The 72,089-nt window shown below is 41.4% G+C and overlaps 1 protein-coding gene across 1 annotated transcript; it reads left to right on the top strand.

The window, feature by feature from the left end:
• The first annotated feature begins 18,976 nt into the window (after window positions 1–18,976).
• Window positions 18,977–59,086, top strand: LOC310866193 (receptor-type tyrosine-protein phosphatase epsilon-like). Its single transcript, XM_083775643.1, has 21 exons — window positions 18,977–19,104; window positions 31,562–31,811; window positions 43,077–43,148; window positions 43,309–43,405; window positions 44,283–44,356; window positions 44,766–44,902; window positions 45,505–45,595; window positions 45,706–45,782; window positions 46,415–46,451; window positions 46,540–46,637; window positions 47,662–47,781; window positions 48,309–48,472; window positions 49,719–49,854; window positions 51,694–51,843; window positions 52,714–52,807; window positions 53,286–53,362; window positions 53,461–53,595; window positions 53,699–53,827; window positions 54,430–54,581; window positions 56,547–56,682; window positions 56,794–59,086. Exons 3-21 carry the CDS (start codon window positions 43,082–43,084, stop codon window positions 56,866–56,868), a joined length of 2,046 nt encoding a protein of 681 aa, XP_083631769.1. The 5' UTR covers window positions 18,977–19,104; window positions 31,562–31,811; window positions 43,077–43,081; the 3' UTR covers window positions 56,869–59,086.
• Window positions 59,087–72,089: the final 13,003 nt, after the last annotated feature.

Genomic DNA, 72,089 nt, shown 5'->3' with positions numbered 1-72,089 from the left:
CTCCTCGGGTTCAGTTGGGTCTGACAGTAAGTCTGTCCTACAGGGCTCTCAAGTGAAGGTGCGCATAGCGCGCATTAAAAAGAAAGAGAGAGAACGAGAGAGGGAACAGGAAAGAGAGTTCCAGTTGGAGATCACCAGAATGCAACTGCAGGTAAATGCGGATAAGGAGATCCGCATACGGCAGATGGAGTTGGACTGGGAGGAGAGAAAGGCCAGGTTAACGGCGGCATCTACAGGGCAACAGGCACCCCAGCCACGGTCTGGTCTCGGTGAAACACCAGGTACGTCAAGATTTGATATAGCACGGCATATTGGACTGGTCCCCATTTTCCGTGAATCTGAGGTGGATTCGTATTTTAATGCCTTTGAGCGTGTGGCTACTGCCCTCGCTTGGCCCAAGGACGTTTGGTCCATTTTGCTCCAGTGTAAACTGCTGGGTAAAGCACAGGAGGCGATGGCCGCGCTCTCTGTTCAGGATAGCATGGATTATGACGTTGTAAAAGCAACCATTCTGCGTGCATATGAGAAGGTGCCTGAGGCGTATCGTCAGAAGTTTAGGCAGCTTTCTAAAAATGCTGGCCAAACTTTTGTCGAGTTCGCTCGGGAAAAAGAGGCTCTGTTCGATCGGTGGTGCGTGGCAAGCAAAGCAACTGATTTGCAGTCAATTCGCGCACTACTGTTGATGGAGGAATTTAAAAGGGGCTTGCCCGACAGCATATGCATGCACTTGAATGAACAGAGAGTGGCGTCAGTGGGGGAAGCAGCTATCTTCGCGGACGAGTTTGTTTTGACGCATAAAAATGTGTTTTATGCTTCAGAGTCAAGTAGTAAGAAAAGTCACAAATCTGGGGATGCGCGTAATTACGCACAGGCTCAGCGTTCGCCTGAGCGGGGTGGTGATAAGCAGAAAGAGGAGCGCACTTGTCACTTCTGCAAAAAGGTGGGCCATTTCATTGGTCAGTGCAGAACAAGACAACGGCAAGAACAAAGTGGTAGTAAAAGTATGGGATTGATCAGAACGGAGAAAAGTGTGGGAATTGCTTTTGTGGGTGCCCGTCCTGGTCCAGATTCCAGTTTTGATCCCTTTGTCTTTGATGGTGAGATTTCTGTGTCACAGCATTCTGTTGAACGTACTGCGGTACGCATGCTGAGGGACACTGGGGCACAACAAAGTGTTATACTAGCGGGGGTACTGCCTTTGAATGGCGACACGGCCTGCGGGTCTAGTGCAGTGATACGAGGGGTGGAAATGGGCTATATTTCTGCACCTTTGCACACGCTGTATGTACAGTCGGCCCTGGTCTCTGGGTACTTTAACGTGGCGGTGCGTGATGAGTTACCCATTGAGGGGATTTCATTTGTCATGGGGAATGACATCGCAGGTGGGAAAGTGTATCCTGTGTTGGAAGTGATAGATCGTCCTGTGGTGGAATGTGCTATTGAAAATGACACCCTGGGTAGGAAATATCCTGAGGCTTTTCCAGCCTGTGTGATCACCCGTGCACAGTCATGTAAAACGGGTAATGATTCTGATTTGTCCGACTCCATTGTCATGCGCGCTCTCGCGAGTGACAAAATGTTGTCTGCCGCTCCTAAAGTGTTGACACAACTGCAGAGTGTGAATGCCAGGGGGAGGGAGGTAACTGGGGGTGGGAAAAATCATTTGATTTTGCCTGTAACCAGGGACAGCCTTATTCAAGCACAAGGCGAGGATCCCACGCTGAAGAAATGTCTAGCGGCTGTGTTGAGCCAGGAGGAAATTAAAACAAAGAGCATGGGCTACTTTAGTGACCAAGGGCTGTTAATGCGCAAATGGTGTCCAAACGGAACACAGGAATCGGAATGGAGCGCAGTGGTCCAGATTGTGGTCCCATCTGTATATAGGCAGCAGGTTCTCTCGTTAGCACACGATCATGATTGGGCGGGGCATTTGGGTATTACAAAAACGTATTCCCGAATCCTAAAACACTTCTTTTGGCCGGGGCTGAAACAAGCTGTGTCCCAATATTGTCGCACTTGTGCTATTTGTCAGCTAACGGGAAAACCTAATCAAACGATTCCTGCTGCGCCGCTCTGCCCGATTCCTGCTGTTGGGGAACCATTTGAAAGAGTTATTGTGGATTGTGTAGGGCCTTTGCCTCGTACCAAGGCTGGAAATCAGTACCTGTTGACCATCATGTGTGCTGCGACTAGATTTCCCGAGGCTATTCCTCTGCGCAACATAACTGCCACATCAGTATTGAAAGCATTGACCAGGTTCTTTACTACATGGGGATTTTGTAAGATTATCCAAACGGATCAGGGTACTAATTTCCTATCAAAAGTGTTTAAGCAAGTAATGGAAACTCTGTCTGTACATCACGTCATCTCGAGCGCATATCACCCGGAGTCTCAGGGCGCGCTCGAACGGTGGCATCAGACACTGAAATCCATGTTGCGTAAATACTGCTTTGAGGCTAAACGGAGTTGGGATGACGGGATTCCATTCGTGTTGTTTGCTGCTCGTGATGCAGTGCAGGAATCCCTAGGGTTTGCTCCTAACGAATTGGTGTTCGGACATACGGTCCGCGGCCCTCTTAAGGTCCTGAAGGACAAGATGCTGGCCGCTGACGTGAGTCCCGATACCAACGTGTTAGATTTTGTTACCAAACTTAGAAGTCGGCTCGAGAAAGCGTGTTCTCTGGCTAGAGAGTGGCTGAGGGCTTCTCAGACAGAGATGAAGAGGCGTCATGACAAAGTTGCGGTTAAGCGCATCTTTAAGGCAGGTGATCAAGTATTAGCCTTACTGCCTGTTCAGGGCTCTGCTCTATCAGCCCGGTTCTCAGGTCCTTTCATGGTTCTGGAGAAAATCAGCGACACTAACTATGTGATTGGAACTCCCGACAGGAGGCGTAAGAGCCGGGTCTGTCACGTTAACATGTTGAAGGAATTCCATGTGAGGGGAGTAGGGTTAACGGTGGTAGCGCCACGTTTTCCCCCTGTAGAGAGTGAGGATAGCCAGATTAATTCTGTGGATTTACAGGCTGCAGAGGATGATGGGTTGGTGTTGCGAGCATCACCTGCACCTGAGGGTCGCCTCTGTAATTCAGACATGCTGATCAAGTTGCCTGAGACTCTCACTCACCTACGAAGTGAGCAACAACGTGACGTCATGAGGTTAGTGAGGGAATTCCCTATGTTATTCGGGGATATCCCCACACGCACCACCGTGTGTGAGCATGATATTGATGTGCAGGATGCACGGCCCATTAAACAACACGCTTATCGTGTAAACCCAACTAAGCGTGCGTTGTTGAGAAAGGAGGCGGAGTATCTCCTTGCGAATAACCTGGCACGGACAAGTTCAAGTCCATGGAGCAGTCCTTGCTTAGTGCAGCTTAAGAGTGATGGCAGTCCTAGATTCTGTACGGATTACAGGAGGGTAAATGCGGTAACGGTCCAGGACGCGTTCCCTTTGCCGAGGATGGAGGATTGTGTGGATAATATAGGGTCTGCTGCTTTTGTAACTAAGTTGGACTTATTAAAAGGCTACTGGCAGGTCCCCTTAACACGCCGTGCCTCTCAGGTTTCTGCTTTTGTCACCCCGGATCATTTCCTCCAGTACAATGTGATGGCCTTCGGCATGTGCAATGCCCCCGCTACCTTTCAGCGAATGGTTAATATTGTGTTGGAGGGGGTGCCAAATTGCAATGCATACTTGGACGATTTGATCGTTTATTCGGGGAATTGGCATGATCATATTGAACGCCTGCATACGGTGTTCACCCGGTTAGCTAAGGCTGCGTTGACGTTGAATCTGGCCAAGTGCGAGTTCGGCAAAGCTACCGTAACGTACTTGGGACGGCAGGTAGGCCAAGGGCAGGTGCGGCCTATTGAGGCTAAAGTCGCTGCCATCACTGCCTACCCCGCTCCAACTACAGTGCGAGAGTTGCGCCGGTTTCTTGGTATGGCTGGATACTACAGAGGGTTTTGTAAAAACTTCTCAACGGTTGCCTATCCCCTCACCAGTTTATTGAGCCCTTCGAACCCCTTTATATGGTCTCTTGAGTGTCGATATGCATTTGAAACTGTCAAATCTCTCCTGTGTAGTGCGCCGGTCCTAGCTGCTCCCGAATTCAGTCGCCCGTTCTCCCTGGAGGTGGACGCGAGTGCTGTGGGCGCTGGGGCTGTCCTACAACAAGAGGATGTGAGTGGACTTGTCCATCCCGTTTGCTACTTCTCCCGGAAATTCAACAAATACCAGGTGAAGTATGCAACTGTGGAGAAAGAGGCCTTGGCTGTGTTGTTTGCGCTGCAGTTCTTTGAGGTGTACGTGGGGTCGAGTCCGTTACCGGTGGTCTGTTACACGGACCACAACCCCTTGGTATTCCTGCAGCGCATGCGCAATCACAACCAGCGTCTCATGAGATGGGCAATTCTCATTCAGGACTATAATCTGGAGATTCGACACAAAAAGGGGTCAGATAATGTAATGGCAGATGCTCTGTCTAGGGTCTGGTAGAGATGGGGTCAAACTGTGTTTGATTTGGGGGTGGGGGTGTTACATAATCGGGGATTATGTTTATATATATGTATATGGTATATGATAACGTGGTTATGTATATATATATGTGTATATATATTATAGTGTTCAAGTATATATATATATGTGTATGGTATATGATAACGTGGTTATATGTATATATATATATATATATATATTATTTAGGATACAACGAGTAAGAGTAGGGTACATTATGAATAGAGTACTGATTAGTCCTTTCAAGTCACAGGTCTGCTGTGGGGCGTGGAGGCGGAGACGAACCATCAACCTCCCTTCTGTCTACCCACCCCCTCGTCACCAGGAACCAATCCGCTCTCAGAGGACCAACCTGGGAGCCCTACTTAACAGCACCTGTGACATGCACTCGTTGGCATTGTCTCTCAGTCACTCATACTGTGCAGTACTCTGTCCATGTAGGAGCTTAAAGCTCGAGGGTAAAACCACCGTTGAAAGCATATAGGCCAGGGGCTAAACCTGTGTGGAGTCTCCTGAGCCTTATACTGTGTTCTGTGTGATCTGTGTGAGTTAAAGATACCACTAATATTATAATTATATATATATATATAGAGAGATATATAATATATAATATAATATATAGTGTTCCGTAATTTCTGAGTTAAAGATACAACTGATATTATAGTCATATATATATATAGAGATATATAGTATATAATATAATATATATAAATAACGGCGTATGGGTGCTTACTTTTTGTAAACCTTTGTTAGGGCAGTTGTTAGTGTAGACAGTTTAGGTAGATTGAATTTGTGTAACCCTTTTCATTTCATTTATTGGTTAGAGTTAGGTCAGAGTATTGTGTGATCATTTAGAGTAGGGCTAGATAGTTCTGATGGTTTATTTGAGTTGCCCCATATAGCCTGTCTTTTGTTTTGCAAGTTGTATTCTTTATTGTTTATGTATATACCTTTTATCACAGAAACGTTGAATAAATCACAATTCTCGTGCCAGCCGTGTTGCATCCCTTATTAATACCCCTAGACCTACTAAGGGAATGTAACAAATGCAGAGAGAGACCAAGGAATACGCACCAGAACTTTTACTGAAGTAATAATACTCCACGCAGGGCAGAACGAAAACGAAAATGGCGCAACTGGGCGCACGGGTGGCAATGTTCAGTAATCAGTCTCACACAGCACGGAGGGGGAAGGGAAAACAACACCAGGGACATAAGGGAGGCAACCCAGCCATGGCACACTCAGAGCACAGTGTGACAAGTTCCTTACCCTAAACCCAACAGCTGACCATTCAACCAATTATTCATCTAATTCAATAGAATACAGCAGGTTTCTTCCTAATTACATGTCATAGTTTTAGTCGACAAAATGAACACTATATTCAAGAAGCCAAATAAACTGTATAATATGTTAGCCGATCTACAAGCTCACACATCGGCTGTTTCTTTGTAAAGGATGCATATTATAGGCTTTAAGCGGCAATGTCACCATTACTTGGTCGATTAGTTGTCACATAATTGTGATTAACACATTGTGTTTTTTGGCATTGAACATTGTAACATTTCAATGTAAAATACAAATATACATATTCAAAAATAAATAATGTACAATGGCTAAAATTGGCCATATTTAATCTTTATATTTAAAGAGCTTGCACACTGCAGCGTCTTCACACCCGAATATCAGAGCACATTTCGGGTGCGCCGCACCAGTGTGCAAAAAACACCTATACTGTATACTCAGAATTTTGTTTTAACCAGCATAAATAGCTGGTGTGCAAGCTCACAGCGTGTCACAGAGGAGCTTGTAGATCAGCTATCTTTAGAAAGTCCAGTATGAATTCTCCGGTTCTGGCTGAACCGTTTCCCACACTGGTCACAGTAGTAGGGCTTCTCTTCTATATGAATTATCTGGTGTCTTTTGAGATGACTGATCTGTCTGAACCTAGTCCCACACTGGTCACAGTAGTACGGCTTCTCTCCTGTATGAATTATCTGGTGACTTTTGAGATGACCGTTTCCGCTGAACCTGGCACCACACTGGTCACAGTGTTAGGGCATCTCTCCTGTATGAGTTATCTGGTGTTATTTGAGAGCACTGCTCTGGCTGAACTGTATCCCACAATGGACACACTGGTAGGGTTTCTCTCCTGAATGAATTCTCTGGTGACATTTGAGATTACTTTTCATGCTGAACCTGGTCCCACACTGGTCACATTGGTAAGGCTTCCAGCCTGTATGAATTCTCTGGTGAGCTTTGAGATGTCTATTTCTGCTGTAGATATGTTTGAGTTGGGCAGGAAAGACATCTGGGACGGGGAATGAGGAGAGAAACATGAATGCAATGTTTTAAAATAACATGCAAGCTTGGTTGTAAAACCAACTGTGTTTAACAGTTTAGTGCTAAGAGGAAGCATTACTCTGTTACTCCACAGAGTACCGATAACATTTCTGTACATCTGCTTTCTGTTGAAAATTAAATAAAAGTGTACAGTGACATGAAAACATGCACATACTGTACATATGTGCTGTACTTGAGTAAAATGTTGAGGTACTTGAATATTTCAGTTTTTGTTTTTTAATTCCATAAACTTCTACTCGACCACATCTCAGAGCCACAAATTGTACGTTAGAGTTTAGTTTCAATGTATGGATATTCTATTGTTAGACGGATGATAGGTTATTGGTTTACTTATGATCCTACATGTAGATGACTGTCTATGCATTTTATGTACTGTATTACCTTGTGTTGTTCTTACTGTAACGTTGCACTGGATTAAGAGCTTCTGCTAAATTCCAAAAATTGTACTACAATTATTTGGCATCTTTAGCTACTAGTCACTTTGCATATTTAGATTTAGTGTGAGAACTTTCTCAAGCTAAATGAGGATAAGACATAAGTTCTCATATATTGGTTCTGTGAGCAGAATTAATCAATAATAAGTAGACTTGGCAACCTGACTGTAGAAAGTAACAGTACAGTAAAGAACTGTACTGGGGGTCATTACACACAATCATGTTACCAAGATTTTTTCACCTTCGAAATATTGTGGAAATTAGAGCCTATCTGTTGTTGGACGATGCAAAAACGCTTGTCCAAAATGCGGAAGCCAGAGTTTTAACTAAAACTAGGATGATTGAAGATATTACACTACATTGGCTCCCGGTTGTCTTTAGGATCGATTTAAAATAATTTTACTTGTTTATTTAAGCTCTCAGTGGTCTCGCACCTTCCTCCCTTCCTACATGACGACTGCCTGCCTAGATTATCCCAAATCACCCATCAGGTCCTCCACTGCTGGCCTGCTCGATATGCCTAACAAAATCCCACTATACCTTCGACAGGCAGCCTCTAGACATTTTTAAAGCACAGCTCAAGACCTACTTCTACAGTCTTGCTTTTAGTTGAGCTTTTGACATCCTTGTTATTCATGTCGTCACTGTATTGCATTACTGCCATAAATGCCAGGTGACGGGCCGAGGTAAATAATAGAAAAGAAAATAAGATACGCACACCGGAATAAGCTCCAAAGCTTAAAATGTAATAAGGTTCCTTACACAATAGTGGACATGACATTTCGAGCCTCACGGCTCTTCATCAGACTATGAAATTCACAAACAAGCACCTACATACATGTCACTAATATACAGTATATGCACCGATATGATTATGCAAAAGATACAATCACTGTGACAGTAGTACAGAGTACAGACAGCTGCTTTCCTAAACCAATTACTTTTCTTCCAAGAATAAATAAATACTGTAGCAACTAAATAGCATACTGTATACTATGGTAGCTTACTTGCAGTAAATGTAACGTATCCCCATTTGAGAAGATATGCAGACCATTATAGAATTATAAGTAGCCCCAGTTTCATTAGGCCACAGACCCTCATTTATATGGTCATATTGGTGCCGATATATCGGTCGGACACTAATACTGATGCTATACAAGCTTACAACATGTCAAGATGTGACACCTTCTGAGCTTGTAGATCTGCTATTTTCCAAAAAAAAAGTAACAAACTCAAATCGTCTTTCACAACTCTTCTCTCCAAAAAAATAAAAACGAATTAAGCAATATTACTCGAGAGGGTGTTCTTTATCGTCATTAAAGTGATTGTGACATAAAAAAACAAGTTTTTGTAATTTTTCTCAATTTTTTAGGTTTTCTGAGCTCAATTGCACCCAAAAAACCTAAACTTTTTCCTGCTGTTTTTGATGTCACAGCCTGCAAATCCCATATGTCAATGGGATTTGCCGGCAGATGTCACTGTTTTAACTGTTTTGCCTGTTTTAATTGCCGCTCAAAAGGCTTCAAACCCCCAGAGAAAACTCCAGACCACAGAAAATCCACTGAATGCTCGAAGTTCAGGTTTTTTTTAGGTGAAATTGAGGTCATAAAACCTAAAAGAAAAAATAAATTTTTAAATAAATTAAAATTAATGTCATGAACCTGCAGAAGTGCATTAATGACAATAAAGAACACCCTCAAGTGTAATATTGCAATTAAACAGTTACCCTTAAAACTAAGATAATCGCCGATAATAAAATAAAACAAATTCAACGACAGATGTAGGCACTACGACCACAAATGTCCCAAGAAACTAGCTAGCCTAGCCACCAAGTCTGCTGCACTCTGAGAGAAAAGCATGCCTGAATTCATTGTTTTGATTAGCAGTGCCATTATCGTGGTACAAACATGGCTAGAAAGCTGTTTCAACCAATCGGATTGATTCCTCGAAACGACCTGTTGTTTAATAATCCTTTCAGACGGGGTCTGTGTGGCCATGTGATGTTGACATGAACTACTCATTGGTTCAACAACACAAAAATGGGCCTAAGTGCCTCCCCACGGAATTGGCCACCTCATTTATGGGGCGGTCTTTAAAGCACCTCGTGCAACACCTCGCAACAAATTTCTCACTCAGCGAGCGACATTTATTATCTCAATGACAGAAGTTACAACATTGTTTGTTGTCCCTCTGGGACCCTTTGACACTTTGGCATGTACTGTATCTGCTACCAATCTCAAGGTCATGTGTGGCATGTTGTCAGTCGGATTAGTGGATATACTGTAATAAATAATTGTATAATGGTCCACTCTAATGAATGGCTCTGATCATGAGCCAGCCTGACAGATCACTCAATGGGTTCACACTGGGAACCCATTTTCCCAGATCACATCACCAGGGGAATTTCACGCCTGATTTGCTGATCCATGTGGACTAAATCAGGGAATTTTGTATTTATGTGTGTGTGTGTGTGTGTGTGTGTGTGTGTGTGTGTGTGTGTGTGTGTGTGTGTGTGTGTGTGTGTGTGTGTGTGTGTGTGTGTGTGTGTGTGTGTGTGTGTGTGTGTTCACATGTTCATGTGTATTTGTGTGTGAATCACCCTCAATTCAGTTTGATTTATTGTAGATAAAGAATGCCGCTAAACCATTGGGTCTTATACTGTATTTATCATTTCAGTCTCTTATCAGTATTCATTCTGTCAGTGCTAACATTTATTATTATTCAGATCCATTTTATTTGTCATATTCCGTGTGTACTTGCATACATAAAGAATACAGAGCCACTTGCAGTAGAACATCAAAAACATATCAACAAACATTTAAAAAAAAAAGTTTTAAAAACCGATATCTAAAAACATTTAGAATGAAGACAAAACAGGAGCAGAGTCATGTGTTAACCACTTGCACCTTAGTATGCCTAGTCTGAGGGTAATGCAACGTGTTGTGAGCTTGTAGATCAGCTATTTCTGCCAAAGAGATTTGATGTAGAGGGGGAGGGAAGTCCAAGTACAAAGCCAACTCCCGGTCCATTTCACTAAGTGTGGAGGGTACTTGATATACTGCATTTAAACATTAGTAGCAGTATGTATAGTGCAAAACTGCACTATATTAAATTATTATGGGGTATTTTGAGGGAAAATCTACCTCAGGCCACAAAGTCATACATAATGGTCCAATATGTAAGCATTATTGATAGAGCTTTCTATATGTATTCTGCAGAAGTACCAGCTGTAGGTGGTTTAGAGTTGTGCACAGATCTGCTGTACTTAATCATGTCCTTATCAGTGGTGCAACCCAGCTGAGGAATGACCCTACGAGAAAGGGGGAAGGGGGGGGGGGGTGAAGGACAGAGGATTCCATCACCTGCCATCACTGAAACACCCCTAACCATCTACACTGGTGCTTTATTCCACCTGAAATCCCCTCTTCATAGACCCTGTGAAGGTTAATGGGGAATAAAGTGTTTTGTCATCAAGCACTAGCAACACCTTGTCTCCTGGTCTGGCATTAGAGCCAACAGGCGGGAGAAGAAAATGAAATACATCAATGCCATTGGTCACTCGTGGACACTGTGGCCTATTTCACACAGTAGCACTAGCCGCCAGCACTGAATTGTGGAAGCTTCAACTACAAGGACACGACTGAAAGATGTGTGGGTTTTCGTTATTTGTCACAAACAGGATATTTCAGGGGGACATCTGTTTGCAGCCCTCGTAGGTATTGTGTATAAATCTCCCCAGCCCTCAGTGCAAGGCACCAGAAAGAAAACAATATGGATATTTGAGCACGTCATCTCCAGAGGAAATGTCGTTCCCTCAGATGAGATGGAATGAAGTAATTAAAGTCAAATGGGAGGCTTTATTCTGGATAGGGATATATTTGACATGCAGGTATAAAATATTTTCCACCCAGTCTCCAGGGCCTTAGGAACTTTGCAGACCACAAAGCACTCCATTGCCTTTGACATGTCCTTCACCAATGGTATTCCCACAAACCCTGGGAACTGATCCCTTGTGAAGACAAATGCATTGATGACATCTGACACGATGATGGGTGTTTTAAAGTGGCTTTACCACAGTTTTATCCCTCCTCTCCCACATAATCCAAATCGTTCAGGAATCAACACCAATTTGGAAATACTGTGTGTGTGTGTGTGTGTGTGTGTGTGTGTGTGTGTGTGTGTGTGTGTGTGTGTGTGTGTGTGTGTGTGTGTGTGTGTGTGTGTGTGTGTGTGTGTGTGATAATAATTCATAAATTGCAGTGGACTACTCATCAAGCGCATCAATCAAGGAGGTGATTAACTACAATTGGATTAACATTGAATACACATGTGCAAGCACAGCCCAGGTGTCCCAATTAAAAAGTAATTTAAATAATCAAATTGTGTAATAAAATCCTACACCATGGAATTAACCTACTGTATGTGTACCGTTTCATTATATCATTGGATGCATCATGAAGCTGCATAAACAATAGAGAGCATCCATTGAGTGTTTGTATAGCATTTATGGGGTAATACTGCCCCCAATTGACAAAAAATGTGTTGTACAGGTGATACAACTTCTGAGCACTATAAAATGTGGTGCAACAGCACATCACACATTGTTTTTTGCTTTTTATCTGCTCTTGTTTGGATCTTATTTCTGTGTGGAGATGGCTACAGTAGTCTAAGGGCTATATCTTGTGTCACCCCTTAAACCTTATCCCTAAACAAATTTGCCATTTTTTAATATTAAAAAAAACCTTTTAAAATAGTTCAAATAGCCGATCTACAAGCTCACAATGTCTCGATGTAGATCGGCTAGTTGAACCATTTTAAAATGTTTTTCAAAATAGTAAAAAAATAGCAAATACGTTTAGGGATAAGGGATAATGCCCTAAGCCTACTAGTGATCATAGTACCTAAGGCATGGTACGCAGATTAATGTATTTTCTGTTCCTGTACATGAGAACTTTGAATGAAAACTTGCCGTCTCTCCTCTGCTCATTCCCACCAAGTTTCTTAAAAATGTACTACTCCTTTTTCAATTAATCTTGTTACCACCGCAGTTAAAGTTGAATACCAATAGGCTTGGAATCATGAATCAATCATTCAGTCCTCGTCTACATACAGCACGACACGCGTCATACAGTGCGCTGGGAGCTTGTAGATATTTTTGACATTTTTTATAAACTGTTCACCTATAATGACATGCCTAAAATGCCAGTTTTAAATCTATTATTCTGTACATGTACTCAGATTTACATCCACCTACAAGCACATGAAGGTTACAATTTGAAAAGTATGTAACTCTATGTGCTGTTTGACATTCATGCATGATAAGTGCACATGCACCCACACATAATAACATAATAACAATAATGTAGGTGGTGGGCGGGACACACTTTATGATTTCTTAACTTAAATAATTAATATTTTGATCAGACAGTGAATGCAAAATCAGGCATGCAGGCTGATAAACATCCCACTATTATCTGAAATTATATTGCAGATCTGATCCATTAGACCATTCACCATGGAAGAGGACCAGAGGGCCATGGTCAAAGCCACCAAGTTTGGCAAGAGCTGCGGGGAGGATGGAGTGAGACCATTTCATCAACCAACCTCACACGTCTAACCTGCATGGAATGAGGAGTGTGGGGAAATCAGGCATGGGAGAAGACCTTGAGAGGCAGCTATTTGTAGCTATACAGTGGAGTCAGTACTGCTGTATGGTGCTGAGACAATGTGGACCTTCACAGCACAACAGGAAAGGGCCCTGGATGGAGTCTACAAAAGAATGCTACGGATGGCACTAGGTGTCACATGAACGGACCACAGGTCACAGACAAAGTCAGAGAGAGAGCTGGTGGCAAGCAAAATGACACTGTGGGAGCCAACCATCTGGCCATAATGCTAATGTAATCCTGAAGGTTACTTGCTTAAGTTAGGTTCACATACTGTACATTAAAAATGAGACACGGAGACATTAAACTCTTTACAGGTCACAATGTATTCCCTCCATTTTTGACTATCCCCCCAGACTGACAAATAAATCAATCATGCCCTTTTTCTTCACAGTGTACCCAATGAATATAAAACCTCTTACATTAATGCTAGATATAGGAGAGTGTGGAGGGCAGCCGCAGCGATTCAAGAGTCCTGAGTTGGTGTTGGCTAAACCACACTCTTGCATCGATAAACACCCACTTTTATCTGAAATTATATTGCAGATTAAAGAACAAATTTCATTGTTGCTTCTAGGCCTGCATGAATGAAGGGAGTTGGGGAAAGAAGTTGGGAAATGTTTGACCTATAGTAAATATACAGAGGAGACAGAACAGTAGAGTAATTAAAGACAACGCTCCGAGTGTAATCACCATGTTTTACAGGCACTGTGAAAGAAGCTGATGTACCTGTTTTTGTGTCACTCTCCATGGTGATGAATAGCTGCCTGTTCCCAGACAAACTTGAAGCCTATAGTGCATTGGCCTGTAGCCAGAATGACTGACACATCCAAGATTGTAGCTTATCATAAGCATTACTCGACAACTATTCGCCACAATACAAGTGAAAATAAAGCAAAAAGAGAAAGGGGCACACCGCAGAGGGACTATCTCCGTCAGGTTGATTGGCCTACCCAGCAAAGCTGAGTGGTAGAATGAGATGGCAAGAATGATGTGCGCAGGTATAAGGTCCCTGTGACCTCATGTCTTTACCATACTTGTGAACACACCTTGAGGAAAGTAGGTGGTCAAAGGTCAATGTTAAAACACAACACATTCATGAAATACTATATGCATTGCATTCAAGCATAATGCAGTATTTCTTATGTTATTGTAAATTGACATAAATGATATTATTGCATGCAACAATATTACATAACGTTCTTCTTCACACACAGCATGATCAAGTACCAGGAAGCAGGACCCAATAATAATACGGTCTGTAACGTCAAATGCATACACACCTCATGTACCTGATTTGGTGAACATTAGATAGATGCACCTTTATTAAAAATAAACCTGTTTAAGATACGTGTTGGACTTTTGTTGCCTGCCTTACCCACTATAGGTCAGTAGTTTAAGATTTAAACTCTCATATATGTAAACTCCGAACACGGAATGCAAAATATAAGGTGCTTACCCTCTTGCCCCAAATGTTAGAGGTGGCAGGAATTCATGCTTAATGGATTAGTCCGTAGTTTTCAATTGAGCACCAAAGTCCTGACGTCACTCTCTCATCCCCTCGATTCCCCTGGTTCAGGGAAGTCATTTCTCTATGGAGAATAACATGGGCTCATCTTAAAATCGTCTCATATAAGCATTGTGGTCCAAAAATAAACAAGCTGTCTCTGCGTTATTGTCAGGGAGGTGTCTCTGTATGGTTTATGACCGTCAGTGACCCATATATGATACAGTCTGCTTCTAGCGAAAATGTAACTAATTCAGTAGCAGTAACAATAGCTGAGCTGAGAGTCAGTTGATTCTACATATCCATATGAGTGGAACGGCCGGGATGACATGTTTATTTTTCAAATACCGTTCGAGGCGGTCTAAAATCCCCCTATTGGGATTACAATGCAAATAAAAAGTACATGAACCCATGGATTTGCGCCCTCTACCGATATTGACGTCAGACTTCAGTGCTCTATAAAGAAGCCTTTTAGTCCCATAAGTAGCCGAACGCCATTTCCCCCTCCTCGTTTACTTCCTGTTTACGTTGAGCGTGATTCCGGATGCGCCTGCTCACTACCGCCATTGGGAACTTCCGACCACTTACAGCAGGGGTTGACACTAAGGTCTCAGAGGCACTTGCCCGTCGGGCAAGTACAGGTCATGTTCTATTTGCCCAAAGGTCATGCCCACTTGCCCCGAAAAGTAAATAAACCACGTTATCAGTCTGGCTAAAGCCAGGCTACATAAGAAGTGGTCTGCTCACTCCTTGTGCATTGAAAGAAGCATGAGCTCAGTTTGGGGCTCTCCCCACAATGGCAGAGGGAGAGTAGCGCCCAGGATTACAGTTTATAGGCAATTGGCACTGGGTGAAAAATGGGTTACAAAATCATGGGATAAAAATAAAAGTAAAAAAAATATATATATACAATTGTTTATTTTAAAGGGAATGTCTATGGGTGCATGTTTTGTAGTACCAATTAGGCTATGCAAACCTGGAATATTAGAGCCTGAAATATTACCAACAAGTTGAATAATTATGATCAACAAAAACACACGCCCCTGGCATATATGATTCTGATCAGGATATTCTAAATCCATCTATGGACATGCAGCAGGAGATTTCTCAGCCCCAAACCAAAACTTAATTAATTATTATTATTATTATTTATTTTTTTATCCCACGATTTTGTAAGCCATTTTCCCCCCTGTGCCAAGTTCCAACCTGGGGAGAGCAACGGACTTGAACTCATGCTTCCTTCATGCATGAGTGTCCAAGTTGCTCCTTTACGCCTGACAGAGGGGAGTTTCCCTGGTTGGACCTAGCTCGTGGAGGGAACACGTTATTCCAACCAGTTCCTTTCCCCTCCATCAGGCGCCCCAGCTGGCCAGGGGGAGGCAGTTTAGAGACCAGGATTACTGTATGTTTTTTGTGAGGGTACCCACTACCTACCCTGGGGGACACGGGGGGAACATGCAAACTCCACACAGAAAGGCCCTTTCGCCCTTTCAGGTATGGGCACTGATGACGCGGAGGAGAGAACACGCCCCCAGCACACACAGCGGGAATCGAACCCAGGATCTATAAGGCGACAGCACTACGGACTGTGCCACCATGCCCCCAAAACTTAATTTCTTACATGCTAAAGGACAAAGGCTATAGCTACATTAATTGATTGATTGATTGAAGTATTTATTAACATATTGGAGAATTACAGTACATTTCAAGCACAACTCAATACAAAACTGTTAACTGTGGACGACACCATAAAGCATTACACTTGTTTACAATAGGGTCCACCATGTTAAATTCATCATAACATTTAGAGACGTACAAATATACACTTCTATATAGCCAAGAACAGGAAATAATCATAGAGGAGGTAATTAAGGGAAATAAACATATGCAGTGAGGGGTAAAAGGGGTGGGTGGGGGATTCAGGTTTTACGGGGCCAGTTTCGAATTGCAGCCGTCCATAGGTGCCCTTTGAGAGGGTTTTGAAGGAGTCAAAGGATTTGCATGTCTTAATGACTGTTGGTAAGGCGTTCCACATTTTGGTGGCATAGGAGAGAAATTAATTTAATCCCTTGTTTGTGTTGAATCTGGGTTGCACATGGTTTGTCCCTAATATTTTTCACCCACAGTAAAGTCACCCACAGTAGGCTACCATTCAGTATTTAAGTCCGACGTCTTTTTGTAGTGCTACGTTACGTCCGGGTTCAAGTGGCACCAGCTCCCGTCCGCTTCTCATTGTAAATTGAATATCTAAACGCGTGAATCTTTTTACAGTGACGTTATTTTTCAGAAAGGAAGCCAATGCCATTGAGGGTTAAAATGGGTCTTACTGTAATGCTTCCAACTCGAGTGGAATTATTAATGTTTTGTACAAGTGTCCAAACTGTCCATGACAACAAAAATATATGATGTGGACAGTGGAGACAATAAAGACTATTATTATCATTATTATTGAAGGTGGCAACAGTCCATTTGATCGGTAAAATATTTCTGGGGTAGGCCTATATTTAGAATGTGTGCAGGCTTGAGTATGTTGAATCTAGTTTGCATTATGAGGATTTATTTGACACAATAAAATAAAATGGCGATAGTATTCCATGTGGGACAGACGGCCTGTCACTGTCAGATTTGTGAGAGCAGCGCAGCTTTGTTGTTGCGAGGAAAGCGGTAAAATTAGACTTTCGTGGTTGTTTTCGTCTCAGATTTAGTCCGACGGAGCGTCACAGTATAACTCCATGGGGACACAAAAGCGACACAAAAGTAGGACCCGGAAGTATCTCAGGAGGGGGCGCTCACGTCACAGCTAAAATACTGAATACTACTATACTACTGTGTAGGCCAAAATGTGCATTTTAAACGCCAGACTTTAGTCTGAGACTTAATTGACTTGGGCAAGTTGTTGGGCTGTCTTGTTTTACTCACTGCGTTTGTTGATGACTTGATGAATTGAAACCGTTGATTGTGGCAGGATAGTTGTAAGTATAGGTAGGCTAATTAGCGTGTCAAAGTTTAAAAAAACAAAACAAGAACAGCTGGCTCCAGACCAGACCAGACAGACAGTTCAAATTAACAAATAATTCCATGGCACCTTTTATTTCTTTCTGTCTTTCATCTGCGATAGGCTGTCTGAGTAGCTGTGTCAGTGTGCACGTGACGTCATTAATAAAATACAGCCCTAGCCTACTAGTTAAAAAATCCACAGCACAGTGCACACTGCACACCACTGTGCGTGTACGAACGAGAGAGCGGTTAAAATCTGTTTCTTTGGCATTTTCGTACAGTCACTCACCACAGCTGCACATACTGTAGCGCACAACTGTGGCCTAATTAAAGGAAACTATGGTGCCATTTCCCAAGGCGACCAGTGGGGGCGACATTCAGTAAAATAAAATCTGAAATCAACTGATAGCCTATAATACAGATAATATAGGCCCTGATGATTAGATTGCACACACATGGAAACTGATAAATGCGTTCTCTCCTGATTGGATGACATTATGACCCACCTGAAAGTGTATCGTTTAAACTTTAAAGGATAGCCTGGCCATAGGCTGTTACACTAGATTAGGCTATAAAAATAAAAAATAATTAAGTATCACTTGGAGCACCTTTACATGTTGGTCTTTCGGATCCATGCATTTTTACTTATGGCTTCATAATAATTCAATCAGCTATAGGTCTACTTACTTTAATCCTCAGATATGCATCTCCCTGCCACTGCCACCCATGAGGAGCTGGTTTTGTCTTGACTGACAAAGTGACAGTGTTTGCCAGCAGATGGCTCTATACTGGCAAATTGGCTGTATGACAATTTTCTGTTATCTGCCAAAGCAAAAATACCCCTCCCAAAACAAAACTCCAGCTTCTCATAGTCCAGAAAAAGCCAGCACAGATGGTTGTCATCTTACAAAACAATACATGTCTTAACTCTTCATATAAAGGGCAGTAAAACAAAAAATGAATTTCATTTTCAATTTCTTTGTATCAGGCAGCGTTGAGGCGCACACTATTGGCTTTCCCTTTTAAAGGTTAATATTTCTATCTTTTCTGGGTGCCTTTCAAAACTGACATTTGGTTTGGCAAATACCATTCGGTAATACCAAGAAAAGCATTCACACAGCATTGATTTATTTTCCTCCAGAAAACAACATTAGGCTATTTGAAATGTTTATTGCAGGCCTATCAAGGGAATGTCATACACTAAATGTCATTCTTAAACAGTGTCACTGATGGGAAGTGAAATACACGAGAAAAATAAAATAAAAACATGACAAGCAGAATCTCACAGTAGCATTTGGCCCTTGACCAATCCGGTCTGATGTCGGAATGTGAGAGATACTGTAGCGCCCACCTGATACATGGTGATTTAAACCCCGGGGGAGGGTCTCTCTGTAACGCAGAAGGGAGGCTGTCTAAAGGTCCACCGGCCAAGAAAGGGAAATCGCATCCTTTGGAGCTTTGCGGCAGCAGCGCAGGGAACATGATCTATTCATCACCATACGTCAACAGATTTAGAATATGATTATTTCTCCCCTCCTATTAATAAAATAGCCTAACTCACGAGCAAGAAGCTGGCATCGGAATTTGTGCTGACGGTGATCAACCTCAGCCGCAACAACGGTAGGTCTTCGCTTACCGCGGCAACAACATGCTTATAAACGTTTTAAAACAGCGTTCATGTGTGAACTACCATGCCATTTTCTATTTTGTGACAATTTTAACCATGTTTCTAAACCTTACGATGCGCTGCGTTGGCTCTGGATTGCAGTAGGCTACAGTGCGCTCCGCTTGTGGGCTACATGAAGCAACATCGTTTTCAAAACACCTTGCATTCCACTGTACGCAGGCGAATAGAAACCATTTCGTTATAGTAGCCTACTTTTAGCATCCTTGGATTCGGACTTCGGAATGATAAAATGTAGGTTGCGGGGATGGGACGTATAGCCTACACAGCTGCCGTGCCGGCTACAGGGGGCTACACTACAGTAATACTATGTGGGTTAGTGTTAGTGGAGCAAATCCACACCCCTTGCGACTCTATATACAGTAGATGCTTCAGCTTCACCGAGCATGAATTATGTTGTTGTTTATTTTATTTGTGAATATAGACAGTTATTGTATTAGATCTATAGGATACCAGCTGTTTTAGCTGCAAAAATGTCGATCATAGAGAGAAACCTAATTGGTTGCGGATGTCTTTCATCAGTCTAGACATAAAACGTGGAAGAGGAGCCACGTCCAGGCTACTATTGAGGCCCAGTAGCCTCCTCCTCTTCTAGGCAGCACGTGTCCTGTAAAGGTGTGCTTAAGGCTATGGGTCAGAACCTCTATGGTCAGAACAGAGGGCGAGCATTCAGCATGGTATGTAGGCTACATGGCAGCTGTCAGCTGGCATAAAGGTAATGTGGCAGTGTGCTTCTAGATGATCATGTGGGAATAGTGATTAATACAGAATAGGAGCAAGTCAATTCAATAGTGTGTGTGTGTGTGTGTGTGTGTGTGTGTGTGTGTGTGTGTGTGTGTGTAATATAATATATCCTATGAGGCCAGACTGAGCCCAGTTTGGCTATATAGCTAGCCTATCCATCCATGACTTTAGACAGTTTTGTCCTCCACCTCCAGCCTGCAGTGCAGATGTGCAGGTGTCTATACTTCTGTGAGCAGAGAAACACAGGTTGGAAGGAATTCAATCATGTTTCGGTGGACTGTTGCTGTTGGATGATGCAGAGATAGCCTATACTCTATACAGTCAGTGAAGACTCTGCAGAGATGTGCAGTCAGGGTAGGTAGGCAGGCAGCCTGACTTTGCCGTTTAGACTGATACGTTTTGCAACTTTTAAAACGAACTACTATATTCACCATAACCTCATTCATAGCAACCCATCATTCAGTTCAACTCCTGATTAAATGACCCAGAAGGCATGATGTTCATTTTACAATTGCAAAACACCCCAGTCATGACATGAATACTATAATATAGCAAGCAATGACCTGGTTTTTGCCTCAACATGAACATGCATGCACTTAAACAGATATACGGTTCATATGGCAGATCATATTCTGCTGCTGGTTTAAAGCAATCATACAGTACAGTAAGCATTGCACTGCACATAATCAAATCCCAGCAGATACAGTACTTTATGTGAACAGCACATACTGTACTGTAGATGTAAGCTTATTGCACTACATATATGCAGGGCATTTTCCCCGTGACCGTTTCGCCTGTCTTAATATTTCAAAAGGCCATGTAGATCAGTGGTTCCCAAACTTTAAGTTCGCTTGGGATCCAAATGAGTGAAAATAGCAGATCTACAAGCGCACAGCACGTCGCTTTGCGCCAAGTTGCGAGCTTTGTTTGTTTGTTTGTTATAAAATGTTTACAATTACTTTCCATTTTTTAATAATAAAAAACTTGTGAAAAACAATGAAAAGGGAGTGAGGCACCGCACCAATACGTTGTTTTAGTTTGGGTCCCAAACATGACACACAGATGAGATTGGCGACGATGAGAGTATGGGGAATAGAAACGAGACGAGGGAATGCAAATGTATAGAGTAGTCCATTTCCAGGATAAGTGCCATATGCTGGGGTCAGCTGGTCAGCTGTACTGTAGGTCAGTACATACGAACTTCTCTCTGTGTGGTTTGCTTGTGTGATGGCATGGCTGTGAACACATACCAACTATCTCCTCTATACCCTCATCCCCTTGTTTCCCATCCCCTCGTCTTCTTTCCTCTCCTGTCCCCTCCTCACCTTGCTTTACCTCTCACCACTCCCCCCCCCCCCCCCCCTTGCTTACCGAGAAGACCTGTTTATCATTTCTACTGATTGTGTTATCTATAGTATTATCTAATTTCCTCACAGCCAGAGACAGTGCAGCCGGCGTTAACCACATTAACCCATGGCATCCTTATTTTGAGCACATCATTATAGGGGGGACATGTTAAAAAATAGCGAAAATAGTAGATCCACTGGCTCACAATGCGTCACATGATCGCGACAGGTTGTGCGCTTGCCTTGTAGATTGACTATTCCCTATTCCCTATTTGTCGCATAACAAAGTACGGTATATAGGGCTTAAGAGGTTTACGTCATAGTGTTTTGCTAATCTTGATGTCTTCTCCATCATAATTATTCTGGCTTTCGACAAGAGAGCTTTCATTTAAATCTTTGCAGTGGTCTTGAAAAGGAGTTAACCTTTGAATGACGTAGTTCGTAGAACAAAATGGCTTAATAGAGTAAAATACCAACAAGTAACAACAAGCGTCTTGTGTTCCTAGTTCTTGATCATTGCGCATTTGATTATCTTAACTGTCGTCATGGTTATCATTTGCACATTTATAGCCCTCACAGTGCAAAATGTTGTTATTTTTTGTCAATGTGGATGATCTGGGCTCATAAATTTGAGAGAAATTTTACGAGTTTCCGGATAATCACATTCACAGTTAAAAATTATAACTATTGTAAATTGCTTTCATGTTACTACCTGCCAGCTGCTGCCTGTCATTAATGTGAGGTCTTCCATGTTTTACCCTCGTAGATTGTATTGATTGATTGAAAAGGTTATTAACAGATTGCAGAATGGGTACAAGTTAGGTTAGGTTACATCAGGGTCCTCCATTTTCAATTCATCAAAAACATTTAAAGACATACAAATATACAATCTATGCAAAACAATAATCCTCAAATACACAGTTAGAAAAAAGGGAATACGTGTACAGTATTTGTATAGAAAGAAATCACACCCATGTGAAGTGAGGGCGCTCTTATCATCATACATCATCTCATTCCGGCCAATCACAATTTGTGTCCTTGCTATTGTCTTCAATGTTTGTGTTCACACAAACACTCAAAGCTGGGCATTCAATGTTTGTGTTAACACAATGTTTGTGTTTACACAAACGCTCAAAGTTGGACATAGGAGGGGCTAGAGCCCCTCAAAAATAGAGGGGGGACTTTAAATGTGCACATGCATTCATGTAGGAAATATATGATGTCCAATGCCCCTAACCTTTGCTCATTTTCACCTGGAGATGAAAATGGAGTGAGGCGAGCGGCAGCACGTTGTGTTTTGTTTTGGTATAGCAATCATGGCAAACAGAAGTGTTGAACACTGTGTCAAGTTATACAAGCCATTTGTCACCACAGGATAAACTGATAAGCCTTCTCCAGTGCTGTGTCTCTGCAGTGAGAGTGGTGTGAGGGGACTGGCCTGCCAACTACAAAGATTCCTTTTAATCTTGATGATGAAATGCGTGGGAAAGACATTTGAGGAGCCTGCTGCTCCTTTAATGGTTGGCTGAATGGGGCTCACATTTCACGCAACAGCGCAGTTATTATATATATATGATAAAAGGCTGCATGATTATGGCTAAAATGATAATCCCGAAAATATCTTAATCATGATTATGCATTATTATTCATATTGTCAATGGTGTTCTCATCGACATGGTCGAATGATGTGGACATGAGGACAATGAGCAACAGCTGTTAAAATAATTATAGTTTGAATATCTCGCAAAGTTTTGCAACAATTGTCACCCGCTTCGAATGTTATCAACCGATCATCAGCAGTATGTTCTTATCTGGACCATGCAATGCAGGCAATATGGCCATTTCCACATACTAGGAAATGATTGTGCAACCATATTATCTCTGATATGTCTACTGAGAGCTCCTCAGCTTACTGTATTGGCTAACTGTTTCAACAGATACCAAAGCTTATCTTGTTGGCATTATTTGCTATGAGGAGAGGAAGTACACAGAATATGTTGTCAGTTGTCATTGTCACTGAGTCTATGATGGTAAGAGAAGGAAGTGACTGGACATTTTAATGAGCGCGACTGCACTCTGTGGCACAAAGGGCCGTTTGAGCTCATGATGGTGAGGGAACCCAGCTACAACAAGCAACTCACTGTGGGGTTGGTAATAGGGCTGCAACTATCAATTATCTCCTTAGCGATTATTCTATCGATTACTCTTTCAATTTATTGAATAATCGAGAAGCATAATACAAAATATATCAACAAATCAATCAATTATTTTATACTTCTGGCTGGCTATCTTCACAATTAAATAGTTAGGTAGTAACCTTTTGCCTATAATGATGATGACAATAGGGATTTATTTTAATAAAGTGTTGATTAACTGCTGCAGCCCTAGTTGGTAGTTCAGACCAAAGATTTGCGACAAAAATAGTCGATCAACATGCTTTCACATCTAGAGTTCAGGCCGCTACGGGGCCCTCACACCTACATCGCACCTCCAATCGGACCGATATAGCCATATATGGAGATCTCTGTATCTGGCATTCCTTGTCTTTTTTATGCCCAGAGACCATGATGTCCAGTGGGGTAAATATTGACGGTACAACCGGTGCAGCTGCACCGGGGCCCATCACCATGATGTTACGCCACTGATGATGTCATCAGTATATGCCCATACCAGTGTACTGTATGGGTACAGTATGTGACATGGTTATGTCTGAGTCATAGTGACTGGCCACTGCATGCCCTCTCTATATATGGTTATGTCTGAATCATTACCCTATTTTAATATAGATTATTAGCCTAGGGACACTACGCACACCTGTGGCGTGTGCAAAACGGCCTTGAATTAGTCGTTTGTGTGTTTAGGGCGTCTCCGCCATCCACCCATTCAACATGGCCGTACCATTCACTTTCACAGTCAGATGATCCCACATACGTTATGCGCAAATTCGGCTTTGCTTTAATAGCATGCGAGTGGTATTACATTTTTGCAGGCAGGCACCATAGACATGACATGACTTTGTCACATTTGGGTTAATTATTCCTATTGCACTGCATGCTGTCACCTTTGTGCCTCAAAAGAACAGATCCACAAGCTGTCACAGCCATGATGTGCATAGCTTGTAGGCCTATGTCTCTATTTTGTTAAGTAACTTGTTAAGTAACTGTATAGCCTACAGTGGCAGCTGTAGGCTATACAAGGGAGGGAGACATCACTTCATTTGTTTCTGTTCTAAGCATTGGAAAACAGCTGTAAATTCTAGTTCATTTGATTCATAAATGAATAACTAAGCATTTGAAATGGCACCAACTGTATACCTTTCAGATCGGAATGGAACTGCGAGTATATACGCAGCATATAGGCTGTCAATCCGCATGCATAATGTTCCCAGAATCGTCTAACCCGAACATACAATTTCGCGTGATATATGGATTACAATAGCATAATGTATCATACAGAGAATGAAAGCAAGATTCCTAAGGATTATGGAGATGTTTTCATTTTTTTTTTAAAGGTTGAGAAATGAGAGAATTATGGACAATTCTTATGAAAGACAAGACGGCAGGGGACCCGACAAGGACAAAGATATTGCATGATGTATATGCACTGTTGCACACACGCTCTTATTTGTTTCTATGGAAAAACAGCTGAAGTTTATTTTTATTTTATTTTACTTAATTCGATTCATGTAAGAATAAGCTTCACCTGCAGTCACTGCAGTGTGTAATGGCATGGTCTTCGCTTTATAGCATTTTACTGGAGTAGAATTTAATCGGGTGTGATACGAATGAGCGAATGAAAGCAAACCTCCCAAGGATTATGGAGATGTATTCATTTTAAAAAAGGTTGAGAAATGAAAGAATTACAGCCGTTTCTGATTTAAAAAAATGAAAAAAGCTGTGCTGGCAGCAGGCGCATGCTGTTGCCATGTCTCATAGAAATGAAGTGCCATGTTTTTATTTTCTAGATAGTGAGTCTGCCATATCAAGATTAATTTTAATGACACCACATTCAAATTTCCAACATATTTTGATTGTCCACAAATATAAAGTTGTTCCTTCTTTTTAAATATTTTCTTGCACATTGTTATAATGATCATTATAAATATAAATCCCCATGCACTGCATGCAGTCAGAGTTCATAGTTTTAATGAATGTATAGAATGTGCTGTGCAGAATGTAATTTATTAAATGTGGGGGATCTCATAGATGATTGGCACCCTTTGTGTCAATGTGGCACTGGTGCCCATTTACAAGCTTCATCTGGTGGTCCTTGACATGGCAATGTCACTGTGTGAGGAGCACTGGTTTAAACAACATTATCAGAAAAGCCCAAATAAGCACTTTAGAAACAAGAAAAGCAACCACAACTACCAATATTCACAAGCAACTTTACAGAAAAAGAAGCCCAAAGTCGCTTATAATAAACAGACATGGCACCACCACCGCTGAGAAGCGCACAGAGAGCTTTCGCGTCAAATCAAACATTGTCTTTGCATTTAAGAGGTGGTCAGACCCAGGTGTAATCGGTATGCGCATTGCAAGTGTTTTTAGGGGGCTTAATAGCAAATTGCGCAAAGCGAATATAATTAACATACGTATGGACATTCCCCCAATGCTAAAATTTGCAGGAATGTGGTATGCCATAAGGTGTGTGCGTTCAGCACGGCTTCCATAATACGAAAGGGTGCAGAGCGAGGCCAAATTCTGTATTACCGCATGGGTTTAGTCATAACATAAGACGTTCTTAATGGAAGCCTGAGTGTACTATAGCAGTCCGATTATATAACCTGTTTTAAAATTATGCAAAAAATGTTTACATTGTTAACAGAATCCTGGCAAAGGGAACATGATCTCTCTGATCATTTTCTTTTCGTAGCCTGTGTTATGCTGCAGTAGGAGCCGGAGGAGTGGTGGAGTTGTAATTGCAATGATTATGCTTTCTGGTCCTCGGTCCCGCCTAAACTGTGGCCCAGAAGTGTCATTTTCCAGTGCCCTCAAACTCAAGGGTGGAGATCACTAGAGTAAAGTTGAGGTTTAAACTCTCCTCATCCACCCACATCCTATATTGCGCTGTCGATGCTTTTTAGCCGATCTGGAGAACATTTGCGGCAGTGGCCCAGAAGGTATGACCGTCTGGGAAACTGAAGGTTCCCGGTTCGATCCCAGGCCTCTTGTTTCCGTGTTGCAGTGTCCTTGTGCAAGACACTGAACCCCTAAGGTTTCTGCCTTACTTCCATCGTACGTGTGACACAGTGTACGTGTGACTAGGTGAATGTAACGCATGCAATGAATCTGCACTCTGGTTTAAGGTGCCAAAGAAATGTGCAGACCATTTAGCTTTTATTTCTGTTAGCAATGTGGCGTGCTACAGTCCTTCCAGAACTGCTCTTTACGTTTAAAAAATCAGTTATATTAAATCATTTATTTATGTATTTATTATCACAACACTACGCGTATCACAACGGGTATAGTTAAAACTGCCCGACAAATCATCAGGACACATTTAACTACCAGGCATTGACGACATCTGCAACAATCTCTTTCCCCGGCAGCCCCAAAGACTCACTACTCAACACCCCCACCCATGCAACACTCAGCACTTTACCACCTTGATATCACTCCTGTGTTAAGTGCATTATTCCTTTTGGTGCAATGATTCCTGATTATAAGAGGCAACACAGTGCTTTACTGTAGCATCAGTAACCATTATTTATTGATATCTGTTTTGTTTTTAATATGTCCTGTGCTGCTGCATCAAACATTGCTGGAAGGCTGCCAAAATCATTGTATCATGACAATAGGCTGAACTTGATTTGAGCTTAATTGGCATAGAGAGGACAGTGAAGAACAACTAGGACAATGAGGGCAGGGGTGCAGATGACATGAACAATCTTTTTATCGCGATTTACTCTCAATAATCATTATAATAAGGATCATACATTTGTCCTATTTAAAAACCTACTGTACTGAATTTCACCGTAAAACAAAACACAACTCAAGAGAAAAACGTTCTCTCTAGGTCGTCCTCAGACGAGCCCAGCTCCTTCGTCGCTTCCACTTCATAAAGACCAGCATCAATAGCTACTGTAACATACTGTATTATTGTATTCACTGCAGATTAAATTTACTGGACCCACTGAACCTGCATTACTGCACCATATGATTATGATATGATCTCTAAAGATGAGACAATTCGTTTGAATATTGAATTAATTCAAATTCAGGATTCATGCATTTTGAATGACTTCCACAGACTTAAAATCCCAAATAGTGTCATTATATTCTTTACAGCATAATGAAAAGAGCCTTTAACTAGTGTGCATTCTGTGCAGGCAGAGTACAGTAGTTTCCTCAGCGTGGCATATTTGGGTATAAATTAATTATTTAGCCACAGGGTGCTGGAAAATGACTATACTCCAATGAAACTTTAATGGCTGGCACATGTCTTCCTTTTTAGTCAATGGTTAGTGGAGAGGCACAGTAGGAAGTGCAGTATGTGCCTGCAAACTGTCTGCATTAAACCTTTTCATTTGGATTCAATCATCTCAGGCCCAAAGCAGAAAAATACTATTTAAACCATGATAGTTTCCCATGAGGTGAAATATGAGCAACTTCTCCCAGTTTGTATCCTTTCAGCTGTATTATCCTGAAGCACATCCCTTTTATAGAGAATATTATTATGCAACTGAAAAATAAATATAGCCTAGTTTGTACAATTATCATCATTAATAATTAAATATTTATTACGAATGTCATCTTTCTGCCGCATGCTGACTGAACTTCATTTAACCTCGTAACAGCTTCCATCTCTTTAAATAACAGCATCCGTATCAGATGTTGTCGATTTCCACCGGGAAGTTGAAAAATGAAATGCAATAATGAAATGCCTCCCTCCACAGACCAAGAGGACAACGCTTGCGCGGCGATTTCTGTCCAGATAGATTCATCCTTGACTGGCAGATTTAGATTATGGGATGGAGTTAGTGTTTGCATGGCATCCATGGCTTTAGCTTGATCTATTTAATCATTATACACAGTCAAATCAGAGAGCGTACAAATGGATCCATTTGGGGTCCATTTGGTTCCATGTGTACACTCTGAGTTTAATTAACACTAGTGATAGACAGTACAGGTTTGACAAGTAAAGGTAAAACTTGTAATAAGGGAGATCCGAGAATAATCAACGTATTATACGGCTTCACACAAGTTGCTGCCTCATCTGCAATCCTCATTTGTTTGTTACATTAGTAGAATCATATTTGACTGCATACCATGAGAATAAATATTGTAGTTATACTTATTCATAAGTGTTATTCAGCTGTATGTCACTTCCTGCGGTTTGGCTTTAAAAGCAGATACTGTTTGTAGACATAACATTAGTCATATATTTGAATAGACTTTGTGTGTGTGACTGTGTGTACTGCATAGACTAATTAAAATAGAATTTGTTTGTAACATACTCTGGATCTTCATCTGGAGGGCATATTTATGTTCTATAATGACACACATTAATTATATTCTGCTGCTTCATTCCCGCAAATTGGCAAATAGCTTACTTATTCAAGCATACCCCATTATTGATTAACAGCTCTAAGATAAGATAATAAGATAAACCTATTATTTAATCCTTATGATCAACAATAACAAGGTTGAAAGACAGGAGAGTCACAGGTAAAAGGAGTCAAAGTCAAAAACTAAATAAATCAAAACATGTTCAGCTTAGATTGTTAAGGTTAGGTTATGGCACTAAATCTGCAAAGGGGCACTAGAGTTGATTACTGTATAGCATTTGGTTACAGGTACACTGTACAATGTTTTATAATGGCTGTTATATAATTAAAAAATGCAGTATGGAGTGGAGGAGAAAGTGCAGCTCTCCTGAGGTTGTTGATTATCAGTGACCAATTTTCTTTGCCACAAGTCTGACCAAGTGGGCTTGTCCAGCTGGGGCCCAGTGACTGACTCACCTCCCCTCTCCTCTGTTTTTCTGCTCTTGTTGTGTTACAGTGGCCAAGTGCTAACAATATGCCTTTGTGTCTCACACCTGTGGGCAGAGGCACCCTGGGAGAGTGGGGGGGAGTGAGTGGGCGCTAAGAGGCATGCTTTCTTTCTCAGACACAAGCAGGGCAACAGAATAACTCCACAGTAAAGGCTTTGTCTATCTAGACTGAGTTGAGACGAGGGGGCTCTAATTCATCCATATGCCGTGTGTGCAGTGTATCCAGATTCATGGGAACGCACTGGTAACATTTTTATTTGTTCTCGAACATTATTCGCTTTGATGATGTTGATTTGATCATCAGACGTTCTTTTGAAAACAAGGCGTGTGTGTGTGTGTGTGTGTGTGTGTGTGTGTGTGTGTGTGTGTGTGTGCGTGTGCGTGCGTGCGTGCGTGCATGCATGCGTGTGTGTGCACGTGCAGGACGTGTGTCCAAGCTGTGCATGGCAAACACTGCTAGGGAAACATTGTCTGTTGGTAAGATGTTTTTCTTTGTAAGCCAGGTAAATAAATAGCTTACTTAATTTGGTTCACCACAGGCTCACAGAACACTCTCTCTCCTGCATGAGCAGTGAAAAGTCCCATATTCTTCACAGATGCAATGCAGACGACTCCCACTCCATCTAGTATCTGTTGTGCTCTTTTCTAGAGATTGGTCTCTGTAGTTGGTCACAAACAGTGAGTCAGGGAAAAATCGAATACGAGACTGCTCGCCCCTTTACCAACTCGCCCCACGATTTTTTTAAATGTAGTTAACAGTTAATTTAGTATTTCCCTCCCTCTCTGAAATCTGAAATTATCTTGTATACAGATTTATTTGATTGCATAGTAGTCGATCTCTATACTCTAATTTTGAAAGAACAACAACATTAATTAAGTTAATTTAGGACCTTCTAGCAGTTAATTTCGTTTTATTCATCACATTTATTCCATGTAGCCCAAGTTTTGTAATGGCATCATCATGCTATTATGCCCGTGGATATACATTGTGAACTTAACAATGATAAATTCATATAATACCTTTTAAATAATCACAAACATGAATTATGTTTGTTATTTACAGCTAGGTAGAGTAGTGGGGAGAGATGGAAAAGGGGCGAGCGTACCTGTTACCGAAAAATCTGCCTTATCACATCCCTTGGGCTGTTTTTTTATTTTATTGCGACAGCAAATCGCAGTTACTATGAAAACGTGCAGGAAGCCTGTCATGCCAAAGCCTGTAATGTTTCCGTCACACGCTCTGAACGCAGAAGCAGTCACGCTTTCCTGTAACGCTGCTTCTGTCACGCTGCTACCTGTAATGCTTGCCTGTTACTCTCATGGTTACTCTTGCCTGTAATGCTGCCCTTTTCCTCCTCACGTGTGCTTTGAAGAGCCTTGGCTTGTAAGTTTTCATGTTTTAGTTTAGTACTGTTGCATTTCTGTATTTTGTGCGAAAGTGCATTGAGAAATGTCCTCAGAAACAACCTTGTTTCTGTACATCAAGTACATGTAAGACATGTAAGTCAAAGTCATACGATTTGTCACACACGTTACCACAGTGAAATTCGTTCTCCGCATTTGACCCATATCTTGGAGCGGTGAGCCGCAGCCAAGGAGCGGTGAGCTGCAGCCGTGCCGCCCTCGGGAATCATTTGATTAGTAGATTTGACCCCCAATCCAACCCTTTGATGCTGAGTGTCAAGCAGGGAGGCACTGGGTCCCATTTTTACAGTCTTTGGTATGACCCGGCCGGGGATCGAACCCAGACCTCCCAGTTTCAGGGCGGACACTCTAACCACAAGGCCACTGAGCTGGCGAACATTTTGAGAAGTTTATCTGTACGGAGGGAGGCATCCCCCAAAGTGACAGGAGCTCAACTTTTTCATATCGCGTCAAATAAGAACTGTGTTCCAAAAATAAACAAATGATTGCGGGCGGTGGTTTGGCTCATATGGAAATAAAGAATCAACTGACTGAGAGAAAACGCTAATGTTACTGCCGTCGAATTATTAAACATTTCGCTATAAACAGACACTATCAAATATCACTGACTGACTGTTGTGATGACACATATATTATATATATATTATATGAGACAATTTAAAATGAAACTTTTACGACCCTGGACCAGGGGATGAGCGAGTGACATCAGGATTTCGGTAGAGATTTCACCGTCTGTCCGCTCCGCTGTAGTGCTGACATAATGAAGTGACATTATTCCGGTATAGAGTGTCTCAGCCCTGCGGTCGCTTGGGGCTGGTTTATTAAACTTTGGTTGTTATGTATTCTTTCTAACCCATTTTTCTTTCACTTAATTTTCCAGGTGGCATCTCATTTTGAAGACCACACAGATCTTCAGTCACCAGATCCACGTTGTTTCCTGTTGAAGGAGAAGAATAAAAGCTTCTCTACATCCATTACTGTTTCAATGCCTTAGAGAGGATGTGAATAGGGGGCTGGGTGGAGCGTGGAGAACCCCAGGAAGCCCAACCAGTAAAGGAACTGGGACTCATAGGCTGCTATGGACTGACGGGTCAACTGATATCGGATCTGCTTGGTTTTGTTTGGAACGGGTAAGTCTTTTATTAACAACCCCACCCCGCTCCTGACCAGGGCCCAGTTTGATTTCATCTCGACCGAATCAATCCCAGGGATCAATTGAAATGAAATCCATTAATGGGAAATGATCTTGTATGTTCCACCATCTCCCCTCTGAGATGAGGAGTAATTGGATTCCAAAATAATCTCTCCAGATTGATTCTTTTGACCTGAGCCATGTGCCAGATTCAGTGATTAGAGAGACGTGAACGGGGTTAGTAAAGTGAGATTGTTAAGATCCAGTAGTTCTTTATATCTCTACTATAAGAGGCTTAATGGTAGTAGCATGTATGCATACTGCAGACTGCTACTGCAGACGTAGTCCAGCCTGCATACAGAGAGAAACACAGGGAGCTCTATTTGAGAATATAGTAACCATGTAAAGGCCTCGTCCTTTTTGAGTGGTGCTAATCACTCCTACACGCAGCAATGTGTATGTATGTATGTGTGTCTGTGTGTGTGTGTGTGTGAGTGTGTGTGTGTGTGTGCGTGTGTGTGTGTGCGTGCGTGCGTGCGTATGTATGTATGTCTGAGCACGGAAGCACCTTTTGTTCACCACCAAGTATCACTGTTGTGGAGCCTAACACACACACACGTACAAAACAAGATCTACAAGCTCACAATGTGTGCAACACCTTGTCAAGTACAGTACAAAGAACAGTACAGTACAGTAGGGCTGGGGCGGTATGGGATTTTTATTACCGCGGTATGGCGGTTTATTACCGCGGTATTAATAAATATTTTAATCAATCAATCAATCCTTGTTTGTGCCGAATCTGGGTTGCACATGGTTTTTTGAACTCCCTCTGGTGTTGTTGTGTTGCTGGCATGATTAGACTGACTGAGCGTCACTGTTTATTATGATACACTTTTCATTTCATTAAAAAAAAAACGTTCTTTTTTCTTTTAACCGCGGTAATGAACCCGATACCGCGGTATGCGTTACATACCGGCGGTATGGCGGTATTGCGGTTATTGCACCCAGCCCTACAGTACAGTACAGAGTTCTTTAATCTTTCACTCTCTCCCTCACATTACTGACTTACTGTACACTATACGGTTCTACCCTCTTCCTCAGAGGTCGACAGCTGACGTGGTGACTGTTTCTACTACCCCTTTCTTTGTTCTCTCTCTCTCTCCCTCCTTGTAAACAAACAGCCCTTTTTGTCTACAAGATGTCATGCATCCTGCGCCATGCCCAAAGTGGAATACGCCTTTGAGGCCATATTGATTTGCACTGAAACTGAGACTATAGAAAGGATGCGACTATCCATTTGATAGCCAGGTATAATTTTCACATCAAACTCTTGACACCGGTTCCAAAATCTTTCAGAAGTACAGTAGGCTAACAACAAAAGGAAATGCCATAACGGTATGTACAGTATTTCTGAATGGTTTCAGGTGAGGTTCAGACGCCATTCAATCAGAACCAGTCCAGTTTCTCAGTGTTCTCAGTGAAGTCATTTTTCATCTGTACATTTACTGTGGACAATGTCACTGGTAGCGCAATGGTGAATCATTTAGAAATCATGCAATTTTTTAAATGCATGCCCATTCCATCACAGTGAGCTGTAGAGCAGGGTCGTGTCAGACAGAAAGGCCTATATGTATTTATCATGCGTCATGCTTGAAGGGTCATGCTGATTTAGCTACGACTCGCGGCATACTTGAAAATCAACTTGCAAAGAGCAAGACTTGCCTGAGATAGGCAATCTAACATCTCTATGGCACCTTCATTTATTAAAAAGGTTCAGGATAACCTTATTCGTCAGTAGGGAAATTTGTCATGGACATAAAGGCTGCCACATAAAAATACATACAATTATTGTGGGGTGCGTGCGTGTGTGCATGCGTTATGCATGTGTATTTTGTACAGTATATATTCCACATTGAATGTTCTGCATCTATCAGTCACATGCACACATAGGAGCCAACCATCATTGCCTACAACATCGCTACTACAGTATCACTTTTTGCTGAGCCACAGTTGCTCTCCACCCTGCCCTTATTCAAGACAAAGGCTACGCTAGGTCATTTTGTTTGATTTCAGCAAGAAACAATGGAACTGGTGTGCTCAAGTCAAAAGAGTATGGCAGTACGCATCAGCAGATTCTCAGCATTTCTTCAGATATAATGTGGGTGGCTGTGAGAGGTGTGAAGTCTGCTTTGAGACATGGCTGCTACTCTAGGTTTCGTCGGGCTTCTTAGGGCTTATCTGTGTATTAATCATTATCAATATTTTAACTATAAAGTATCTACACTTGTTATTCATCAGTCACATAATGTATGTGTATTCACACCATGTAGGCTACATAGAAAATACTTTACTAAGATTATTTGTAATACACAATTTAATGGAAGAACATAAATGTTTCCAGCAGGTATAAAGAGCTCAACTCATTTACTAAAGGTACCCGTTGGCAAAACAAAGGAAAAACAGCGCCCTCTTTTCCTTTGACGTTAGTCAACAGTCTGTCTCGAGAGACTAACTAAAGACTGTGATCTTCCTGTTGAACGCGCTGCATGTGCGATGCTTTTTGTTGGTGCTAGGATGAGCTCCAACAGGATGTGTCGCATACAATGTCCCTCTGCACTGCGGCGGCAGTGTAATTTGGACTCTAATGTTTACAATGAGATGATAGTCATCATCATACCGTTGTACAAAGTCCTAAAATGGCTGTGTCATCAGAAATCTTGACAGTAAAAGTCCCTGGCCGATATTTTTTGTATAATTTGTGTAAATACAATATGGAAGAACTCACACATCCTTGAGGAACACCTGTGTTGATCAATAATGTCTGGTTCACTTGGATCCGCTTTGCTAATGGTCTGACTATAGTCATTATTTACATGAGGCACATTTGTTTTTGGAAGAGCAGTAATGATTGCCATTCGGCAGAGAGATGGAACTGTAGGTAAATCAATAGAATTGAAAGACCCAGGCTAGCTTACATTCCTCTGCACGTCTTCAAAAGGAAAGCAGAGTCAAAGTTCTGTTATCGATGTATTTTAATGCATTTCAATGTCTTGGTGAAAATAGTCCCTGACATTAGGGTTCATTAAGGAAGTAAATGCGAACATCCGTGACCTACCATGCAATTATGTTAACCACATTCACTCTTACATATCCCTATTTTGGGCAAGGCATTATTGAAAAGAAATTTTCAATAATGGCACTGACCTGGTGGAGCACAGGGGTGCCATTTTGAAGATCCGTTTTACAATGGGGTAATACATAAATTGCCCTCGCTCTGCGCACAATCGTATTATGAAAGGCATATCGGACCGTGTTGAACGCACACACATATGGCATACGGCGTTCCTGAATATTTTAGCATTGTGGGAGTGCCCATATGTTAATTATTTTCGCTTTGCGCAATTTGCTATTAAGCCCCTTGACCTAAAAACACTCAGCGCATAACGATTAGACGTGGGTCTGACCACCTCATAAACGCAAAAAGCACTGTTTGATTTTACACTTGAGCGGCTCTGGGAGGCTGCTGGAGTGTTGCCATGTCTGTTTATTATAAGCGGCTTCTTTTTCTGTAAAGTTGCTTGTAAATATTGGTAGTTGACTAGTTGTACTAGTTGTGGTTGCTTTTCTTGTTTCTAAAGTGGTTATTTGGGCTTTTCTCCTAATGTTGTTTAAACCAGTGATCCTCACACAGCACATTCCCATGTCAAGGATCCCCAGATGAATGCATTTGCCCAACTAAGGACGGCTAATCCAAAAATTAAATTATTTTTTTCCAAGATTACTTTTGAAAATAGCAGATCTATACCAGCTCACAATGCATCACATTCATTCATTAAAACTATGAACTCTGACTGCAGGGGGATATATATAATGATCATTATAACAATGTGCAAGAACATATTTAAAAAGAAGGAAGAACTTTATATTTGTGGACAATCAAAATATGTTTTTTTATTTTAATGTGGTGTCATTAAAAATAATCTGGATATGGCAAATAAAAACATGGCACTTCATTTAAAATAGGTTACAGACCCCTGTTATATGCGCTTATTTTTATAGACCTATTTACTTGTTTCTATGAGACATGGCAACAGCCTCTTTTTGCGTCTTTTTTTTGTAAAATGATGAGATTAGAAACGGCCATAATTCTTTCATTTCTCAACCTTAAAAATAAATAAAAACATCTCCATAATCCTTGGGAAGTTTGCTTTCATATGCTGTATCACACCCGATTCAAGTCTTCTTCAATAAAATGCTATGAGCGAAGACCATATACCATCGGGGCCACAGGCACAGCATTAAGCAGCAGCATTCAACTCATTCCTTCATCATGACTTGAATGAAATAAAATATAATAAACGTTATTTTACTGGTGTTTTTCAATAGAAACAAATTATTTTGAGGCATAAAGGTGACAGCATGCAGTGCAATAGGAATAATTAACCCAAATGTGACAAAGTCATGTCATGTCTTCTATGGTGCCAGCCTGAAGAAATGTAATACCACGATCCCCAAAGTGCGCATTCCGTATGTGACATCAGCTGACTGGTAAAGAGAATAGTACGGACATGTTGATTGGGTACATCTCAAACACGCCTTAAACACACCCATGACTAATTCAAGGCCGTTTTGCGCAATCCACGGGGTGTCGAAAGCGCTTCTTAACATGCCCAAAATTGCAATATGACATACAACACGCCCCCAGCTCATAAAACTGTAATATTATATGTCATATTATATGAATTGCTTAATGGAGCCCCAGGTCTCCACCAGGTCAGGTAGGTTATTGTGGCCTCCTGGTGGCGCAATAATAGGCCAATGTGAAAAGGGTGCTATTTCTTCTTACGCCTTTGATGGCAATTGGACGTTCAAATTCAGAGCCATTTTTTCAAATTTAAATGTTGTTCAGTATATCTGACTGCTTGTATTAACTGATAAAATAATTTGCCATGTTGTGCAGTAATATAGAAGTGTGATGCATTGCAATGCATCGTCGAATCGGAATCGGAATCGAATTTAATGGTGAGGGCAGTGCCAATGCACACCTCTACAAAACATACTCTCCTCCACGCCTTCGGCCTGGAGGAGACAACGAAATAAATGATAAAAAAATAAATAATAAAGCCATTTTAACAGGTGGAAACTTGTCCGCTTATTGTATGACTAAATCTATGTGAATAGAAAATGACATAAGGTGCTATACAGAATTGCTACACATAGTCTACACATAGTTTCATTATGTTTTTGACTGAGATCATTGATTGTGGAATATATTGGTCATTGTGAGTTTATAGCTTCTCTCGCAGAGTCTTGTGGCTTAAGAGGAATACTGTATGTTAGGATATAGAATGTAATTGGAGCCAGATCAATGCTAGATTTTTGTGTCTGATGCTGATGTCTGATGTCGAGTGTCCCGAGTCCTGACCTATACAGACCACCGATTATCAATATTTTGACTGTCTCCGGACTCCGGATAGAATGATGTCTAAATGAAAAGACTCTCACCTGACCACAGGCACAGGGAAAACCCTCTCAGCCTGCTCCCAGCAGACCCTTTGACTTTTCCCAGTTGGAAATAGATAATAACATAACATGTACCTTCTGCTGCACAGTTGGCTTGAATTAATGATAGAGATGAATGGACACAGACTACAGCTCTGCCGAAAGGAAATAAGGCTTGAATTTCTATGAGGGCCGGTATTATTTCTGATAGCACTTTTTTCTCTGTCTCTATCACTGGTTTAGGTTTTCTCTATGTGAGACCCTATGGGGAAGGAGATATTGAACCGAAGCGGGACAGCTCATTTTTAGGATGCTATGAGCTTTGGGGACTTGAGAGCTTCATTCATCACTGAATTCAATTACCATGGGGCTTAACATGGTATTTATGCTATATCTACAGTATATTGTACTGTACTTTTCTTTTAACACCCAACCATGGATTTTATGCAGTCCGGTTCAGTTCTTCAAATTGCTTCTTTTCTGAGAAAAAGGAATGCTGATTGGTTCTAGTACTTTACTACTTTCTCAAATATTAACATTGCCTTTGAGCTTCAACTAGCCTAGTTGGAGCTTGGAGCGTGCGTATAATTTGCCACTGCACTTGCATGCCCTATGCCAGTGATATAACATAATTGAAGTCACTCTACGCTTTCATGACATGCGGGGTGCTGCAAAGGTAATTATTCGATAGGACAGTAGTAGAGAGAAAGGAAACCCGGAGAGAGTCAGCGAGTGACATGCAGCAAACCCCGCAGCCCGGCTCAGGGATCAAACCCAAGACATGCTGTCAGGCATCAAAGACTATACAGTATGTGGAACGTGCCTTAACCACGTGGTCATCATCGGCAACCCCAAAGGCATTATTGTTAATGTATGACTGATACCATCAGAAAGGGCAGGTCTCACTGACTGGAATTAATCATTTGAATAAAAAGCTGATGTCTATTCAGACATCACACAGTATTCATTTAAATAATCAAAGCCTACTTGAGTTATTCAGTCGAGTGGACAGTGGAAATATTCATATGTTATCAGCTCCATTCTTGTTGGCTATGTAAAGCATGCCTGGAGATGACAGACACGCTCTAACCTCTCCAGTGACCCGTACTCACAGCGTGCAGTGCAGCATGGAGCTGTAGGATGGCTCGGTGTGATTGAATGTGATCTGCCCAGTGGGGTATTGTGGGGGAACAGGTGTCGACGCTGTCAGCTTGTTAACACTGGGGAGATAGTTGGCTTCCTTCTCGGCACAGTGTGGGCACATATGTGGCATGTGCCCTTTAGCTGTGGAAATGATGTGCAGGCATGCATATACATGCAAGGTGAGAAAAGAAATTGGGAATTGACAAAACGGTTTGTGCGTGCGTGCGTGCGTGCGTTGTGTCAGAGGTTAAAGGAATAGTTAGCCCAAATGTTTAAATTCTGTCATTACATACTCACAGTCATTAGGTAGCTGAAGCCAGCAGCTAAAGCCAACAGTGACAAGTCCAAATAGAGCAATACATTGCCAAATAATTACTCCATAGAGATTGTGTAGCATAATCCAAGTATTCTGAAAACAAACGGTTGTACTGAGGACTAGAGAAGAACTCAAGGGACTTGACACCGTTGGCTTGTTTGGAGAAAGCTGTTACAAAGTTTTTGCTGGCAAACTCCTTGTGTGCTTTGTGGACAAAGAAACCACATCTATGTTTTCATGGCATGACAGTGAGTAGATGACGGAATTTGAATTATGGGTAAGCTGGTTCATTAATGTGAACTTGTGAAAATAAATAGGATAGTGTAGTGTGCCATGTCCATTGTCTCCACAGTCCACAGCTCCTAATTCACAAACTAGTCACAATTATAGGCTTGGCTCCCATGTGGGTCTCAAACTTCATGTGAGCACTCCAGATTTGGGCAAGGTTTTAGCCTGATTTGGTCCCCATTGGCTTCCATTCTAAAATTAAGTGAGAAACATGAATGTAGGTACAGACTACAGACCCTCATCTAGACGGCTCTGCCGCCTACAGAGCCAGAAATAGGGAAATCTGGTAATTATTCCAAAATCAACAAACGGCGGAATGCTTTGGTAAGTGGTCGGCAGCAATGTCAAGTATACCATGAGTCATTGCCAGTGGGCTAAACATGGCAGACCACCGGCATGGTCCTTTAAACATCTGGGTTAGTGGGGGTGGGCAGGTGGTTGGGTTTAGGGTTACAGAACTCGTTCCTGGAAAGACTTTAGAGAGATATGATTATGTGAAACCCTGCAGGGTTGTGTGGGAAAGAATGTCTCTCAAGTCTCCACATGACCCATTTCTAGAGGAGATAAATTGACCACATGAATTATTCCGTCCAATCTACAGTACTAGTAGTGGGCTCTGGTACAAGACAAGGGGACTTAGAAGAGAAGATAAATTAGGACACTCCAGCTACTCTCATTTATTCCATCAAATACACTTAGGCAGATCTGCCCTGTTTGCCCAATTTACACTCTGATTTCCTACACTCTAACTGGGGGGGAATGAAGGGGAAACGAGGGGATATGTGTTGGTTCAGAGAAATTGGTTGTCACATTAGGAGATAATGGGACGTGAGGACAACGTGACAGAATCAATTTACTTTTGGTGTCATGGTAAAGTTGACACATCCCTTCTGGAGAGAATCACACAGAGCTCTGTGACAATTAAGCCGCTAATAGCTTGTGGCAATAAAACACAGCCGGAAGAGTGTGGGGAAGATGTGATTGAGAAAAATAATGACAGCTGACTGCGAAGACGATGAGCGAGAGAGAGAAACGGATTCATAAATAGATGGAGACAGATGTTTGTGCAAGCTGAGAGAAATAAAGCCACCTCTCTCCATAAGAAACAAAAAACATCCTCGACAGTACAATAATGTCAAAGTAACTATATAACTATATATATATATATATATACCGGTATTGAAAGTTATAGAAGTGCAGCTTGTATGAAATATAAACATATCATAACATAATCTGATTATTAACATAATTTACTAGCATCTATACTTATATATTTAAGGGCTTCTGGAGAAACTAAACTTTTTCAGTTGCTCATCATAATTAACTTTAGCTTTGGAGGAGGAGACAGTCCATTATAAAACATATGGGGGATTTATTTTGTGTCCCTGATTATTAGTCATTGTTTCTCGGCTTGAGTAGTGATATCTACAGATAATGTTCAATTGCATATATACACACACATGACATGTGTCTGTTTTTGTACATTTCTTTAAATACAGTAGAATTAAATACTGGACAGTGAAGTCCACTAGGGCTGTAGTTAATCAGACTAATTGATTTAGTCGATTATAAAACAATCTATTTACATTTTGTTGTTGTTCTTGTTTTGATGATATATAAAATATTAAGAAATGAAATTGTTAATAATAATGTGCTTCTCTATTATTTGATTAATAGAAAAAGTAGCCAATAGAATAATTAAATAATCGCTAATTGCATCACTAGTATCATGCTAAAACTGACTATTAAAATGTTTTCATGCTGATTGATTGATTGATTGATTGAATAATTTATTAACAGATGGATAACAGATTGGATAATTACAGTAGGGGAGAGCCGCCATGGTTGTAACATTTTGCAAGTTTCACTCTTTTACTCAGAGATCCGTTAATCTACAAATGCAATAATTTCAGGCAAAGGACCTACACATTATCTGCTATCATAAACCACAAGTTTTTCAATTGATGAAACAGGTCAGGAGTTAATAAACCGAAAGTGGACGCTGTTCCAGTGTTACATTTGCTGCGCATATGGGATTAATTGTAACGGCATGCGCCATAAATGTAACGACGCAAAAAAAATGCCATTAAACATATAGTTTTCAGCTTAAATCAATTATATTTCATTGACGCAACTCTTTAACATTGTTTTCATACCGTGGATGTGATAAGAAAATGTATCATTCAAACATAAGGGAATTACCCGGTGTACCAGTTTGGGCATTTGAGTCAGTTCAATGGGAAAATACATTGATTACACAAAAAAGATAAAACGTGTGATTGATTGAGTTGTACAATGTCATACAATCCTACACTGATTTAGAATACACTCTGTAATTGAAAGACAGCTGACTGAACATAATATTGGCCAATATGTCAAATGTGTAAATATTCCATGTTATGATATGACATGGTGTGTGTTACCATTTAACCACTTTGCAAGTCCTTCTTTGTCGTTGCTTACAGACCTTTAACGTGCATCATATAAACAATGCAAACTAATGAAGAACATAAGCATGCAGACATCCATGTTGATTTTAGCTCATCAACATCAAAGAAAAGATTTGTAGACCACAGATACTCAAGGTGAAATTATTTACGCATTTTGAGAAAAGCCAGTTTTCTGTCAATAATTCCCAGTAGGATGAAGGAAAACACTTGAAACTTCCTGGGCACGTACAGTACGTTGCTGTACACATACTGACATGACGACGTCATGATGGAGTTGACCAATCAAGAGATAACGTGCATGTTGCGTTACAACCGTGGCGGCTCTCCCCTACATTTCAAGCACAACTCAATACAAAACTGTTAACTGTGGAAAACGCCATAAAGCATTAAATTACACAATAGGGTCCACCATGTTCAATTCATCATGACATTTAGAGACGTACAGATAAACACTTCTATATAGCCATAAACTGGAAATCATAAATCATGGGGGACCTATCCTATAGGTAAGGTTAGACCTGTCCCTGTTTGACGGACAACATCAAGTTTCTCAAGGAGAATCAAGATGCTCCCTATTGCACCACCCTCTACATACAGTATACTGTAGTGGTGGATATCATATAACATCCACAATGCTCTGTATGCTGTAATAGCTGCATACATACATCATAGACTGCAAAATGAGACGTGTTCTTACAGTAGATCTCACAAAATGTTATGTTTAGCTCATCTCCAGTGTCAAACCCACAGGGGATGTGGTGTGTGCTACATATGAGGTAGGCTACTGTAGTTCTATTTTTTAAGGGTTGGATCACATTGAAGGGGCTTTAATGTTGCCTAGTTTATAACAAGTATGAGTTGGCCGTTCGCTCAATCACACAGCCAGGACATGCAGGCTGGACAATGAGATGCTGAAACTGCATGCATGGATTAAAGTTCTCAGTCGCCACAACTGATTTCAGTCATTTGGATTCCATGGAAGCAAGCATGTCTTCTATGGGAGCATGTTGCACAGCAAAAACAGCTGAACTACAAGCTTTTAGACAGGCTATATTATTTTAAGATTAGAGCATTTGAAGTGGTCAAACCACCAATATGTTCAGAAGCACCTTCCATAAAAACCTATTGGTCTCAGATATTTCATAAAAGCAATGGTTAATTAAAAGCATCCATCTGGCAGTGTGTAGAACAGCAGGAACAATATAACGCAGCAGAGGAGCCACATGAAGCTTGAGTTGTCATTGCTGCTTACTGGTGCCCCCTAGTGGATGCTGTATTAAATTACAGGATCTTTTTACTATAACCATTTACTAATATATCTGTTGGGTCAGAAAGGAGCACAACTCATATCTGGTGCGTCGGTGGGGACAGAGGGCCCACAGAGGTTATATGAATAAAGATAACCTGATGAAGGTCTACAGACTGAAACATTGTGTTTCCCATTAAAAAACGTTGCATATTTGCATATGAAGACGGTGTGCTGCATGGAGTCTTGCTTCTGTTGGAGTGACAGCAAATTATGATGGTACAATTATTGACACAGGTTTTTCACTTTTATCTGCAGGGACAATGGTGTTGTTTCTCATTGGAACCACTATAGCATTGAACAGCTCTTCTCATGACAACCAAACCGCAGGTAACTGCTGCAATTCTCCATGAACAATATGAAGAAACAATTAGATGTCAAATTCGGAAGAGAATTAACTAAATGTTCTGAATACAAAAAAAAAGAAGAAAAAGCGAATGTTAATGTTTGGGAGCCGCTGATGTAAACGACATGTGTTGTTTGTGTCCAGAAAACCCCACCCAGCAGGGTGCCCATGTGTTGCCTTCGACATTGGTCATATCCCTGCTTCTCATCATCATTGTTCTCCTCACCATCTACTGTTTGAGGTAAGCAGAACCACACATGCGTACACAAGACAATACAATACTCTGTATTCAAGTGTATCGGCACCGATACATCTTCAGTGATCATGTAACTTTGAGTTACAAAACAGTGGTGGGAAAAAGTATTTCAATACTGTATCAATACTGCAATATAGAAATTAATGTCACATTACATGTTCGAGTCCCGTTTATGACGAGTCCGAACTTTGCTGCATGTCTCTTCTCTTCTCTCTCTCTCCCTCTTTCCTGTCCGTCTTCACTGTAACTATCAATAAATGCACAGAAGCAAAAAAAAAAGAAAAGTTTTCAAATAATTGTAATGGAGTAAAAGTACAATATTTGTCTCTGAGATGTAGTGGAGTAGAAGTCTCTTCTTTTCTCTTCTGTGCCAGTGGTGTTCTCGTCCGTCCGTCCGTCCGTCCGTCCGTCCCTCTCTCTCTCTCTGTCTCTCTCTCTCTCTCTCTCTCTGTGCATGTATTTAAGGGTGGGTCTAGAGCTGGGGGGCTGCGCTGAACATAAAGTGAACAGGGGGCTTTGTGGATAAAACAGCTGCAAGTAAGACAGCAAACTAACAGCACTAGGTTAGAGAGAGAGTCCTAGACACTCATTCACTGAGTCACACTATACCCAGGACCCCTCATGAGGAGGAACAGCTTTGGCTCTTTCGGATGGTTGGTATTTGTTTGGTGACTACAGTCTACTGTGCTCCTTATATGTGGAGAGGTACAGTATGTTTTGAAGAATGGGGTTATATCTCTCTTCCATCTTGATTGTATGCTGGAATTTGTTAGGGATTTGCCTCCTTTATGTGGTGAACAATAATACTGGGACTTCATGTAAGCAGCAGCCTTCATCCTCTCTGTTCTCATTCTGTCTTTAGGTTCAAAAACCACAGGAAGGCTCTGGTAACTTCAGTGGACAAGAAGATTCCGAATGGCTTCTTGGACGAACAAGGTGCTATATTACTGTCAAACAAAACAACAACAAAAAACAATGTATCTAGTATCTAGTACAATATTCTTTCTTCCTTTTCTGTCTATTTTTAAAACTTTTTGGACTCAAACTCAAATGGGCCCAGAGGTCATGAAACTTTCCTAGCACATAAGGAACTATATAAACTTTCGCTCCAAGTAAAAAAGGAAAGGGGGAAACTGGGAAAGACCAAATTTGGAGTTATGATATTTTCATGCAGCAACGGCGGCGGTATGTTTACGACTTGAGGAATGGTTTCTGGCAGGTGCCCCCAAAAGTAGGAAATCTTAATGACCATTAGGCTTGTTTTTCCAGGTGCGGGGAGAGCCTGGAACCGTCCCCTATGGGGAAACATTAACATTCTGTCCACCGTATTTTTCATCCCGCGCAGGCGAGCAGACAGTGGTCCTCCTGCCCAGATCTCCCTCTCCATCTAAGAGGTACTTCCCCATCCCTCTCGACTCCCTGGAGGACGAGTACCGGATACGATCTGCCGACGATGGCAAGCTCTTCAGAGAGGAGTTCAACGTAGGTGTACTTACACACATCCTCGCACACCTGAGCTAACTGATGACGCATGGATTATTCTGTGTGGGCTGTGTATAAGAGCAAGGGTGCGTTTGTATGTCTGCTGTGTAGCTGTGACTAATGTCACTGTCCCGTGTTTCGACGGCAAATTGCTAAGAAAGTCATGAATTGTTACTTTGTGGTATGTATTAGTATTTCACATAATCCCTATATATACACTTTATAAGGAAAATTGCCGATCTATAATCTCACAAAGCCTTGTGACGCGAGCTTGAGCTTGTAGATATTTTTTATTTATTTTTGACAATTTTTGACAAATGTTTGCCTATTATGTCATGTCCAGAATAGTGACGCTATAGGGTTCATGTATAGCTATAACAGATGATGCATGGATTATTCTGTGTGGGCTGAGCAATACCAAAGAACGCGTTTGTTATGTCTGCAGTGTAGCCGTGACTAATATCACTATCCAGCGTGTCGACAACACCTTGCAAAATGAAAAAATAAGTGAGTCATGAAATGCTACTTTGTGTTATGTATGAGTATTTAACAAATGGATTTCTTTTGTGTTAACCCATATGGTGACTGGATTGTCTTTGTAGTCGCTGCCGTGCTACTACCACCACGGGTCGTTTGAGGAGGCGAGCAGGGAACACAACAGGGAGAAAAACAGATACCCCAACATTCTGCCATGTGAGGGAGGACTTATGTTTATGCTTCATTAGACTGTTTGAGCTTTATGAATCGAAAGGAGAAGAGACTTTATTCATTGACATTTGATCTTTTTCTCCTTTCTGCAACAGATGACCATTCAAGAGTAGTGCTAAATCATATCGATGGATATTTATGTTCAGACTACATAAATGCATCATACATTGATGTGAGTAATCACTGCCATTACAAGTACTCTTTTTAATCTCCGCCAATGTTTCCGCCCTTGCACTTCCGTGCTTCCATCCATGTGTCTGTGTGTGTGTGTGTGTCTGTCTGCTGAACAGCGAATCTCCTGTACCGTTGGACCAATTTGCATACGCTCCTTTGCACAAACCTGCAAGAACCTTCGCACCAATTATTTCGGCACTATAACAGCCCGCTTCACATTTAGGCTTATATAACCATTGAAGCATTTCACGTTTTCTGCACTTTGAGGAGCCTATACTTTTGTTGTTTACGTTGTTGTTATGTCAGTTCCCCCAATGTACTGTATACAGCAGTCTCTATCACTACCAATCCCTATTGTGTGTAGTCTGGGGAGGGTCTAGAAGACAACCACATCTGACTGTGAGGAGTTTTACCAGGCAGTTCAGCTGCTCCCTACTGAACCAACCTGTAGGAGCTGCTAATGCAGCGACAGAGAACACCCTCCCCTGACAGAAATTGTGTTTGTTGTAGCGCCCGGCCAAGCCAGAGGCACCGGGGAGGAATCAACCCCCTTGAATGCCATGACATTTAGCATTGTCAGGCTTATACCTCTTACAGATTTGCCATGACTCTGATTTCTCTTTCACACAGGGTTATAAAGAGAAGAACAGATTCATTGCTGCACAAGGTAAATGCTAATATCAGTTTATATCAGTGAGGTATGGGATTTTTCAAATTTCACAATTTTGAACTAATAATACGATGGTGTTTTTCAGGCCCAAAGCCTGAGACAGTGGCCGACTTTTGGCGGATGGTTTGGGAGCAGAGGACTGCCACCATAGTCATGCTGACTAATTTGAAAGAGAGGAAAGAGGTAGGGGCATAGTCAGAGAAATAAATGTATGGAACAAACAGTTTCCATTTATAGCAACACTGGGCTTCCATGTCAAACTGGTCAAAGGGACGAGGAAATTATCAATCTATGGGGGCCTCCGTGACCGTGAGACATTTGTTCCATATGATGAGGCTGGTTATGGTATCCATATAGCAGCAAAGTATAGGAAGTACGGTAGGGCACATTATATGACCTATCTACATTCTACAGTATACTTTCAAATCTATGGTGGTAGTCATTTCCCTCCATCGATTCCACATCCTATCGACTTAAGTTCTATATGCCACACCATGTTGTCTGAATGGTGTGACATATAACATTAGTCTGTGATCTGACACAACCTATATGATGCTCTGATATGGACTTGCCAGAGCCCTTCTAGTCTTCAACACAATCCAAAGTCACAGGCATAATTTATTTGACCCCTTCCCCAGCTCTGAATCCATACAAAGTGTCACAGAGCAGATTACTTAGCATCCCATTAAAATTGAGCCTCAAAGGGATGATCAATAAAGAGCCAAACAGTGGGTTTGATACTGCTGAACAGGAGCGTCAAGGATCAATAACAGAATAATTGTTGATAAGATCCTGGGAGACAGCATGATAATTAGTTTGAGAATCCCATTAATGGGTTGAAACATCACTGTGATGATGTTATTGACAGAGCAGTGCACAGTTGTCCAGATTTTCTTTTCTTTTTTTCTGGTTGTGAAATGTATATGACAGATAAAAGCAATGCAAATCCATGTTTTAATCCACTATTATGATTGTTAAAATGCACGTGTCGTCAGCACAGACAAAGATGCACAGCTTAGATGTATTGCAGTCAGCATCACAGCAGAATACTGTACGTTTTTCAATTAAGCATCTTTCGTAACTTTTAATTATATCAAATCTTCGTAATGTATAAGGGAGCCACCAAAGGCCAAATATTTCAAACTAAACAACGAACCCACAGATACAGTTACAGGAGCCAGCTCATAGTTTTCTTTTATTCCCTCAGGAGAAATGTTATCAGTATTGGCCCGACAAAGGCTGTTGGATGTATGGGAACGTCAGAGTGGCAATGGAGGACTTCACAGTATTGGTGGACTACACCATTAGAAAATTCTGTATACAATATGTAAGTATTATTTTAAAAAAAATGTGTTGGTTTACATAACTGGGCCTTTAATGATATTTAAAGAAACCCGTATGACTGGACTGCACACATTTTGTGTTACTGAGCGACAGTAAATGTTGCCAAATGTTGCTTTTACCATTTGGAACTGTATTTTTAAGCATAAGCAATGAAATTATATATTTGTTTTCTTGACAAACCACTGACTAAGAACACGTTTGTTTGTTATTCAAACATTTTAATGAAATTGTTCACCTGCTGTGAAAAGTACGTTACCCGAGGAAAGGCACACACCCTCACGCCACAGTTCTCAAACAAAGAAAAGTACCAGAGATTAATAATACTCCACGTGGCTGGCTTTGATTAATTTACTCTCAAAGCTACCGTTGCCTTTTCTGCTCAACCACCACGGTGCACCAGCTGGTCAACCAGTTGACGGAAGGTTCTGCCCTGGACTAATTATTGCCCAGTGTGTTGTTATGTGTACAATCGAAGCGGGCATGGACTGAGTGTGCCGTGTGTTCCCACAGCAGGGTAGTGACGGTCCCAGAGCTCCCCGGCTGGTCACCCAGCTCCACTTCACCAGCTGGCCAGACTTTGGGGTGCCGTTCTCTCCCATCGGCATGCTGAAATTCCTCAAGAAGGTTAAGACGGTCAACCCGACGTATGCCGGACCCGTCGTGGTGCACTGCAGGTAATGAATGGGGGGCATGGTATGATAACGAGACAAATGTTTTTTTTAATGGAGAGGTCATTTCCAAATTGACATTAAATGTCAGTTTTAGAGCTATTAAACACTGGATATATTTAAAACATTTAGGTCTGACGTCGAAATAAAAAAAAGTTTGCTCTGAAAGAATATATATTCAAAGATTTGTGCCGCATTTTTAAGATTTTTCAAAAATAGCAGACCTACAAGCTCGTAGCGCGCCACCGCTATGAGCTTGTAGATCTGCTTGTAGATCTGCTTGTTGTCTTGTTTTGTTTTGGGGTTTTGAACTTTTGTACCTCGTGTGACGAATAAACAATCAGAGATTTGGTGATGCCTCATTCATACAGGTCGATGATTTTATTTGTGGTGGAAAAATCGACCTCTTTTCAAAGATAATTATGAAAATGTTAAAACGTATGTTGCTTTATCCCCCATATGATATTTGCGTTCCGTGCAGATGTATACTCACGATGACACAACGTTTAAATGAATGTGAATTAATCACACAAAATAAGCACCCCAGTTGTGTAAAGTCGTTTAAGGTAAAGGTATATCTGTTTAATTCTAAACTGGTTCCATCTGAATCAAAACATTGACAGCTTTGCCTGAAGTGTGCATTATTTTGTGTGTGGTCAACCGGTGTACAGCTTCACCAAAGAAATCTGCAGGCCATTGTAGCCAACTGCTGCAACAGGTGTTGAGGGGACGGGGCCACTGTTGTTGAATGGGGCCCATTGAACACAGGCACCCCTCAACACCCCACTGTGGAATCCCATCTCATGGCTCCCTGAACTGCCGTCTGTTCAAATGACCCTTGTAAATCTGTGTTTTCTGTACTGCAGGCATGCAGCAATTTAACACATGCTTACAGCCCGACCACAGATGTGACATCTCTCTTGAGATGTTGGAGATATGATGTTTTTCAACACTGAAATAACAGGAATGCAAACACTAATCTAAAAAAAAAAAAGTTCTGCTTGTGGAGAGGGAAAAGGTACTGAGGCGCTCTAAAAAAAATAATGTATTTATTGAGCAAGGCAACAGCTGACCAACGCGTTTTGACACACAGGGTCTCTGTTCTGATCGAATGACGACCTTGTTATTAATACCATCAAGTCTACATTAGAGCGATTAATATGGTTTCTGGTTGTGCACGCCGCTGAACATCTCATCATTATGACTATAAAAACTAGCAAAAAATCGATCTCCATAAATGTCTATAATACAGCGCAGGCGTGGGGAGGACCGGGACCTTCATTGTCATCGACGGCATGATCGACATGATGCACACGGAGCAGCGGGTGGACGTCTTTGGCCTGGTGAGCCGAATACGGGAGCAGCGCTGTCAGCTCGTCCAGACAGATGTAAGTAAACCTTGACCCCCACCCCCTCCGTCAGACCCGCAGCGTACATACCTGCTGCTGACAGCTCAACTCACTGCGCTGGTCGTTGTTGTGGTGGTGTGTAAACAAGAGAGTGCATCACCAACAGTCCAGGCCAGAGAATATACTTTGTGACTCAGTTGCTCAGATGTTCTTCTCCAAGTACTTGTTGTGAATACATGTCTTGTGTTTCTTTACCTTCGTCGTTCACAATAGCTGCCGATATACTGTATACAACACCAAATGTGGTTATTTTGACCTGAGATCAGATTCTAAAAATGTCTTCTACATCCTGACAGTTTTCTGAAAAAGCTATGTTTCTATGTCAGTCGTTCTTCGATTTTTCAAAAATAGCAGACCTACAAGCTCATAGCGCGCCACTCTGTGGCGCGCTATGAGCTTGTAGGTCTGCTTTCAATAGCTAAAGCATAACATGATGCTAACACCAAAAGAGGTTCCCGCCCTTTAACAGTGCACTAAAACTGTAAACTTAACTGCGAATGTGATAATTATATATACTAGTCCTTACCCGTTCTGAATATATGAACAGCAAATGATGTTCAGTGTGGGTGATGTGTTGTAATAGATCACATTACTGATAGGGGGAAACGGGGAATTGTTTACAGATGGTCTTGGGAAGTTAGGTTGGGCACAAAAGTAGGCTAATTAGTAGGCTACTGTAGTTTCTTTTGCAAGAAAATGCTGCAGTACAATCATAAGTACACCATTGATGTGTGATGTATATTTGTTGGTAATATTCTGCATAGAAATAAAGCTATTTTCACTTTCGGTGTTGCACTTTGTAGACGGTCCCTAACCGCTCAGCTGACCGTCTGCTGCCCATAGAGATGCATATAATCTACTGTATTAAAGTCGGAGGTTGGCTTTTTGGGCTTCAAATCAAGTTGCAGTTTTTTGTGCTTTATCTAATCAGGAAAAGAATGAGAAGTTTTTTGTGATTTAGGAATGTTTCGTTCCTGAGTACTCAAGTGGTGTCGACAGGGCAGCCAAACGTTATAGTCATTGCATCTGTCTGTATGTATTTTATCATTGTATTTTACGGGATGTGTGTTTCCCTTCCGTCGAGTGGTGGCTTAAATTATTGATATGTTCTGATCCAACAGAGCCACGCCGATAAATAATCATTCCGTTGTGATCGTGGCCGTGCTGTTCAATGTTTCACATTAGGTGCAGGAAAGATGAGATCTGTAACTGCGCGATGCGCGTCGTCAGTGACCAGGCGTGTCACCCACGTTTGGTTTGAAGTTATAATATGAAGTGACGTCCGAGTTGTTTTCCTCGTGTGGGTCTGATGCATAGGTCTGATGCGAGAATGCAAGGGGAATGTTGCGGCGGAAACTGTGTCCCAGTATTAATGTGTGTCCGTCCCAACATGCATTTCACTGGTGACACGTGATTTGCGGGGAGATGAGTTGTTCAGTGGCCGCGGGGGGTACTGCGCCCAATTCACTAATAAATTAATTATTAATAATTAATGTGTCAAATCGGGGCTCCGTTAAGACCTCCATATTCATATGGTCAATGCCTGTGTGAAAAGTGGGAGTGATTGGTGCAGGCAATGAGGAGATAAGTGTTTGTTTCTGACAGACAGACAGACAGACATTGTTAGAATTATAGTATGATGATTAAATATAATCCTTTTGTGGATTATGTTCTGTAAACTTTTCTTATTGACGGATGTGCATAGTATAATCGTACTATATATAGGCCAATATCGTCTGATAAAATTGTCTGACTTATATATCAGTCGGGCCGCTAATCTCATGTTATTGAGTCGGTTATTTCCCTCGCCCTTTTCAGATGCAATACTCCTTCATCTATCAAGCTCTGCTGGAGTACTTCCTGTACGGAGACACAGAGTTAGACGTGTGCTCTTTGGAGGGACACCTGCAGAGGCTGCACAACACCAGAGGTCCCCACGACAGGCTGGGCCTGGAGGAAGAGTTCAGGGTAAGAATGTCCACTCCAAGGTCTGAAAATAGCCCATCTATACTCTGCAACGTGTTGTGACCTTGTAGATCAGCTATTTGGGGTGAGTGACACCATACACAACAAAGTACCGTAATTTCCGGACTATAAAGCGCACCTGAATATAAGCCGCACCCGCTAAATTTAGGGGGAAAAACTAATGTGTACTGTACATATACAAGCCGCACTGGACTATAAGCCGCAGGGCCATAGAGATAGATTTAGAAGGTCCCCTAGTGGCCGTTAGCTGTTCAAATCCATAGATTAGCCGCACCGTTGTATAGGCCGCAGGGTTCAAAGCATGGGGAAAAAGTAGCGGCTTATAGTCCGGAAATTACGGTATATCAAGCCTTTTATACAGAGGGGTTTACGTCCTAGTCGGTATGGGATTGCATCCCACATTGGGACATTTTCATGAGAGACTTGCAGAGGGTGCAGATTTTGGGAGCCACTGCTCTTAATCACCCAGAAACTTAAGCATACTCTCGTGTGACAGTCAACAAATTCACAGTTGATCAGGGAACATTTAGGCAGCTAGCCAGGTAAAACACCCTGGTCGTGGAAATCACATTTCATTTGATTTCAGCAGATCTGACTGCTAACTGTCTGTCTACACCAGTGAAAACCGTATATGGATGTTATTTTCAAGTATATCTACTTTTTTTGCAATATTGTTACTGTGTGTTTCATTTTTAGTTTCAAATTGCTTGCTGCATCGTACTGTATACAGGACAGTACTACAGTACCGACTCGGTACCGTACCGGGTGTGTAAGCAAAACCGTCACTTCATCATCAGCTACTTTTGGATGGTGGTGAATTGGTGATGTTAATCTTATTTTGCCCTCCATCAGAAACTGACCAATGTGCGCATCATGAAGGAGAACATGAGAATGGGGAACCTTCCGGCCAACATGAGGAAGAACCGCGTGCTTCAGATCATTCCATGTAAATAGTACTACGTAACACTCAACTCCTTCATAAATCCTAATTTCTGAAGAATTTATACTTATACTCAGCAGTATCAGTAATAAACTACTCGAACTGCAAGGTAACAACGCTACATGTTGTTACGTTGTAGATCTATTCTTTTTGGCAAGCGACTCCCTTGCGAGATGGAGCATAAATCATATATCTTCATTACATCACATGCCAATACCATCAAAGCACCATTACCTTGTTGATGCCAGAAATATATTGATGTTTTTTTACTACACAAGTCAATGATGAATGAGATCACGAAATAAAGTAGTGAGAACAAAAAGCACTGTTATTCCAAAAAAGTACCATGCATAAAACCTTTTGAAGTGCTAAATTGCTAAATTAATTAGTGTCACATTTGTCATTAAAAGAGCAGGAAATGTCATACTTAACTGCTTGACATTCTTGTAGCCTAATTGTGAAGTTGTTTTGTTGCTTTTCACAGACGACTTCAACAGAGTGATACTCTCTGTGAAAAGGGGACAGGAGTTCACCGACTACATAAACGCTTCCTTCATTGATGTGAGTGTCTCTCCTTAGCATCATGCACAATATGGCTGCCATGTAAGTGTACTGTGAATGAAAACAGTGTAAACGGGGTGTCGTGGTCTTCCCTGCAGGGCTACAGGCAGAAGGACTACTTCATTGCCACCCAGGGTCCCCTGCCTCACACAGTGGAGGACTTCTGGAGGATGGTATGGGAGTGGAGGTGTCACTCGGTTGTTATGCTCACCGAACTCAAGGAGCGGGAGCAGGTACGGTGCCGTGCATGCATGTGTCCGTGCATGTGTGCGTGCGTGTTATTTTCAGTCAAATATAACGATGATAACATGATTTCCATGTAACCTTTTCCAACAGGACAAGTGTTTCCAATATTGGCCAGCAGAGGGCAGTATAACATTTGGAGATTATACTCTGGAGCTGACGGGCGATGCCCTATGTGACACCGGCTTCACTCTGAAAGACATGGTGCTCACCTACGGACCAGTGCGTAACACTCAAAACATACAATAGAATATATATTTGAAATATACATAAAACATAAACGTCACTGTGTTGTCTTCACGGCCTATAGGGCCAGCTCAGCTGTACACATATCTCATCGTAGTGCGCTTGGAAGACATCCGAGCGCCTAGTTTCAGGTGCATGAAAATGAAAGCGCTTCACTAGGGCTGTCACGATCATGGCATTTTGTGATTAACGATTTAATTGTGTTTGTTTCCCCTTGAACATTGGAACATAAAGTTTACATTTCTATTTGGCTTTTAGGCTTTGTAAACACAAATTGCATAGGTTTATATAAAGTACAATGACAGATACCAAGGATCAAATAAATACTGCACAGTTGCCAAAATAAGCCATATTTAATATTGAATATATAATATTAAAATAATTATAGTGGATACTTGGACAGTTTGAATTTCCACTATTTTTGTGGAAATTAAAATAAAACTGTGATTATCTCAAATAATTGTGATTAGGCGATATGTGTTAATGTAATAATTGTTGTAATAATTGTGACAAGCCCCTCTCTCTCCCACCCCCCCACACACACACAAACACACACACTCCCGACTCCATCTCTCCAGGAGAAGCAGTCACGCCACGTCCAACACTTCCACTTCCACGGATGGCCTGAGATCGGCATACCGGCGGAGGGCAGAGGAATGATTGACATTATCGCCGCCGTGCAGAGGCAGCAGCAGCAGTCTGGGAACCATCCCATAATTGTGCACTGCAGGTGAGACGCCCGAGTTTAACAATGCCGCTGCAATACCCGTAGATTAGCATTGTAGTAGTGTATGCGCAGGTTTTAAAAGTGGGGGCCGCCAGAGGGAGCCAATTGGAAAGGAGAAGAAACCACCTAACTCCCAAATGTTTTGTCGAAGCCCTTTTTAATACTTTCCATTGGTTCAATTTTTTTTTTTACCAATGCACAATCAAGGGTGTTAAATAGCATTGAATTATGACAAAAACAAAAAATCTAAAACCTCAAAAATGTTGTTTAGGTGGTTTCTTCCGGACAGCAAAAATATATATATTTTTTTTAATGCCATTTCAATTCAAATTCAGTTAAATGCATATGTTTATTGTGACAGTTAAAACAAAAACAACATCTGCAAGCTCACTACATGCATGTTGCAGCTTGTAGATCGGCTATTTGAGCTATTTTAGTTTTTATTTCGTTTTTATAAAGACATGTAACTAATAGGGCGGTTGCACCCAAAGGCTATGGCTATTTGGGGGTCCTTGGCATGGAAAGGTTTGGGGGACACCTGTCCTGATAGACTTATCTAGGACAAAATCTAAGTTCTGTCTGTGTTTTGCAAAATTCACAAATTGGCCATTTAAGTAAGTGTAAGACTCAACAGTAAGCTCATCCCTGCCACTTCCACCCCAGTTTTTCCACCAAACTGATCACTACTGGAATGGAACGGAACACAAAATGATGCCAGAAAGAATTTCAATTTACTAATAAATGTTCCCCCTTCCACCGAAAATGTCTGTTTCAATGAATTCTGCATTCTGCCTCGGTGGACGCGGCGGCGGCGCTCCATGCCTCAGCCACTTATGTGATCCCTTATAACCCATTCTGACCTGAGATCAGATTCATACGAGGTTTCCACTGGACACACACTGGTCTGATTAACCCATTCTGACCTGAGATCAGATTCTAAAAATGTCAGTCGCTCTTCGATTTTTCAAAAATAGCAGACCTACAAGCTCGTATCGCGCCACTCGGTGGCGCGATATGAGCTTGTAGATCTGCTATTTTTAAATAGCTAAAGCATAACATGATGCCAACACCAAAATGGTTGCCCGGTCAGAATGGGATAAAGACTTAGCTGGAGACGCTTTGATCAGAACCTTGCTGCAGGTGAAGTGATTCTAAAGCAGCGCAGCCCTGTGGGATTGATCCAATCCGCCGATTCACAGTCAATTAAAACCTCTCAAAGTGAAATCTCCTCCGACTCCCACTATGATTAATCTGATGAGATGAGCTAACGACAGGAAATGGTGTCATCACTCTCCTCTATTCCTTCATCACCACTTGTCTAAGAGGGGGCTTTTTAAAGCTTTTCCTCCGCCCATTGGGAACGGGGCTAACCCGCTGCAATCCCCCCACGTATCCCCCCCCCCCCCCCCTCCTCTCTCTCTCCCCATGTCTCTCTTGAACATTTTCTCGCTCTCCCTCTCTCTATCCCCTCTCTCTCTCTCTTTCTCCATCACACCATCATTGTAAACATTGACTCAGTCAAACACTGAGAGCCTCCAAACTGATTAGTGTTGGCGTTTGGATTAACCTCCGTTTAAGTAAGGATGATTATTAGCACTATTACAGAAAGGTCACCTTTTCTCCAGCTAACTTTTTTCAGTTAAATGGGAGAAGGATGTTCTGCCGAGATAATTACAGGAGTTTCATTGTAGCCCTATTGTTGAAAAAGAAAAGGGATGAAAAGAAAGCAGAGTTGTTCATATTTTCTTTAATTTTTGCTCTTACTTGTATAAATTAGCCCTCTGTCATTTTCAATGCTTGTCTTCAAGCTTGCAAGGCCTGCGTTTCTGTATTAAAAACATAAATCCCCTGCTAAAGTCAGCTGCAGTCCTGCTGCAAAGCCCAACATTTTCTTAGGCCTTTCCCGTTGTGCGGTTATTTTGGCAAGATCCAGGCGTTGATAGCTTTGTCCTTGGTTTTGCATTTCAGCGCCGGAGCGGGCCGGACGGGTACCTTCATCGCCCTCAGTACCATTCTGGAGAGGGTGAAAGCTGAAGGCCTCCTGGACGTATTTCAGACAGTCAAAAGTTTACGCATGCAGAGACCACACATGGTTCAGACTGTGGTAGGTTGTCCAGAAAACAGATACTGTGACATGATTCAACTTTTTTTTGCTGATGTGGTTATCTGCGTTCACATGTTCACTGAAATACCTCTTCTTTGCTTTTCTGTCCAGGAACAATACGACTTCTGCTATAGAGTGGTTCAGGACTTTGTCGACATTTTCTCGGACTACGCCAATTTTAAATGAGGACGGGATGCCTGTCAGATATTATACCACATACTTCTGTCAAATTAACTTATGCAATTTTGTCAGAATGTTATTTTCTACAGCAAGCTCTTTTTACACCCTTTGCACTCAATTACAGTTCTAAAAACTCATTGTGACATATTGTAATATAGGCTAATTAATTGCTTCTAGAGTCTGTTTCCTTCAAGAATGTTGTGTGAATGTTGTCTAGAAGTATGAGATAAAGTAGATATAATATATCTAGCTATATTGTAGCTACGTGTATTGAATAAGGTTGTCAAGTTCTTGGATAAATACAAAGCAGTTTTTTTGTTTGCTTGCATAGACAGCAAAAACCTGGAATGTTATTCAACTTGGAGAGTGAAAAAGAAAATCCCTTACGGTTTTTTTTTTGGTTTTTTTTAATGTGCCCCTCTAGGTCCATTGCACTGCAATGAGTCCATTTTTACACTCTCAAGAGTGGATTGTACTGCATATAGGTCCAGCAGGCTGAAGGTGAATGCAGGTGTTTGTTTAGGAAAAAAATAATACGTTTGAAAACTTTGAATAGAATACATTTATTCTAGACTTTACATAATATGTACATTCTGTATATAGTATGCATTGATTACTATTTGCCTATAATGGATTATAACTATTTATGTGTTTGTAGAATACATTTGTTTCTATTTATGATTGTTTATTACGTTATATTGACCACACTGCCTTTTGTTGCCAGTGGTCTTGTATGGAGTATACTGTCCACTCACCTCTGGAAAGTCTGACAAGTATGTAAACAAGAATAATTCATGTTTATGCTTAAAACATATATCATGTGTAGAATATATGATATATGTATGACAAGTAATTATGATCCAAAGTTAATTAAAACAAATACATGAAATTTACGTTCCGACACATGGCATTGCATCAGCAAGTGCAAATTACCTCACCAGTAACTCTGTTAAATAACAAGCACTTAACAGTACCGCAGTGTTATTTAACCTCGCTAACTTTATTTCTTGCCTGTGGCAATAACACTTGGTAAATTAGTCTAACTCCATAAAATTAAATTAACCCACAGTGAATCTCGTCTCAACAGTCTAACGTTACATCATGCTTTAAAGAGACATTTTTATACACAGTTGTGCAGTAATTTACATGTGCATATTTGCATGAAACGTGCCATTTTGATTAGAGAGACAATTCTAATCGTTGGAGAAAACTTGTCACCAAGTGACACATTTAATATGCATAAGCCAGATGATTATTTTATGGTGAAGTCTGATGAGAAAAGAGTCCACGCACTGCAAACTGCTCCCAGATGTATTACTGCAGTGTTGTAATATCGCTCATATGGTCCACATCAAGCAAGTAATGAGTTACACGCTGTTCAAAAGTGAAATTATGTTTTGAGTGTTTAATACCTGTATAGGTCATTTCTCAGCGTACTACATGACGTTAAGTAACGGCCGCACAGATAGTTACAGTTACAGTAGGTGTGCAACCTATGAAGCTAAGAAGTGAAGTGATGTTCTGTATATGGCAGTATATATTAAACTGATTAAGACTTAGCATTTATAGGCGTCAAGGAAGAGTTGGTACACAGTTGAACCTCGTTTACCCAAACGAGTACCAGTTGGTACACAGTTGAACCTCGTTTACCCAAACTCCTCAGGAATAGAGAATACAATGGAAATGCTTTGATATTAACAAACTTAGAATGTTGAAAGATGCATGCAAGGATGTTCCAACAGGTTTGGACGATGCATTTTGTTGCATATTTCTAGTAGGATATTACAACATTTCTACACAGTAATTAGAATATATTTTTGCATTGACCTTTGTTTATTTGTTTGTTTGTTTGTTTGCTTTGTTCTGCTTGTTATATCATTTGGAACACAGGATTGTGTAAAGATAGTTTTTCTTTGTATTTTTCCTTTAAGTTAATTAATGGAATACTCATTTTGGGCCATGGACGTACATACAATTCTTAGTGTGGTCTTTAGCCATGACTAAACCCATCTGCTGTACTACTACTGTACTTTGGAATAAACCACTGGTCTTTACAGTTAACCTACTGTAAATGTGCATTAAAAGTATTCAGACAGTCAACCCTATAACCCAGGCCTAGCACCTCATGTATCTACAGTACAGTGTAATACACAAGCATCATGTTTAAGTGTCGTTTCCTCTTATTGAATATGTATGGGGGTTTAGCTACAATGTGTTTGCTAAATGCTGGTTGCAATAAATTATAGATTGAGAGAAATTACCCATGTTATCGTCACACTGTCATTTTTTATCTATTAAACAAAAACAAAGCAATTATGACTAATGGTAAACGTGTGCGGGTTTGAACTGTCGTGGTGATGGCATATCTTAACCAGTTCCATTAGCAACGTTTTGGGTCCCATTAGTCAGGCTTAAATGTGTCACACCTGGCGAGAGGGGATTATATTCAGTCTGTGTGCCTTTTGCAAAAACCTATAAAATCGCCCCCTGGCTAATGCACCACATGCTCACGAGGCAAATACAGCGGTGAGTCTGTCTAAAATGTAAGTCATTTGTTTTGTGTTCCCATTCTCTTTTTATTTCATTTCAATTAATTCATAATTCGGAGTAAAAATGTATTGATCATTATGAGTAGGGTACGCGTTGGACGGCTAAAGTCACAGGGTTTGAGATAGAGGGGATAACTATACCGGTATAATGGTAACTATTCTATATGCTTAATTAATCATACTTTGTCATGCGACGGTGTGTCCCTCACCAAAAAACAGCAGATCTACAAGTTGTGCATGCTCGTAGAGCAAAGAAACACCTGCTATTTCCGACGGGCGACACCGCCGCACGACGAGGTACGAAGCAGGCTTAATGGTTTTGGCTTCCTCTGCAGCTCCAATGGAAGCCACTAGCAGAGCGTTGGTGCAGGTGTTGTTGTTGGCGTTGGTGGTGCAGGTCACCGTTCCCCAGCACTGGTCCTACCATCGCTCTGGCTGGCTACTAGGAGGGAAGAGGAGTGTGGGAGAAGTGGAGGCCAGCATCAGGGTAAGTCAGCGTCACCGTTCACCAAACCATCGAGTCACTCTGTATAGCTATTATCCAATGTTTTGGCTTCCTGAGATTTGAGGTAAAAGTTCAACCTTACTTAAACCATAAACTGAGCTTGGCTCATGCTTTTTTTTAATGTAATTCCAATAAGCTTTTTATCTTTTTTTTTTAATTACGCCTGGATTCAATAAGCTTTCTTAATACTCTGTTATTTTATTGTGCTATTCCTAGATGATGGATACAGGAGGTGTGGTGTCTCTTCCTGAAGAGACGAGTGTCCATACCCTAGAGAGGATGAGCCCATACAATGTTGTAAGTGCCGATATACATAATTTATTGCCAATGTCTCCTTCAATTGTGCAATATTAATGTACACTACAGCTACAGAGTGCTTGTGCCAAAGCATCAGTAATGGTAGTAAACTGTTCAACATCTGTGTGCTGATTTCTTAAATTAATATTTTCATAATCTAAAGTAATATTTTGATTATCAATGGATTTTTTTCTTTTGTTTTTTGCTCAGACTTGTTTACTGTGTTTTATAAGTGAGAATGAGCATAATATGCTGTTGAATTAGATACTCCAACAATAACAGGACAAATTGTTAAGTGCAATCATTTTAATTTTAATAAAGGATGCCACATAAATGAAGACCAAAAATGCTCAGTCTTTACAGTATCCTCGCCATCCTCTGCATCAACATCACCAGTGATAGATCGTCCCAGTGCAGGATGGATACTGACTTCCAGATAGCATTAGGCCTACTGTACATTTAGCAATTAATTAGCCTATAACTAAATCCTAAATCCATGTAAAATTGTAAATAACGTTTTGGAGTTTGGAAAAAAAAAAAAGTTAAGGAATTAAACAAAAGCATTTGATAGGTTATCAAATGCTTTTGTTTAATTCCTTAACTTTTTTGTAGAGCTCCATTTCTTAAATTTGTTCATTTCATTTATTTCAGCAAGAACAGTAAATGATGCTCTTTAACCATTAAAGCCCTCGGGCACTTAAACAAGGTAAATTACCTTTGTAAGGAAGCCACGACCGACAAGCATGACAAACTTGTGATACAACAATTTCAGCATGACAACAGCTGGTGATTAAGCCAATTTATTAGAAATCAATGACTTAATTGAATTTGTTACAGCTTAGGTAATTTTGATTTACACTCAGGACAGTCATGTGTGCATTCGTCTTGGAGAAACGGCCCAAGATGCAATTTGTACCTGTAGCCTCTATGCAGTCATAAATCAGCACTTGTTTGAATATTTTACTAGTCTTATGAGGTCCAGAACTGATTTTCTCCTATATATTTTTTTTCTTATTTTTTTTTTTGAATAAGCATGGACATCTAAGGAAAGGGACGTAAATGTGTAAAACTTTTTTTTTCTTCTCCTGCCCGTACAGGAAATTGGTGTTCATTATAAAAATTGGAATTTCATATCAGGGTAGGAAGAGAATCAGCAGGGGGCATATGTTTTAAAGAGAACTCATTTTCTGGCAAAGCCCCACAGACTGAGAACCATACTAATCGCCTGGTGCATAAGGGGCTAGGATTCATGAACTGTGCTGACACGGGGGAGGCCCTGTATTGTTAGAGCGTGGTTGTAATGCACACCAATGAACCCAAACCCGCTGGCACAACTGGGAAAAGGTGAACATTATAAAAGCACATAGAATTAGAGAGAGAAATTAAACCACATTCCATTGCAATTCCAGAACAATGGTTCTTCATTTGTGATACTTCACATCGTCAAGTTTAATATTCATGGTTGTAATTTGCATGAGACAATCATTTCCTTTGATGAGGAAAGACTTGGAGAATTGTTGGAAAAGTACTGCATCTTACTTTGCCTTATTTCACAAAGTTAAGTTATTAAGTTGAATGTTGTGTAGGTCAGTATAGTCACTATAGGGACAGGCACTATACTATAGTGCCTGCACAGTGCACATTCAGTGTCACTTAAATTAAGTTATTCTTGCAGTAGCATATCTTTTTCTCAATTGTTCAATAATTTGGCAAAATACTAGATAGGTGGCTTGCATGGTCTCTTTAAAATGTTGATTTTATTTCATTTTGATAGCTGCCCATTTCACAGAGATCTACCACTTTGCCGGCCCTAAAAGATATAAATTCCCTTTAAATAATTCCTATCCGCTGGTGTGAGACACAACTTTCTCTGTCCCTGTGTCCTCATCAAGGACCCGCCTAATTGCACGTTTATCAAGACAACAAAACCTGCTGGTATCTGTGTTTCCAAATTTGATTTAACCTCACTTTCTCCTTCCCAGACCCCCTGGTGGATATTCACTTTGTTTACCTCAAATTAAACTTCATATTGTTTACAGCCTCCCAGTCCCTGAACATTTTATAGCATTTTATAATTATTTATTTATTTCTTTTTTGTAATGATTGCAGAGCTGGGATTCATTTGAATGTTGCCCTCATCTGCATGAAAATTATATAATTAACTTTTGATTAACCAGCTCAGTTGAGTTTGTTCCCCCATGCACACTGGTGAATAGTACCCACCGCATTTTAATGACTGTTTTCCAATTGAGCAGCGACCTTTTCATCAAAGAGCCACAACTGGGGCTAAACAACGGTAGAAAATAATCACGGCGTAGACAATGGTAGAGGCCGATAGGCTAGCATGTCATCCTTAAATATAACAACAGAGATGAAAGCCACCTTATTGCGCATCGTGGCTGTGGTGGCAGGGAGCCAGGGGCTTGTGTTGTTGGTCGGCCCATTGTTAAAGCTTTTTGGAGGTCACGTCCATTGGCATATAGAGAGGGAAAGGACAGGAAGGGAGAATGACCCATTGTTACATGTCCTTGCTCTGAGGGAATTCCATTATGAAGGCCAATACGTTTTTGATACTTTGATTTTTCTGCCATTCATTTGTTTCAAAAACAACATATTTGGATAATGGCTTCAGGAGGAGTCTCAGAGCACACCCTCATCCAAGGCTACATTGTTGCATTAACACACCTGCCAATCAAACACATCCTAGCAGATGTGCATCCTAGCAGAGCTAACCATCGAATGAGTATTCTATCATATGCATAATATAGTTTTCATTTCACGATTCGACTGTGTGCGTTTCCGATGGGTCATAGGAAAGTTTTATTGAAGCAGAGTGCATAATGAAGTCATTTTCCAGGTGCTTGTTGTGGCTCTTATTATGAACTGAATGATAATTTTCCCTCGAGGAATCTGGGCCTGAATATCAATTGAATTTTAGTGTGGGTCTTACTATGTTCCCGCAGGCTATGGTGGAAGGCAAAGTCATCTTCAGAGACGGTCTAAATGTCAGGGAGGTCTTCAAACTGTTTTTTTTCCAGAGCACTACTGAATAGGGGGTGGGGGGATTTGGAATCTACTATCTCCTGGAAATGATACAGTGGAGGTGAGATGAAGAGGGAGATAGGAGATGCGTTGACGGTGTCTATAAAACAGTAGGCTACTTTGAAACAGTCGGTACATTGGTAAGGAGAATATAGAGTATAAATCATTTAGGAGGAAACCACGCAAAAAAAGGAAAATAGAGATCCTATGTGTGTGTATATATGTATATATACACGCACGCACACGCGCACACACACACACACACACACACACACACACACACACACACACACACACACACACACACACACACACACACCCATATATTACTTGTCCAGTTTAATTCTGAGGCAAAAATGTATGTGTCAAATTATTCATCCCAGTAAAGGTTACAGCCCTTGCCATGTCCTTGCATGTCCACATGGTGACACTCTTGAGCTACCTGACTGGAATCGGTGCCCCACTGTTGGTCTCCCAACAATTCCACCACCAAAGTTGCAATGACTGTATCCCTCTAAATCAAACAAAGACCGCAATCAATCATCTCTTAGTTGGTGGAAACCGTTAATTTCCACTGCATGCCTATGTATCAGTGGAATTTGTGTTTACATCAACAGCTTTTTGTACAAATTTGTATTCTCCAAGGCAGCGTACTGTACAGGCTACATGGCTCGGAAGGAAGCAAGGCGTGAAATATACGTATAACTATCCACACACTAAACTAGTTCATATAGGTGGAACATTCAAAAGCAACACATTAAGTCTAATGTTCTAAGTTTTGCATTAGTAGAGATAGAATATTATTTCCCCCCCCAAACTGGATGTTACAGCGAGGCATACGGCAGCTGTACAGTAGTCAGTCAGTCGGCCTTGCTTCTCTATGGCTGGCAGGGAACCTTCCTGTTGTGATCCGACTTCTCTGCTTTGATCAAAGAACAGTGTTAAAGCACTGGGAGAGGGAGGAGGTATGAAATATGAATGAATACAGCTGTGTTTTGATGGATATGTCTCAAAGTATCCCAGTAAGAGACTGCTAAAGGCCAGGAAATCTGTTTGTGTTGTGGAAATGGGCTCTTCCTTCGTGTGTTTCGTTATACCGCAGCTTCATCTTGGGTAGCTTTTCACTTCATATTTTAGAGATCCTTTGTTAGCAAAGAGATCAACCCCTACCCATCTTCAGTATGCAGTGTCTGGTACAGAGACTGCTCTATGAAGCCCCGGTTCATAATATATATCATTAATGACACCATTTCCTGTGTTTGGTCTTGAAACCCCCTTTTTTGAACAAAATGAACACCAGCTATGGAGGATATTTGTTATTTTTCTAGGGTAGATCGAAGGTTCTCACAGATGGAATAAGATCTTCTGTGAGGTGATGGCGGCTTTGTCACCAGTTATGTGCATGATTCCATTTCCTTCTCTTAGGGCCCAGTGGGGAGCTGTGACTCATTTTTAAGTTGTAAGTTGATACTGCGGTGCAAAACTAACATTCCCATCTGAATTAATAAGGAACTATTGCTGTTCTCTCAAACCTTACATTTTCAGAGTTTACATTTAGATCTTAGATTAACTCATTGTTCGCATTACACTTCTTTAAGATATAAAAACATGGCGATTAGAGTGGCTTGCAAATTCAATAGTAAAAGGCAATAGTTCCTAAGCTTGGGCGATGTTCAAAGTATTGACAGTATATGAGTATAATGACAAATATTATTGTTACAAATCATTCATTGAAAAGAGATTCATTTCACTATTGTGAATTCTACATGTATTCCTTACAATTATAGGCTTCTGTTTTGCAGTACAAGTTTACAAAAACACAAATGATGAATTCAAGATTTTTCTCTTTGTTAATAATAGTTTCCATCTTTCCGCCATCAAAGACAAAATAGGCTACACGTCTTTTTTGTTGGTGTCAGTGTTGGGAATGTATGCTTTTGTGCTTACATTTTTGAGTGAAAAGAGTAAAAGCTATTGTTGTAGCCCCTCAATATGTGTGTAATTATTATGTCTGTTAGGCTCTGGCAATATCACAATATTATATCATTCAGAATGATAATGTTGTGAAGGCTTCACAACATTATCATTCTAAATGATAATATTGTGACGCTGCCTTCACAGTGAAGCCATTTGCTAAGTGACAATTATTGTAGTGTGATGTCGCCCAAGACTAATAGGTCTGTATGCCAGATACCCGCTATTATCCCGAGAGCTGTTTTCAATAACAGTAATTTTAGAAGCTTGCATTCAGTCTTCGTTAACTAAGAGCCAGCCTTTGGACCTGTGGCCGGACAGTGTCTCTGGACTGCTGGAGGTGCTGAAACTTTGTGCCAGGGCTTGATTAGCCTTCCTAACCACCCCGGCATCCCACAATGCCGGGGTCCAGCTCTGATGGGAGCAGGGGGCTCAGATCCTGTCAGAGAGGGGTCACGCTAACCGACTGTAATCTTTGGGGGTGCTCCTCTCTTCCTGACCTACATCTAACACTGGTTCTACCACCCCCCATCCCCCTCCCCCCCACCCCTCCCCCAACCACATTCCTTGCCTCCCCAATTTGGTCCCCTCTGTGCAACCCAACCCCATTCCACCTAAGTTTTTTTGCCACCCTCCTACATCGCACCACCACCCCTGTGGTGGTATCCCCTCACCACCCGGCACAGTACTCCCCACCACCCCCAGTGCTTGGTTCAGCCCTGTCCGGCTGGCAGCCGCATGGCGCGTGCCTTATCCTGTCATAATGGCAATTAGCGGTGCCAGCCAAGCTGCGGAGGAGACCGGACTCAGATCCACGTTTCAACCCCGAGATCACGAGTATCCAGCACAACTTCAAGGCGAACCGTGCAATTAGCTACAATAATGATAATGTGTTGTCGGGGAACAAAGAGAGGGTAAAACAGACTACTGGTGAGAGGGCGAGTGGGGTGCTAATAGTAGGGGGGTTTATATGAATGCTCTGGTGCAGATAGGAGACCAAATCAAACTGATTATCAAGCGTATGATGAATTACATTTTTCCTCTAATTATCCATGCCTTTTATGTGTAAACCAACAGAGTGATTTTTGCATACTAGACATCTCCGGTCAGTGGTCTTTGGGCATCACACTGGGGTTATATCTTTTATTTCTTCTATGAAACATGCTAGGGGTAACTCATGTGGCTACGGGCCGATGAGAATAAAGGAGAGACGACATACTGACAATTTTCTTAGTTGACTTAATTAGGCACTTTCAGAAATATTTGGCTGCAGCACAAGAATGGAAAAAAGGGAGGTTTGTGGTTTTGATGTTCGACTACCGCAGATGTGTTGACACAGAGTCAAAACACGCTGGAAACAAAACCACAACGCCCAAACCACAAATAACAGAAGGCTGCTAAAGCATTTCAACTCAAGGTTACAAACAGATACAGTTGCGAAGGCACAACCCGCCGCCGTGCGCACGCAACACAGAGGTGGAAAGCAGCTATTCTCTCCGCTGTGAGCAGAGACCATTCCTACAGTCTTACATCCAGAGGTTTATAGAGGATATTTTGTTGGGTGTTGTGCAAAACGAACCGTGTCCCCAGAGCAGCAGCAACTTCACCTTGGCGGAGTAATGCTGTGATATTCTGTTTATTCTTCACTCACTTCATTTTACTCAGAGGAAATCCTCTGGAGATGGCTTATCTTGGAGCTGGAACAGGTGCACTCTAATTTACTCCTATTGCTTGGGGAGCCCAGGGGCCCCTGTAGAGAAGAAAGTAGCGATGTAGCGCACTCCACTGTATAGCACAAACAGCCACAGAAAGAGCATTTAATCGAAAGAGAAGAAATCTGTGAGCTTTGGGTTGCAACCATATCGTTTGGATGCAGAAAATCTTTCTTTTTTTTCCCTTTCTTTTGTTATCCAGAGGAAAAAGGACTCGTCGTTTTCATTTAACTTTCATTTGTTCAACTCTGTTTGCTTTGCCTGAAACTGCCATGCTACGCTGGGCAAAACACTAGAGGACATGAGGGACCTGTTGTGTATCAGCTCTGCATAATACACTATTTCCTCACCAGTCATTCCTGAAAAGTCTACAGTATATACAGTACTGTAGGTCTTAGAAATGGTTTATGGTACATTTGATGTCTCACTTATAGGTTAAAGTGTGATTAGGTCATCCTGCTATGGACTATTTGTTTTGGTAATGCTAGACATTTTCTGCCAGAGATAAAGTTTGTTTCATCTTTCAGTCTCAACCCCTCCCCCACACTTTGTGGACGAGCTAAAGCTTTCAACTTCGAATTTACTCTCCAATTCCTTTTCTTTAGAGAACTATGGTTTTGAAGAGTGGAGCTGGTACGTTATTTGTTCGGTATATTATAGGTCTGAATTCAGTCAGTATTTTTGTTTTGTGTTGTTCATCTCCTGGGAATTATGCAATCAAAGCAGATGCCTCAAGCAGTCTAGAAAGCGCCCCTTGTGAATAAGAGAAAATCTTGTACGCAGCATTTTTTGTGTATGTGTGTATTGAGGAAGGGGGGCATGACAACAAAGCAAATAATATGGCATTGTTCTTTGTACGCCATACCTGTATGCAGCGCCTCTTTTCAAGGAAACAACACACCTGTATCTGTGTTAAGAAAATAACAGGCAACTTAACTCTATTCAAATAGATTATTAAGTATTAAGTATTCAAATCTGACTGATGCAAAGGATGTTCAATCATCAATACCATGAATCTCTGTTGAAAATAAAGAATGGTACTACTGAAGGAACTTTGAACGGAGGTTTCTTTCTTTAAAAAAATGACAAATTACTGAGAGATAAAGATACTGCACGTTGGTGCAATAAACAGAGATAAGACAGAAAGAGACAAGGACAGGCGAGAGAAATATCATATACACTTTTAATGAGTGCGTCTGCCCCGAGCTTCTGTTTTTAATCACCTTTCCGTGTGACATAATTTGCTGCAAGATTGTATATGCTTGAGGGACTTTCAGTTCTTGTCAACTCAAGAGCATTTGAACCAATCAATACCTGTCTATCCTGTGGCACACTCATAGTTGGCCATTAGGAAAGAGCTGCTTAAAGTAAGCTCAGCCAATACCATTAGCCCTAGCCTAAGGGCAGTTCCATGCCTTAGTCAGGGTAGGCACCTGCCCCCGTCACCCCCACCTCACCCCCTTAACCCCCCTCTACCCCTCCCCCTACCATTAAGAACGTCCCCGGAGACATCATTTGGACACATCGGCCAAAGAGCACTTCTTTATTCCCTCTCTTTTCTTTCCCTGGCTCCAAAAAATCAATACACCTCCCCTTTTTCTTATTTTCACAATTTTGCCTCAATATTATCCTCCTCTCTCACCAGAAAACCACAGACTATGCTCTTTTTTTCCCTTTTTATCTACAATTTCCTCCAGAACGCACCATTCAAAGAGGAGGAATTGAGAAATAATTTAAATATCTTCTTTAACTGATATAAAACGGCTTGTTTTCCCGAAACAAAAAGCAGGTCTTTCATCTTTGCTTTGAGATTCTGATCTCTTTTGGCACCATGATGTTTTTGCATTTTCCCCAATGTTATGTTGTCATTTATTATATTAAGTATTATGACAACTCTTTTTTTAATATCGGGAGACATCAACACAAGTAAAATATCTTCCCAGAGTTGAGTGAACTTTGCTGCTTTGATCGTGTCAAACCCCTGCAGTGAAAAGAGCAGGGCAGAATGCATCGTGACAGCTTCTAATTTTATTGCAGGACAACCACAACTCCAGACCGTGCAAAGTTGTAGGACATGAAATGAAACGATATAAATGTCACCTTAGAAGGGTGACTTTGGTCAATCGCTGCTAGCCCTCCCAACCCTCTTATTTCTAACAGACAAAAGGAAACAGGGGCACTGCCCTAAATCTCGGCCAGTGCTGTTTACGATAATAACTCTGAAGAGTGATAGCTGGTTCCGCAGCACTGGCGATTTCTGTGGCCGCCTATATCGATCGGGGGTCCTAATGAGCAGCAGCGGATCTGTGGCTAATGGTGTTGTGTCTGGTGCCCGTGGTAAACGCCCACGTTGAGATTATCATTCCCACGAGGCACAGAGAAAGGTTTGGCCAGCCCAAGCCCTCAGGGTGCTAGCGACACACTTCTGGGGTCAAGGTAAAGTATCAAATTGAACAGTCAGGCCTTTCCTATAACCTCACTAGGAGGACTATATGCTAGTTACGCTGTAGTAGTTGGGTCTTAAAACCCTTGAACCCTATAGAACATCCACACAAACCAACCATAGCAACATGTAGCAAAGATTCATTGGTCAAGATTGGTCACGGTTTCATAACCACGCACACCGTCTTAAAGTCTTCCACCATGCAGACATTTCTTTCCTTGTACTTAAAAAAAAGAAAAGATGTGCACTTGAACGGGTATAGAGGAAGGCAATTTAACCATTTGTTCCCTTGCATCCCTATTCTGGCCATATCACAACGGATGAATATTCTGTAAAAAAAACAGGCGAACAACATATTGCTGATCTACAAGCTTACAACGTGGCACATATTGCAACTAGTAAGAGCGCTAAGGGTACTCTGGTCAACTAACTAGTGTAAGTGGTTAAGTTCTTTATCCAAGTTCTCTGCAGTAGCTGTAAAAATGTATATTACCGGGGCATTCCGAGGGACTTCGTCAAACTGCCTAATTGTTATTAAGAGACTTCAAATGAGACCTGGCCTGACAGACTGATAATGGCTTATTTGACTTCAGAGATCGCCCTGGCACAAACACGCCAGCCCCCTTCATGCACCCATGGCGGTCATTGTCCTTCGCTACGCACGGCCATTCTGCTGCGGTGTTGAGTGACGGCCAAGAAGTTCAGCAGATTTTGCAGATAAGTACACACCAGATAGTACATGGTGTCTTCTACGGTGGAACGGAAACATTTTCAATGCAACCTATAGAAGGGAATTTGTATGTCCCCTGTATATGGAAATTCGAAGCAACTTGTAGGTGGAAAGAGCTACTTTTCTACGTATATTATACACTGTAGGGCATACAAATGTTAATAAAAACCACAGTGAAAAAATAAATACACCTTCACTTTCCCCGGCTGCCTTGTCTTTTGTAACAGGCGATATCTCCACGGACCCTCCGGGTGCACGCAGAGCATTAGCTAGGCCACATTCTAATGAAGTCAACCCAACACGGAGCACCTCTCGGAGTCATGCCCTGTTTGGAGTCACACTACCATGTCCTGGCAAATGCTGAGCATGTAAAACAGATCTGTCAATTATTCAGCATGAACAGGAGGATGTATGGAGTGACATGGGGGGTGGACAGGGGCCGACTGAGCCTCGGGCTGACAGGGGGTACCGTCTTTGATGTGAGTGTGTGGGCCTGCAGAGTTGAGCGCGGTACTGTAGACTGGATAATCTGCTGGAACACCAGCCCCCCCCCCCCCCCCCCCCTGCACCTCCTTCGTTCCTCCTTCCTCTGCCTCCCAATACTCAGCCTCGTGCCCCACCCTCGTCATCCTCTCCCCACAAACCAGTGGTCCTCAAACTTCTTCATGACGAGGACCCCTAAATTAATGTATCTATACCATGCACCCCTGCATGGATAGATTTTGTGCCACAGGACCCCCCCCCCCCCCCTACAAGATTTGTGTTGTTTCTTAATTACTTGCGCAAGCAGAGCGCGCAAGTACTAGTTTCGCCCAGGACGATATTCGATGCGTATGGCGTATGCACCGTCCCAGCATATTCAATGCGTTTGCACCGTCCCAGCATATGACGTCAGGGTATAACTGGTAGCCTATAACTAGGTCTCAATGATGACGTAATAAAGATGTGGATTAAAGGACCCAATGCCAGAGTGTAATTGGTTTTCGATGGTGACGTAATGACGATATGTTTTAGTGTCGGGAGGATTAAAGGTAATGCTCCTACCGTATGTATACATGTATGTAATCTGGCACCACTGCCGTATCAGGCACAAGTAGTCATTACGTCATTTGCTGGGACGGTGCATACGCATCGAATATGCTTGGACGGTGCATACGCATCAAAAGTGGTGCAAAGTAACCACAGTATACCGCTAATCAACTTACAAATTACATATACATATACAGAGGCATTTAGTATTAATATCACTATAGTCCAAGATTAAGTAAATTTAAAGCAATTGACAATTTAAAATAAATAATTATACTGTATACGTGATAACATAATTATTGTATTTCAGTTTATATACCTTTTCTTTCATCGGATATCGATGACTTATTTTTCTTTGATAAACTAAAAAGGGATCCAGAATAATTCTAAATCGATAAAACTGTATTTCTTTTATGGATAGAAACTTGTACCATAATCATAATACTACTTTTTGACATGCATAAAGTAGGTAGGTAGCAAATAGCTAAACATGATAATTCAACATTTCAAACGTTCCTTCACAGAGAAGCTGAGATTTGACAGTTTGTAGCGGTCGACAGTACTTGCGTGCTCTGCTTGTGCACTAGTGCAACAAGCAAGTAGGCACTCGAGTGCAGTTCTAGTTAGTTCTAGTTTCTCAGTTGATGTTTTAGACAGCTGATGTACAGTATATGGAATTCAATATTCAGATTTTTATGCTACTGTATATTAACACATTTTAGCTGGGGACCCCTGGAATCCCCCCCCCCCCCCAATGGGTTCCCGGACCCCACTTTGAGAAACACCGCCATAGACCGCCTCTCTTACTTTCTCATCTCTCAACCCTTCTTTCTATGTGCAACAAACACGGCAAAAGTGTCTTCTGTCCAATAATTGTCTGAAGTTTCAGATCAGTGTCATACTTATAAATATCTCACACCACTCACAGTAACCTGCCCTGAAGGAA

This window comes from Protomyctophum parallelum, assembly GCF_964188405.1.
Source record: "Protomyctophum parallelum genome assembly, chromosome: 10".
NCBI lineage: Eukaryota > Metazoa > Chordata > Actinopteri > Myctophiformes > Myctophidae > Protomyctophum > Protomyctophum parallelum.
This window is presented reverse-complemented; position numbering and strand designations above follow the sequence as displayed.

What these genes read in the sequence shown, in the direction of transcription:
- LOC310866193 (XM_083775643.1), top strand. Translation starts at nt 43,082, where the DNA reads ATGGTGTTGTTTCTCATTGGAACCACTATAGCATTGAACAGCTCTTCT. An exon ending in CTCACCATCTACTGTTTGAG is followed by an intron (nt 43,406 to 44,282) that starts GTAAGCAGAACC and finishes TTCTGTCTTTAG; the next exon opens with GTTCAAAAACCACAGGAAGG. An exon ending in CAGATTCATTGCTGCACAAG is followed by an intron (nt 46,452 to 46,539) that starts GTAAATGCTAAT and finishes GGTGTTTTTCAG; the next exon opens with GCCCAAAGCCTGAGACAGTG.